At 47.0% G+C, this 67767-nt stretch overlaps 1 pseudogene; it reads left to right on the top strand.

Moving 5' to 3' along the window:
- The first annotated feature begins 43786 nt into the window (after positions 1–43786).
- Positions 43787–44878, top strand: LOC134425984 (cytochrome b-like; annotated as a pseudogene).
- The last annotated feature ends 22889 nt before the right edge of the window (positions 44879–67767 follow it).

Below are 67767 nucleotides of genomic sequence, written 5' to 3'. Positions count from 1 at the left end.
GGCCCCTGCTGCAACAGGGCCCTCATGGTGGCCAGGACTGCAACCCCAAACATCAGTCAGTGACCCCGAAAATTCATCAGGGATCCCAAAAATTCACCACGGATCCCAAAACTCCATTAGAGAGTCCTGGCCCCAAATCCATCGTGACAGGTTCCGCATGCTGGCCGGTACTGCGACCCCAGAAATTCATCACAGATCCCAAAACCTCCCAGAATTCATCAGGGATCTCAAAAAATCCATTGGGGATCCCGAAATCCCCTGCTGGGGACAATCCTGATGTGTCCCTTAAGGAGTTGAGGACACCTCCAGGATGTCCACCTGTTGTAGTGTGCTTTCTTTATTTGGCAGGTTCTCTGTGTAATTTGTGGTTTTGCAACCCCTCTGTATTTTCCTCCCCGTTATTCAGTTTAGTTCTGTTTGTTACCCAGCTACTCCCTGCCAAGTTTCAAACCTCCCCCCCTTCCCAGCTGTTAACCCCTCCTGCCCCTACCTTTGCCCCAGACCCTTCCTTACTCCTCCTTCCATTAAATGTCAATCCCTGCCTGAACCTGCCCTCCCCTATAGAAACTTCCCTGTCAGTTTTGTATCCTTCGAAACCCCATTGGTTTACTCAAGCTGCTATCCTCCCTTGAAGTCATTTATTGGTTTACACATTGTATTCCCTGCCTTGTGTTCCACCCCCAGTTCCCCCGATTAGCTAGAGATTTTATCCTCCCTGAGACCCCCCCATTTATAAGTTGTTGTCTGCCCTCTGTTCAGGGTCCTGGGATCCTGGACTCACATTGCCCCTCAGCCCGCAGGGCAGGTTTTGCCCCCGAGCAAGGCAGCACAGGCCGGATAGCTCAGTCCCTGCTGGGGACAGAGAGCCCAAATACCCAGGCTGCTCGAAGCCATGGCTACATTAAGCAAGCTGAGTGGATATCAGCTCTTTAGTGATTATCAGCTCTCTTGGAATTCCAGCTCTTTGCTTGCTAAGGTGCCTGGCAGGCTATTGGGGGAAGCAGACGAGAGAGGAGAAAAAAGGTCCTGGCGTTCCACAGCGATGGTTTTATTGGGGGGTCTGTGAAGGGTTCCAGCAACGGCTCTTCTTCTGCCAAATGGGCTAAATCAGCCCCTTTTTATAGGGTACAAAGGGATCCAAACTTGTCCAATAGTAGGGATTGGGGGAAAGTGACCTATGGGGTTGCAGAGATAAGCTGAGGTCCGAGAGACAGAAGACAGGAGCTTATTTTGCTGTTTCATCATGACTCAGCAATTCCTATTCGCTAAGCCTCAGCCCTCCATGGGGCCCTGGCCAATTCCATGGAGCCTGCCTCAGACTCAGGGAGTTTTGCCATCGAATAAAGTTCCCCCAGTTCCACTCCAGGGCCCGTGCTGCTGCCTTTTTGTTTCCGCGCCGAACCTCCACTGGCAGCTGGGATTCTGCGGAGCTCCAACGGGGGCTCTGTCGCGCCCCTGTTATCATCCAGCCGGACTCAGCGCCCTGCGACAGATCTGCCACACCCACCCCTCCCTGCCCTGTGTGTCCCCCCTCACCCTCCCTGCACTGGGGACATTTGGGGACACCCCTCTCACCCAGGTGTCGCTTCTGGGGGTCCCTGGTGAGCTGCACGGCCATGGCCAGGCCGATGCCCTAAGGTCCCCATTCTAATACACAGTACAGTACACACAGCACATCTCAGTCCATCCCACAGAACACAGGCAATGAGGCAAAGTTAACCCTTCCCCAGTTTCTCCCTTGGAATCTGAGCAGTGAAACTGCATCTCAGTCCCTCCCACAGAACACAGCTAGTGAGCTAAAGTTAACTCTTTCTCAGCTTCTTTCTCAGAACTTGGACAGTGAAACCCTGGCTGCGTGTCTCTTAAAAAGCACTGGCAGTAAGCTGGAAGTAACTCTTTCGCAACTTCTTTCACAGAGCCTAAGCAACATAACTGCCCACCCGCCCGTACCCCAAAACACAAACACTGAATCCACACCAACAGAGCTTTCAGGAAACTAATATCTCCACTGCTTACAGGTGACGAAGGGACGGAGGTTGGGTTTACCTATGAATGCTCACAAAAAACAAATCAGGAGATATAGTAATCACAGCTATCACGGGCCCCAAAAAAGTTCTGGTAACCTTCATTGTTGATACGGGAGCCCAGATCTCTGCACTAACACATAAATGTGCCCAGAAGTGTGGAGTTGTTCCAACAAAAAGGCAATGCTGCGTTCTTAATGCTTTAGGAACTATAGAACCCATGAATGTTGCTTTAGTCAGAGTAACACTCCCTGGAGAGGAAAATCAATTAGTTGTCAAAATGGTAATTGGGGACATTCTGAATAATATGCTAGGGATGGATGTCCTTGCAGGAAGACAGTGGGAAGACACTGAGGGTTTTCTGTGGTCTTTTGGCACTCCACCACTTAACATTAGGCCGCTTCAGACCGCACCCGCACTGCCTTGCAGTAAAACAATCAATGTGAAACAATATCCTTTGCCTTCTGGAGCTAGGCAAGGCATCAAACCAGTTATTAAAGATTTGCATGCCCAAGGAATAATAATTAACACACACTCCCCATACAATTCACCCATGTGGCCAGTCCGAAAGCCCAACGGGATGTGGAGGCTCACGATTGATTATCGTAGGCTCAATGCTAACACTGACCCCTGACTGCAGCAGTGCCAAATTTAGCTGAATTAATAACATCAATACAAGAAAAAGCTCACAGAGTCATGGCAACCACAGATGTCAAAGACATGTTCTTCATGATACCTATACAGCCAGAGGACATGGACCACATTGCATTCACATGGGAGGGACAACAGTAGACATTCACTAGATTCCCTCAGGGATACATACACTCTCCAACTCTAGCACACAATGCTTTAGCTAAGGAATTAGAAAAAATACCTAAAACTGACACTGTAGCTGTTTATCAATACATTGATGACATTTTGGTAGGAGGAGAGGAAATTAAGGAGGTGGGGGATCTCCAGCAGAATATAATCTCTCATCTGGAGAGCCTAGATTTAAAGATTCCCCCAGAGAAAATCCAAAAGCCTTCTCAGGAAGTAAAATTTCTGGGAATTTGGTGGCGATCCGGAAGCACATGTATCCCACCTGACACTTTAACTTCTTTAGAGCAGATGAAAATGCCTGAAAACAAAAAAGACCTCCAGCAAGCCTTAGGACTGTTAGTATTCTGGAGGAAACATATCCCAGATTTCTCAATCATTGCTAGGCCCCTTTACAATTTACTAAGGAAAGAAGTCAAATGGGATTGGACTCCTTCTCAGGAGGAAGCATTACAATTACTGATTTTTGAAGCCACAGCACATCAGGCATTGGGGCCCATTCATCCTAAAGACCCTTTCCAAGTGGAATGGGAGTTTGCCTCCTCAGGGCTATCAATACACATTTGGCAGCGAGGTCCTGAGGGTCCAACAGGGCCTGTCAGCTTCTTTTCCCGTGGTTTTAAAGATGCTGAAAAAAGATACACTGTTTGGGAAAAGGGATCGTTTGTTGTTAGCTTAGCTCTTATTGAAGTAGAAAAAATCACACGGCAGCAAGCGATCATATTGAGAGGTCCCTTCAAGGTAATTAAAGCTGTCACAAATGGGACCCCTCCACCCGATGGCATAGCCCAAAAGTCGTCAGTCAGGAAATTGTATGCTCAAATAGAGTACTATTCCAATAGCTTTCCTGTCACAGAAGGTGCTGCAAAATTCTTGGCAATACAAGACACTGAGAGCCTGGATACCAGCCAAGACAAACCTGCTTCTGTAATAAAAGTAGCACCACCCTTCTCACCTGAGATAGCAGCAAACTGTTGGTTTACAGATGCTTCTTCAAAGCGGGAAGGAAAGACTTGGAAATATAAGGCAGCTGCCTTACATATTTCATCTGGTGAAAAAATTATCACAGAAGGGGAGGGCAGTGCTCAGGTTGGAGAACTCATAGCTCTCTGGAGTGTTTTCCAACGTGAGGCACAGAACACTTCTCCTGTTTACATCTACACTGATTCATATGCAGTATAAAAAGGCTACATCTACACTGATTCATATGCAGTATTGTCCTGGTTTAGGACAAATTAGGGGAAATCTCCAAAAGGGAGCCCCCCAAAACAAAACAAACCTCCAACCACCCCTCCCCCAACACCGGGTTCGGGAAGGAATTTCTCGGAGGAGCAAAGTGGAAAACAAAACCTATTTATTTACAAGTAACAAAAGAACACTCCCCAACACAAGAAAAGGAAAGAAAACAGACTGTGTATGGTGAGGGCTTCAAGCTTCTCTTGCAAGCTCCAGGTGTCCTGGACGTCTCAGGTCAGGTCCGGAACCAAGCAAGCAAAGCGGCTAGCCAAGCCAAGCAGCAAAAAGCCAAAAGCCAAAAAGGCCTGGTCAAACACTCCCCCCCTCTCTTCCCCGCCCCGCCACAGCAAGACGGCCGGGGGGGGGGAAGAGAGAAAAGGCACAGCTGCCAGACACAACACACGATATTGGGATAAAGGCTGTCAACCCACGACACTCCACCCCTTATCCCATATCGTGAATATACAATAAAACTTTCATTTCACGTACTCACACCTTTGACACTTACGCATTCCTCTCATCTTACTTGCTCAGACCTTTGACACTTACAGTTTCCTTCTGTCTCACATTCAACAAACAATGACATTCATATATGAGTCTCATCCCACAATCAGGTCTCCCTGAGGTACACACCGTGTTGTTCCATCTTTCTGCATTATCCACCATGTATAACCTGGTCCTTGAGCAAAGACAATCCCACGGATGGGTTTGTCTGTACTCGAGGCAGGGTTGATCCATAGTGTCTTTCCCAACAAACCTCTGACATGGGCCACTGGGGCTTTATCCCCATCTACTATATTAAGGAGCTCAGACTGAGCAGGACCTGCTCGGTTGGTGGAACCTCGAGTGTTAACTAACCAGGTAGCCTTTGCTAAATGCTGCTCCCAGTTTTTAAAAGACCCCCCACCCAATGCTTTTAAGGTGGTTTTTAACAATCCATTATACCTTTCCACCTTCCCTGCAGCTGGTGCATGATAGGGGATATGGTATATCCACTCGATGCCATGTTCCCTAGCCCAAGTATTAATAAGATTGTTTTTAAAATGAGTCCCATTATCCGACTCAATTCTCTCGGGAGTACCGTGCCTCCAAAGGACCTGCTTTTCAAGGCCCAAGATAGTGTTACGGGCTGTGGCATGAGAAACAGGGTAGGTTTCCAACCATCCAATGGTGGCTTCTACCATGGTCAGTACATAGCGCTTGCCCTGGCGGGTTTGAGGCAGTGTGATGTAGTCAATCTGCCAGGCCTCCCCGTATTTGTACTTAGACCACCGCCCCCCATACCAGAGGGGCTTCACCCGCTTGGCCTGCTTAATGGCAGCACACGTCTCACAGTCACGAATAACCTGAGAGATACTGTCCATGGTTAGATCCACCCCTCGGTCTCGTGCCCACTTATAGGTGGCATCTCTACCCTGGTGGCCTGAGGCATCATGGGCCCATCGTGCTAAGAATAACTCTCCCTTATGCTCCCAGTCGAGATCTATCTTCAACTCCCCTATCTTTGCAGCCTGATGTACTTGCTGGTTGTTTTGCTGCTCTTCATTAGCTCTACTTCTGGGGACATGGGCATCTACATGGCGAACCTTCACAGGTAACTTCTCTAACCGAGTAGCGATATCTTTCCACTCTTCCGCAGCCCAAATTGGTTTTCCTCTGCGCTGCCAGTTCGCCTCTTTCCATCTCTTCAGCCATCCCCATAGAGCGTTGGCTACCATCCAAGAATCGGTATACAAATAGAGCCTTGGCCACTTCTCTCTCTCTGCAATACCTAGGGCCAGTTGAATAGCTTTGATTTCAGCAAATTGACTGGATTCACCTTCTCCTTCAGTAGCCTCTGCAACCCGTCGAGTGGGACTCCATACAGCTGCTTTCCACCTCCGTTTCATCCCTATGACGCGACAAGAACCATCGGTGAATAGAGCGTAACGCGTTTCTTCTGCTGGTAACTGATTGTATGGCGGAGCTTCCTCAACCCGGGTCACTGGCTCTTGTTCCTCATCCGCGACACTAAAGCTTTCACCTTCGGGCCAATTTGTAATTATTTCCAGGATCCCAGGGCGATTTAACTTCCCAATTCGAGCGCGCTGCGTAATGAGGGCAATCCACTTACTCCAAGTAGCATTGGTGGCATGGTGGGTAGAGGGAACCTTTCCTCTGAACATCCATCCCAGCACCGGTAGTCGGGGTGCCAGAAGGAGTTGTGCCTCTGTACCAATCACCTCTGAGGCAGCTTGGACTCCTTCATAGGCGGCCAAGATTTCCTTTTCTGTTGGAGTATAGTTATCTTCAGACCCCCTGTAGCTCCGACTCCAAAATCCCAATGGTCGGCCTCGGGTCTCGCCAGGCACCTTCTGCCAAAGGCTCCAGGACAGACCATGGCTCCCGGCTGCAGAGTAGAGCACGTTCTTCACATCTGGTCCCGTCCTGACTGGACCAAGGGCTACAGCATGAGCGATCTCCTGCTTGATCTGGATGAAAGCTTGCTGCTGCTCAGGGCCCCAGTGGAAGTTGTTCTTCTTGCGGGTAACCAGATAAAGGGGTCTCACAATCTGACTATACTCAGGGATGTGCATCCTCCAGAAACCTATAGCACCTAAGAAAGCTTGTGTTTCCTTCTTATCAGTTGGTGGGGACATAGCAGTGATTTTGTTAATAACATCTGCAGGAATCTGACGCCGTCCATCTTGCCACTTCACTCCCAAAAACTGAATTTCTCGGGCAGGTCCCTTGACTTTGCTCTTCTTAATGGCAAATCCGGCTTCCAAGAGAATATGAATTATCTTCTCTCCTTTCTCGAACACTTCTATTGCCGTGTTCCCCCAAACAATGATATCATCAATATATTGTAAATGTTCTGGAGCCTCACCCTCTTCTAGTGCAGCCTGGATCAGTCCATGACAGATGGTAGGACTGTGTTTCCACCCCTGGGGCAGTCGGTTCCAGGTATACTGCACTCCCCTCCATGTAAAAGCAAACTGGGGCCTGCATTCTGCTGCCAGAGGGATGGAGAAAAACGCGTTAGCAATATCGATGGTCGCATACCACTTTGCTGCCTTGGACTCCAGCTCGTACTGCAGTTCCAGTATGTCCGGTACAGCCGCACTCAGTGGTGGAGTCACTTCATTCAAGGCACGATAGTCCACAGTCAATCTCCATTCTCCGTCAGATTTTCGCACGGGCCAGATAGGGCTGTTGAAGGGTGAGTGGGTTTTACTGACCACCCCTTGGCTCTCCAGCTCTCGGATCATTTTGTGGATGGGGATCACGGCATCTCGATTCGTCCGGTACTGCCTGCGGTGCACTGTTGAGGTGGCAATTGGCACTCGTTGTTCCTCTACCTTCAAGAGTCCTACTGCAGATGGGTTCTCTGATAGTCCAGACAAGGTATTCAATTGTTTAATACCCTCTATCTCCACTGCAGCTATTCCAAAAGCCCACCTGAATCCCTTAGGATCTTTGTAATAGCCATTCCGGAGGAAGTCTATGCCCAAAATACACGGAGCCTCTGGACCAGTCACAATCGGATGTTCCTGCCACTCCTTCCCAGTCAAGCTCACCTCAGCTTCCAACAAAGTCAACTGTTGTGATCCCCCCGTCACTCCAGCAATGGAAACAGGTTCTGTCCCCACGTGTTCCGATGGCATTAAGGTACACTGTGATCCAGTGTCAACCAATGCTTCATAGTCTTGTGGCTCTGATGTGCCAGGCCATCTGATCCACACCTTCCAGAAAACCCGGTTCTCCCGTGCCTCTTCCTGGCTGGAGGCAGGGCCCCTCTAAGCCAGATTGTCCTTCTTTCCTTGGGCATATGCCTTAGAAGTTCCTTCAAGGGGATCGGACATGTCATCGTCATCAGCATACTTAACATCTCGGCTACGAGCGACCGGAGCTGCTATCCTTTTGGTGATACTTTCTCTTTTCTTCAAATCATGCACCCGTTGTGCCAAAGCAGCGGTGGGTTTTCTGTCCCATCTCCTCATGTCTTCTCCAGACTCACGCAGAAAAGCCCATAACTCAGCCCGTGGGATGTACCTTCTCTCCCCATCAAAGGAGCGCCAGCGTTGGACACCAGGGCCTCTAATTTGTACAGCTGAGATTTGAATAAGGTCCTCCTTAATCTCTTCCCGGAGTTTCTTATGATTCTCCTCTATTTTGTCCTCTAGTTTCTGCAGTCGGGTTTCCACTGCTGCAATTCTGGCATGAGTTGGGCCATGCACAGCATCTACATACGCTCGAAGCTTCTTTGCCATATCGAGCACAGTCTCATATGTATCATCCCGCTTCATTATTGCTAGGGCAGAAGCGTATTCAGGTGGCCCAAGTCGCACAAGTTTCCTCCACATTATAGGTGTGCATGGTACCAGGTCTGGATTCCTAGTTGTTGTATCATCTGAGAAAATGAGCTCTGCCACCGCCATCTCTCTCAGGCGTTGGATCGCCTGTTCTATGGTCTTCCACCGTGTCTGCTGCATATAGAGATCATCCGTACACAGGTATCGTTCTGCTACGCTTCTTAGGACCCGTTCCCAGAGGCTGTGAGGGTTAGCCCCCCTCATCATACCTTGATCAATGACAGGATCATGTGACAGGGATCCCAAATGCCTCGCTTCAGTACCATCCAAAATTGTAACCTCCCCTGCAGCATCCCAAAGGCGGACTAACCAACTAATTATAGATTCGTCAGGTTGTCGTCTGTAATCCTTTCTTAGGCCTCTGAGGTCCTTCAGAGAAAAGGAGTCAATATTAGCTCCAGATTCTGTGCCCCTTGATGTGGCCTCTGATTTTGGTGAGGGTCCTTCTCCTGCATCATCATCATCATCCTCCACCTTTCGATCAGTCTTGCCTTTACACTTTCCACCTCTTGTATTAGCTGCAACAGCCATGGGTTGGGGCCTATTGTCTGATTCAGCTGCTAGCCTGGAGCCTGGGATGTTAGCTGCAGCCTGGGTCACTGGGATAGTAACTAACTTATCTCCCTGTTCCCTTTCTGCTATCTGCTGCTCCACAGTATCTAGCAGAGTACGGTAAACAAACGCCAAGGCCCAGCTCACTGCAGTAACCCTTTCCTCCTTAGTATTACCATGGCACTTCTCCCTCAAATACTTTGCCACCTCGACTGGATCCTGAATTTGATCAGATGGAAAGTCCCAGTCTATAGGATCGGAAAATTCCTTTAAAGTCTGGCCCATGTCCTCCCATTTCCCACTCCAGTCAAGATTTTTCCTGCTTTGTTTTACTCCCAAGTCAGGAGTGTCTCTAACCCCTCTAGAAATCTCAGTCTTCATTTTATACACACTCCAGACAGTATAGAAAAGGCTTAATAAATTAAATGCCAGAAAGATGGTTTCTTTCAAACTCAGGGGAAATTCAGTATTTTCTAATAGAGATGTCAACAATTTGGACGACAAGAAGGAGGACAAAGGCTGAAAAGCCCCTTCCCCTTCTTCTCCCCAAACAAACTGAGTAAACAACCATAACAGCAACCCATACATTCCTGAAATAAAGTCCAGCATTTTTATCCGACACATCATCACACATAAGACCAGCACAATGACTATTCTGGTTAGTGCCCCCCGCTTACAAAAGCTACTTATTAGGGACAACATCAGAGCTATTTTTGGGTAAGGAAATAACCCCAGGGACCACAAAAGTATTAAAACTTCAAAAACCCCTAGGGACCAGAAATACCGGCAAGCTTCCACTCCAAATGACATTATGAATCACCAATATGCCCACCAAAATAGCCAAAACCAAAATATTATTGTTATAGGTTTTTTTTCCACTGTTTTTTTTTTTTGGCCTCCGTTTCCCGGCCAATGCACCAAAAGTATATTGTCCTGGTTTAGGACAAATTAGGGGAAATCTCCAAAAGGGAGCCCCCCAAAACAAAACAAACCTCCAACCACCCCTCCCCCAACACCGGGTTCGGGAAGGAATTTCTCGGAGGAGCAAAGTGGAAAACAAAACCTATTTATTTACAAGTAACAAAAGAACACTCCCCAACACAAGAAAAGGAAAGAAAACAGACTGTGTATGGTGAGGGCTTCAAGCTTCTCTTGCAAGCTCCAGGTGTCCTGGACGTCTCAGGTCAGGTCCGGAACCGGTCCAGTATCTTCAGGGGAGGGTAAGAAAGAGGGAACAAAAGAAAAGGAAAAAAAACAGCGCAAAAAGCAGAAAGCAAGCAAGCAAAGCGGCTAGCCAAGCCAAGCAGCAAAAAGCCAAAAGCCAAAAAGGCCTGGTCAAACACTCCCCCCCTCTCTTCCCCGCCCCGCCACAGCAAGACGGCCGGGGGGGGGGAAGAGAGAAAAGGCACAGCTGCCAGACACAACACACGATATTGGGATAAAGGCTGTCAACCCACGACAAGTATACAAAGGCTGCACTGAGTGGCTCTCTTTCTGGCAACAGAACGGCTGGGAAGTTAACAGAATCCCAGTGTGGCAGAAAGACAAATGGCAAGAAATCCCAGAAATCGCCAGTAAAGGAAACTTTTTGGTTGGTTGGGTAGCTTCTCACCAAACAGATGGGAATCAAGCAGGTGAATGGAACAACAGAGTTGATGAACTAGCAAGGCTTAGCCCCCTGAAAAAGGAAACTATCTCAGAAGATTGGAATCAACTATTAGAACGGTTACATGTAAAAAGACAGCACACAGGTGCAAAAGATCTGTACCAGGAAGCACACACCCACGGCTGGCCAGTTACCTGTGAAATGTGTAAAACATGCATGCGAACAGTGCCACGAGCGACTGGAAAGGCATCCTTTAGAGGATGACCCTCTGCATTTGAGGAAAGGTAAAGGCTTGTGGGAAGCGTGGCAGGTAGATTATACTGGTCCTTTTAAAAGGTCAGGAGGTAAACATTTTGTGTTGGTAGGAGTAGAAATTGTATCTGGGTTGGTACAAGGCGATGCTTTTAAAAGGGCCACAGGTGATAATACAGTTAAAGCTTTGCAGGGGTGGTTTGGAACTTTTCCAAACCCGCAAGAAATTCAGTCTGACATCGGGTCTCACCTTACTGCTAAAGCGGTACAGGATTGGTCCAGAACCGAAGGCATAAAGTGGAGCTTTCATACTCCTTACTACCCTCAGGCTAACGGGATCGTGGAAAGGACAAATGGCCTTTTGAAGTGGTTCCTTAAGCCACAGAAAGCAAACTGGGACTGCCGGCTGTGGGAGGCTGTTAAGGGGGCAAAAGGCAGGTGGGGGGGGTGAACGGCTGCCCCAAAGTCATTGCTTTTTACCCTACACCTCCAAGCATCGTCCCTTCGCTGGAGGGTCCTGACAATCCAAATAATCCATCACATTACCCTGGACAACCTGTCTTAGTGGACCTCCCCACGGTGGGCAAGGTACCACTTGTGCTGAAAACCCCTCTGAACAAACATGCATGGGTAGCCTCTGATGCTCTTGGAAAAGAGCACTGCATACATACACGCTGGATAATCCCTTCATTTTAAACTCCTTTCTGCCTCTCAGTGGCAGGATTTTTTGTTGTTTATGCTTTTACAGGAGAACCCCAAGGGACATGAGAATCATCTGAAACATGATAGCTTTGCTAATACTTTTCTGCATATTACCACAATTTCATGGACAACCCCCTGGTGAGCAGCCGTGGCCCAAAGCCACCATTCAGCACACCAGTGCTCTTGGATCCTATCCCAAGGGTCGTTACCCGAGCCTGGCAACCCTAGTGCAGTGTGACTCCAAGGTGTACCGCCCGAATGAGTGGAGATGGGACCAGAACGAATTGGTCAGAACCCTGATGGGAACGGTTGGTGAGTCAATTGTGGTAACATGCAGAAAGGTGGAAGGAACTCTCCATGAAAAGGCCACCTCCATCATAATTGCTGGAAATTTTATGGAAACAGGTGGAAGGAATCATCTGGATATCCCTTCAGCAAAATTATGTCCCACGAAGAAATGGGGAAGTTCCAAAATAAAAAGTCCCCTCGCTCTGCGTTGCCGCCAGGAACATATTGGTAGTTATGCTTTAGGTCCCAAAACTAACAATGTTGCAATTGCAAGAGGTTGTAATGATGAATCACTTGATTGCTGGTACAGTTTTACTTTGGTCAAACCTACTTACGTGACATGTCGTTGGCAGAATGACACAGCTAGTCCATTCGGATTAAGAGGCTTGGTTTACACATTTAAGATAAACACTGTACCAAAACCCACACCAAGTGCTGTAATTACGCTCTTTCAGATGCAAGGTGTGAAGCCCTTTTCTAATACATCTTAAAGGGCAGACACTGCAAGGCCTGCACTGAGCATGGTAAACACAGCAATCACACCCCAATTGACAGAGGCAACAAAAAGCCCCTTTACATGGCCCTGGTCTCAAGCCTTCCTGCAATTTACCGGATCTATGGGAGATGTCACGGGTCTAAACTTACTAACAGTAGTTACACATGAAGACAAGTTGTATACTACATGAGAATGGGAGAAACAAAACCGGGCAGCTTCAAGGAGTAGTGGGAGAACAAATTAGCATTGGGTGTTGAACGGTTAATGGGTCTGACTATGGCAAAGCAACTGCAATCAGTGTTTCCACAGATCAGGAAAACAAACAGGAGCAAGTCTGTACACACCCAAGCGTACGAGACTGCTGGCACAGTTTTACATTAACTCACACTGTGGAGGTAGTTTGCCTCTGGTCCAAGGATACTCAAGACCTTTCTTTTAAATTTGTAATAAATGCTGAAACCTACTTTACCACTGTCACCACTTCACCCGTACCACCGGTCATACTCATCCCAAGAATTTTCAAGATTGGACCGTATATAATCAGGAAAACTGGCCAACAACAAATGTTGTTCAATTTGGCATGTCTCTCAAACAGATCAAATTGCTAATGCAGAACAATGTTTCAGATATTCAGCCAGCTTGTTCTCTGTTTCTGCAAACTTCTTTTGAAGGTTGGACCACTTGGCTTCGGAAACGAAGCTCTTTTAAAATTAGAACACCAAGGGACGTGACCAGTGTTGTGGATACAGGATTGGGAATTCTGAATAGCATTGATTCTGAAGTACTAATGAACAAATTGGCTGCTACAACTAGAGATCTGACCAAATTACAGCAACCACTGAGGTCATCTCTGTTACCCTTGGGGACACACCAGTGGCTGCTGTCAAACATTTTGCCAAATTGGGAAAGAGTGAACGTGAATAATCACAAATTGGTAATTGATGCACTTGGTGCTACACAGAACAGTGTTTCCTTAGGCCTCAGCTGTATCCAGGCACAATTACGGATGCAGTCAGTCTCTGCTTCAATTATAAGAGAGGGCGAGGAAGGAACTTTCCCCACAGAAATTTGGAAAATAATCTGGGACAGTGCCACTGAGTTTGAAAGACAATTCCAATCCTGGTGGAATCTGGTGAACTTTACTTATGATCCCATTTCAAACACAGCCACTGCTTTTGTTTTAAGCATACGCAATGCTTCTGTACATTTGGTCTGTTCCTGTTCTTGCATTAGGATTAAACCATGACGGAGCTGCTCTCTATCCCACAGAACATAGGGGATGGGCCCGTCAGGTCAATGACAAATGGCAAACTGTTAATCTGGAATCTTGTATTGTCCGAGAAAACCAAGGGTTCATCTGTAAAAGCAATGCAATCATAGCTCAGGATATCTGTTTAGACACAGAGCAAAACATCTGTCATTTTGAGATTCGTCCTAATGAGGCTACTGAAACAGTTCTTATACACATAGGCAATAGATGTGCATGCTTTAGAACCATTTGTGATTTTGTGTTTGTAAAAGATGTTGTGGTAGATACAAAGAATCACTCAAACTTTTGTGCTTGTAACTTTACTAAGATTGTAGGATGTGATTTCTCTTATGAAGCTCCAGTTACCTCTCACTACCTACTGCAATCCAACTACACACTGATTCACAAGCTGATGCCCACTCCTATCGGAATGAACCTCACCCTCGTGAGACAACTGCTGCTCCATCAGGACCTGGTTGAAATTCTCAAGAACAAATACACCGGGTTATGGAGAGGGTAAAGCAAGATGCTGAGCATAGGTGGTGGGATACTGTCTTTGGGTGGTCACCTACTGCCACAGGTGTCCTGAATAGTGTGTGCCATCCAATTGTTGTTCTTTTGATTCTAATTATGCTTGGTTTTATCTTGTCAGCAGCCCTATTCGTTATGAATTGGAACATGATGAAAAGGCTAAGGAGATTGATGTCTGTAATCAATGCACACTGCTTAGCTGATGTCCTCTATACTATAGACGTCCCCAAAACATTTGACACAAAACAATTATGAAATAAGCATATGTGCTTTAGAGCAATTTTTGATTCTCAAGTATGATTTACAGAAGGTAATTTTGATCTTTAGTAGATTATTTGAGAAAATAATTTTTAAAAGACAATGCTTATATTGATTTGTTTGTTGGTTTTTTTGATTATTTGTGATTTGTTTCAACCATTTTTTGAAATTGTTATACAAATGATACTGCTTTAATTAATTAGCCTTTTTTTGAAATCATTATAATTAGCCATTTTGAAATTGTTATAAAAGAATAACCACGTGTGAAAATTGTTATGATAATCAATATTATTTATGTTTGTTTATTGCTTCCCTTTCCCTTCTTTTTTTCTTCTTTTTTCCCTCTCTCTTCTTTTTATCCTCCTCTTTTATGTCATCCCTATTTTTTCTTGGTTATGCTACCGACGTGCAACAAGTTCCGAAGATTCATCAATGACACTCCAGAGTTCTGCTGATGAAGATCCCTCAAGACAATTGTGAGTCACGGGGTCGTGTGAGAGTCTGTCCGAAATGTCCTTCATTTTTGCCTCACAATTGCCATGAAGAAAAGACCACAGAAAAGTTAAAAACTGTTGAGCCAGTGGGGAGGGGAGGTCAGGTGCTTCTCAGCTCACTGTTTCCACATGTGTTGTTTGCAGAACACGCCATGCTGAACTTGAAGGGGGCATTCTGCCCTTTCTGAACAATGGATCTGGACTTTCTCCCTACCTCCTGGCCTGGCTGGTCTGAGCTCTAGGGCGGTGCCCCCCTCCAAGAGAAGACCCCTCTTGTCTGCCTTCAAACACCGTGACAGACAAGCAGAGATGTGAGCCTCTTCATCAAGGAACCAAGACAAGAAATCCCTGTGCAAGAAAACCCCCCTCTCACCTTCTTCCAGAGACTGGGACTGAACACCCCCCTGAGCTCGGGGGAGGTGTGCACGAAGGGGGGAAAAGCTGCCCAGAATGAACGCACCTGCGAGCATTGGGCCATGAAAACAATGATTTTGCCTGTTGCTTGGCTAGCCTCCTTGGAGACCTTGGGTTTGGCTCCCCTTCCCCCTAACAAAAAAATTGTATAATTGGAGCCCTGGTTAGCCGTGCTTTTTGAGATCTCCCCAGATGTGACCCACTGAGCTTCGACGGCTGGACCCCGAAGGACAAAAGTGGCACCACATCTCAGCAGCTATAACCCCTCTACCCTCCTGTCCTCCCTCTTTCCTTATTTTCTCCCTATCTTCCCCAGTTCCCCTCACCAACGCTTTTCAGTTGTGGTTATTTCAATAAAACTGCATTTCGTTGATTTGTTACTACAAATCCCCTGTGCCTTGTTGGTTATTTTTGCACCAAAAAATTATCACGTTACCCGTTAACCGGAACGGACCGTGACAGTAACGAACAGAACAAACACCTGGGAAGTCCAACAATGCATACTGCAAATCATCAGAATTTTGCATTGCCCAATTAAGATAATCTTTTTTCAATGGTAAATAGATGACTGCAAATTCTTGACCTGCTAAACTTAACAATCTGGTCCTGGCCTTAATTACAATTTGTGCTATCGTCTCTAAAACTGTGAAAATAGTCTTTGGAAACCTGTAGGGAAGAAAAATCCGCTCCATTATCAACAAAGGATCTCTCTCAGAAGGGTCCCACTGAAAAATGAGACCACAAAGTTGCATTTTTTCTCCTAAAATTGCAAAAAAGAAAGGCTTTTCTGGAAAACAGCAAGGAGCTTGCTGTCTTTGGAGAGCTTCCATGACCTTGTCAAGGGCTGAACAAGCTCCAGGTGTTAAGGTTCTTGGAGAGTTGAAGTTGTAGCTTCCTCTCAGTAAATCAAAAAGTGGACCCAGTTCATCATTGATGATTCCCAAAACAGGTCTGACCCAACTGATTTCTCCCAAAAGCTGCTGTAAGCCTTGCAGATTGCTGACACTGGTCCGGAGCTGTATCTTCTGTGGTGTTATTGTTTTCTCAGTCATCTTCCATCCAAGATACGTCCAGGGTGGAACTTCTTGGATTTTTGTAGCAGAAATTGCAAGTCCAGCATTTTGGATTTCAGTAACAACACTACCATGGGTTTTCTCCATCTCTGCCTGCGTTAGAGCTGCAATGAGCAAATCATCCATGTAGTGCAGAATCATGGATCTTGGATACTTCCGTCGAACTGGAGACAACGCTTGGGTAACAAAATACTGGCAAATTAAAGGCGAGTTCTTCATTTTTTGGGGCAATGATTTCCAGTGATAGCTCTGCATGGGTTCTCTTTGATTGATGATGGGAACTGAAAAAGCAAATCTTGGAGCATCATCAGGATGAAGTGGAATGTGGAAAAAACAGTCCTTTAAATCAATGACAATGACAGGCCAGTGTTTTGGGATCATTGATAAAGAAGGGAGTCCAGGTTGAAGAGGTCCCATGTCTTCAATTACTTCATTGATCTTCTTCAGGTCATGAAACAACCTCCACGAGTCTGATGTCTTCTTGTAGATGATGAACACTGGTGAATTCCACAGACTATTTGTGGGCGTGATGTGACCTTGTTGTAATTGCTCCTTTACCAATTTTTTAAAGGATATTTAAATTTTTTGCTGTTGAAGGCCATTGACCAATCCATATAGGATGATCAGTTTTCCAGGTCAGCTTTCAAGTGGCAGGTTTTGACGTGGTTTCCATCACAGGCCAACTTCCTACTTCCAGTTTGGCTCCCCATTGGGACAGGACATCTCTCCCCCAGATGGTGAGAGGCTTCTGAACAACAAAACGATGCACCGTTGCTGTCTTTCCTTCAGGACCTGTAATGTTAATCATGGATGCACTTTGCAAACACACGGCAGCACCTCCAATTCCTATGAGGGAACCTGAAGGAGCCACCAAATCCCACCATTGGGCCAGAACATGTGAGAAATTACAGTGACATCTGCACCAGTGTCTGGCATGCCTGTAACATACATTGTTTTACCACAGTGAGTCAGGCTAGAAGTCAATTTTGCTTGGTTACTGTCCAAACATTGCACCCAAAAGACCTCTGGACCTGAGGTACTAGATGCCAAAGACACAACTGAATCCTTTGGAAAGTTGTTTTGCTTGGGTATATTCATTGGTCGCAGAAATGCAATAGCAATAGGTGTTTTTGGTGGAATTACCATAGGAACATCAAGTGCAAGAGCTAAAATCACTAGTTCTTCATTACAATTTACTGAAACAACAGAAGGAAGGATTGAGAGTTTGAAAATTTTGTTGTTGGCTTTGCCTAGAATCAAAAAATATTATCTTTGTTGAAAAAGATTGACAATTCCAGTAAGAATGCTTACACAACACAAATTATTTAATAGAATAATCAGTTTTGAGGAGGCCAATTCGAACGTTGCACATGAGGGTACTGAGCTGGAACCATTTGAGGATTGGTTGATTGAGGGATAAATGACTCAGGTACTAACACCACTTGACTGGGTAACTGGTTGCCAGGGGGTACCACTACTTGCATCAAGGCGCGGTGGTAATCTGTGCTCTTTTTTTAAGTTTAACGACAAAGATCTGCCATCGATGTCAAAGTGAGAGTGACAGTACTTAGCAAGATGCTTCCCTTTTCGACATTGAGGGCAAATAGAAAGTTGTTTAGGTTGGGTTGTTTTCATAGGACAATGCTTTTTAATGTGACCTGGTTTACCACAAGTCTTTTTATCAGAGTCCAACTGTACACTACCAACAGATTTTTCCCAAATTTTTTCTTGTTTTTCTAGGAGCTTTTCAAATTTATGCATTCATTGTGTCAGATTATCTTCCAATGTTTTTCCTAATGCATTGACTTGTATGTTAGCAAGATGTTGTAGAGAAGTGAGCCTACTGCAAGCTGTTAGCATCTGTGTAATAGTTGGAGGCTGATCAAAGATAAAATATTTTTTCTACATTCCTCATTAGCATTTACAAAGGCAAAGTTTTAAACAATATAGGAGCAAGCTTGTTCATCTGGACATTGCTTTTCGACTGCTTGGGTTAATCTGGCTAGAAAAGAACCATAGGATTCTGTTCCACCTTGTCTCTGTTCCACCTTGTCTGATAGTAGTATAAGCATTTACATGGGTACCACCTGGCTTAATTGAAAACAAAGCTTTTCTAGCAGCACCTTTAATATCTGGTAATACAGACCAAGGCAATTCTGCCACTTGATTTTCTGGTCTATGGTAAAATGGATCACTTGCTAGGTTGGGTAACATCTATATTCTCATAAGGAGTATTTTCATATCTTTCAAACAATTTATTAAGAAGTTTTTTCCATTGTAATTCCCATAACAGATATTGTGAATTGGTTAAAATTAGGGAAGCCACATTTCAACAATCAGCAGGGACTAGGTCATAAGAATAAAAAAGACTTTTCAACACATTATTAAAATAAGGAGAAGAGAACCCACTTTCTTCCAAAGATTGACGGAGTTCTTTTGTATCATGGTGAGAAAGACTTTCAAATCGTGGATTTACATCATCACGACCATATCTTACAGGTAAGGCAAAGAGTTGTTTCTTTGAATCCAAATATTTTTCTAAATTTTGAATAATATTAGATCAATTAGGTGATTGCAATGGAGGGTTCACCTCTGATTTAGATTGTGCTTTATTTTTCCCTCTCAGTACTCTTGTGTCTGATTCAGAAGAACAGGTAAGATTGTCACTGCCATAGCTGTTCCGGGAACTCTGCCTATCTCACGGCTGCTGCTTAGCTCTAGTCACAGTTCTGCTGTCTTTGGGGCCTGCATTTTGTAGCCTCCCCAAAACCCTCTAATTTTGTGGATTTGCACAGTAAACAACTGCAGTTTCTTATTCACTTCACAGAAACTGGGAGAAAACACACTATAAATATCAAGGAATGCAGTGCAAAAATGATAGACATCCCTTAGTTATCCCGACAGATTGATGTCACTGGCAAAATTCCGTCTTTTCCAAAGGGTTTTCATTTGCTTTGGCTGCTCTTTATATGGCTTCACGTCATATTTCCCTTGATTTAAGGAAATATCTTGGCCGTTCTTGAAGAATTGGCCCTTGGAGGAATTATTCAGTTCTGCAGTCCTCATTATACACCCTTTTTAAAAAGACTTTTATGCTATTTTTCTTCTCTCTGTGTTTTCAGACTTGTTCAACAAGGTTTTCTTTCTAAGAATATTAATCACAATATTCCAAAGGAGTAAAAAATGCTTTGGTATTTTTTCCCTAAATATTTACAAAAGAACAATTAAAAAAAAATCTGTATACATGCTGGATGGAAAATGCAAACAGAAATAAACCTGAGAGTTCTCCCAAAAACCTTAAGAAAAAAAACCCCATGTATTCATCCACAGCATACAAAAATGGGCATGTTCTAGAAGAGAAAATTTGTGCAACGGTTCTGCACAGAATTCTATGCTTTCAAGCTTTTTGCCCTTCAGGGGCAGTGCCATTCTCTGAACTGTAATGCTCTGAGCATGTTCTGCTCACCATAGCAGCTTTCTGCTCTGCCCTGGTACAGATCATCCTCTGAGCAAAGAGGGAGTGCAGCCACCACAACCCGCAGCACCTTCCCACACAGCAAGAACCTGAAGGAGAGAGATGGCTTTCACCAGCTGCTGCGGGTTCTAACACTGCCACCTCTCAGCTGCTGAAAGCCTGAATTTCTGTGTTGCAGTGTGTTAGTTTATTGAGACAAATGTTCTGTTAGTTTGGGGTATGTTCAAGGGTTCCCCGAGTTATTACAGTTAATTTCTCCCCTGTGTTATGCTCTCTTCCCTAAGTGTCCCTCAAGGAATCCCCTTCCTCCTTACCAGATTTTTGCCTGTCTGTCAAGACAACCCGGACCCTTTGGCCCATCCATCAGCCCAAACCCTACCCTTTGTTCCAGAAAGTTCCCTGTCTCTTACCCCAAGACCCAATCTCTATCCCAACCCTCTCTCCTCCCCTTGTTCTGATTTGTTGTGGCCCTTGAAACCACACCCCAACAGTTGCTTATTGGTTACTGTATGGTGTCCACCCCCTGTTTTGAAAGATTTAAAAAACCCGTGCACAGGGGTGCTGGGAGTTCTTTTAACTTCAGCTTCGTTTTGGGGATTTTGTGCTAAGTACCTTTCTTCTGCTTCTCCTGATAAATTCGTTGCACTTTATACCACAGAAGAGCTTCTGCTGCTTGCTCCACTTGGTCCTCCAGGGATCTCTACTGCTAGGCAGCTGACCTAGAGGTTCTGGCTCAGGCAAACCCTAGTCTAGCCAGTTCTCCACTCATTGTCCCTGGAACGTCCCAGAGATAGCCAGGGCTGCGGAGGCCAGTGACAGTGACCCACGCCCTGGCATGTCACAGCCCCCAGAGCCACACCTGCCAGGCCACAAGCCCTGGTCCCCACTGCTGGCCTCAGGGGCTCCTGCGCATCCTCACCCTGAGTGCAAAGGCAGCCTCAGGAGCCGCCCAGGGCACTCTGGATCCAGGCTGCAGACACACTAAAGCCAGCACTGAAAGGGACATGGATGGGGACTGCAGCTGGATCTTGCAGTGCTCACCACCCCTGACTGCCCTGTAAGTGAGCCCAAACCTCACCTGCAGCACCTTGAGCACATTTACCCTGCTCGCCCATCCTGGAACGTGGTGTTCTCACATCATACACCAGCCCTTTGCAGGGAGTGACCAGCTCCCAGCTGCTTTGCTACCCTGGCCTTACCTTCTGTTTCCAGTAATGAACTTAACGGATGCACTCATGAGAAACCTAGCACAACATTTGCTTCTCAGGAGCTCTTAGGCAAAAAAACCTGCACTGCTCACTAGTTTTTGCACAGAAAAGGAGGGCCTGACAAAGCATAATGCACAGGCAGGGCTCTGGCATACGAATTCCTGAGCCACAGGATTCCACCCATTGTTGTTCCTAGCTGCTTTCCTCATATTTTAGAGCCAGTTCTGGGCAGGGGCTGCTGCTGACAGGGTGGGAAAATTTGGAGAAATCAAGGTGCAGGAGCCAAACAAAAAAAACCAACGGGGAAACCACTTAGAAATACAGAGCACAACAGAAGTCCTTGGAGATGGTTCAATAGAAAATGGCAGCAGCAGTGAGCAGAGCCCGAGGCTGCTCACTGCCACCAGAGGGGCTCCTCAGTTCCCTGCTGGTTTGTGTGTGATTCTTGCTGAGCTCCCTGTGCCCCTTCAGCAGATGCAGCCCTGCCTGGAAAGGGCTCCATGCTCTGGTGTTCCCAGCTTGCTCCAGGCTATATTCTTAGCAACACTGAAAGAAGAGGGGAAACAAAGTACCATTTTCATTTTCTGTGCTGCCTACAAACTCTTCTCCTTCAGTGCCACTGCCAGAGATCATCCCTCTGTCAGCTTGGCACTGTGCCTGCTGCATCCTCCTCCCTGTCCCTTGCATCAGGTCCTGCACATCATCAGCACTTGCTGTCCCACACCATGAACAGAGAGAGCTGTGTCAGAAGAGCAAGGATTGCATTTTCTTGGTCTTTCTAACAGACACAAGAAGCATGAGTCCAAATAACTTTGTTGTTTGTTCCTGCCCTCCTTTTTGATAACTCTGTTTTGCTTTAACACAAAAGTCTCTTTTCCCACATGGATGGAATGATCTGTAATTGGCAGTTGCTTCAGGCTGTCAGGCACCATGGGAGTTTTCTCTTGTCTCTGATAAGAATTTGGTGAATTTTCCATTGGTCACTTGTTGGTGTCACCATGGGCTGAGCTCAGCGGCCGACCCTGCCGTCCCCAGGGGATGCATTGGGACGCCAAGCCCCTCAGGGCTGGGATTCGGGGGAGGGCGGGCTCGGAGCTCCTGGACCCTGGGCCCGTGAGGAGCTGCTGCTGGTGCTGGCTGTGCTCAGCCCGCTGTGCTGAGCAGCCATGGCCATGGAGACACAGGCGGGAGCTGTGGCCGAGGCCGGCAGGCGGCCCGGGCCAGCTCGCAGCTGCGAGGACGCCGGCAGCCTGTGGCCTGAGGCTGAGGCCGTGGTGGGCGGTTTGCGGGCAGGGCTTTACCCAGCCGGCTGCAATGTGCTGCCTCTCGTGTGGGCCCGGCTGCGGCAGAGGCCGGCGGGAGCGCGGCGGGGCCGGCAGCGGCGGGCAGAGGCCGCAGAGAGCAGCAGCCCGGCCGGGCCCGCTGCGGAGCGGCACGGAGTTTCCGGGCAGCCCTCGGCCGTGTCTGTGCGCACAGGGCAGGAGCAGAGCCCACAGCAGAGGCAGGAGCCGAGGCAGGAGCCGCGGCAGGAGCCGGCCATAGCGGCTGCTCGTCGTGCCCAGGGCCGCAGCCGCAGCTCTCCCCTGCCAGTCACAATAGCCGCCGCTCGCCTCCGACGCTCTGGCGCTTCCCGGAGACGAGGGGCCCGGCCCCCAGCACGCCCTGGAGCTCCGCAGTGAGAGGAGCCGCCAGCGCCACAAAGGGCAGCGCAGAGGGCGCAGGTTGAGGAGGAGGACATGAGGCTCTCTCTGGGCCGCGCTGTGGCAGCTCTGCCCTCTCGGCCTTCGCCTTGAGCCCTTCGCTGCTTTTCCGTGAGCCCTGATCCCCATCCTTGGCCAAGGGCCCCTGCAGCCCTTTCCAGTGCTGCAGGAAAAGCTGCCTCAGTCACAGAATCACAGAATCCCTGGCTTGGAAGACAGACACTTTCAAGATCATCGAGTCCAACCCATGGCCTAACACGTAAACTAAAGCACGGCACCGAGTGCCACATCCAGTCTTCTTGTAAAGGCTTGCAGGGATGGTGAGTCCACCAGCTCCCCAGAGGGGTCTGTCCCAGGAAGAACCAAGCTAACACTGGGGCCTTCTACCCCCTGGCGCTTGGAGCTCTGGAAGTTTGTCTTTCTGCTTAGGCAAAGGCCATGGAAAAGGACTGGGAAAAGTAGTCACAAATAGAGTAGCCTACAGAGCTCTAAATTGATGTGCAAGGAATACAGAAAAGATAGAAAAGAAAAAAAGGCAAACCCAAATGGCATCAGCAAAGTCCTGTGCATGAACACATAGCTGCAGAGGGTCTTCTCAGCCCTATTTCTTTGTATTTCTGGGACCCAGAGGAATCCTGCTTGAGCCTCTGGGGAGATGGGTTTGGGAGGTGAAATTTGATTTCTTTTTTCTGCTTGGGGCAGCTCCTGTTGCTAGCATCAGCTGAGCCTCTCTCCAGCCTGATGCCTGTTCTGATTGTTGCAGCAAAGCAACTGATGGCAGACAGAAGACACTGACGCTTGCAGAGACATGACTTTTTCCAGTGCCAGCTGTGAGTGGGAGTCAGAAGAAAAACTCCTGAAAGCACAACTCCATTGGAAGATTGCCTTCCTTTTCATTCTGATGCTCTAGATCCGCTTCTGAATTGTCAGTTGTTTGTTAAGAATGGGAAGTTCTCTTCCATGATTTTTTTCATGTGGTTTGGCAGTGGATGAGGCTCTTGTTCATTGACAAACTCCAGACCAAAGTGCCTTTGGAAGATAGCCCATGTGGCAGTTTTTGCCCAGCCATGGTCCTTGTGGATATAAGACAGCAAGGGCAATGGTATTTGCAGCCAAAACCCAGCAAAGCTTGGCTCAGCCAAAACATCCTGGGGAGATTGAGGCCTCCAGCTGTCCCTAGAAATCAGCAGAGTTCCAGCCAAATGGTTACGTAGCACTAAGTGCAATCTCTTTGCCTGGATCAGAGCCTTGCTCAGCTGAAGAAGCAGAAAGATCAGCAAGGAGCTCCCAAAGGCCCCTCACATCATTTTCATTTTGCTCACATTGTGTAAGTTTGCAACTAAACATGTGTTTGCAGTTGAGCTAATGAGAGAAAAAAAATTGAAAAGAGGCTTTATGGCAGGGCCATGACATTGCACAAGAGGAATCACTGGTGTGCATTTCATTGGCCCTCTCTCAAGCCTCTAAAAATATTGTAGCCCTGATTTAAAATAGGCCGGTATGAATCAACTTGGAGAGACAGAGACTAAAATGGCATATGGGTTTTTTTTTTTTTAAGAGTGAGAAAAACTACTCAAAGGGTGTTGTTTTGTGACATTTTTAAATATACAACGTCAAAATTACCAACTGCAATAAATCAAGAGTTTAAAAAGGAGTATTTTGGTATATGAATAATTAAAATCACAAAAATGTGCAGATACGAATGCATGTTTTCATAAAAATCATGAAATTCTAGACAAAAAAAATACATGCCCTGAACTACAATACAAAGGCAGATAGCAGTGTACTTGAATTAGCTCTTTTTACATTGTTGGGGTTTTTTGCTTGTGAAGAGGAGCTAGGGTATTGCTGAAGAAAAGCGGCACAAGCAGGGCAGGGCAGCGTGCTGTGCTCCGTGCAGGGGCTGCCCGAAGAGCGCCCTGCTGCAGCCAGAGAACTCCTGGCCTGGGGCCCAGGAGCAAAGGGCCAGGGCAGGCACCTCCTCCTGGTCCTGACCCTGCCACCGCTCCTTGCTGCTGCTGCTGCTGCTGCTGAGGGAAAGAGACTCTCCTAAGGCCCCATGAACGAATGCACTTACACAGCCCTGGGGATGCCAGTGAAGGAAACCGTGTGTCACATAATGCATGTATGAGCAGAGTCACCAAACTCCACCTAAACATGGAATTGTTGCACCTCTCTAGGACAGGCAGAAATTGAAAGAATTAACTGGAGACATCAGGGCAGAAGAGGCCAGAGGGGGGAAACAACTCTAAAGGGAAAACCATCCTATCTGGAGGGGGAAACATCTCTGCCTGCTCAGAATCGGTTGAGGGAATATGTGTCCAATCCTAGCCAGAAAGGGATGCTTTAGGTGAGCTTTGCACCTCCAACTGCATTGGACCAGAGCCAGGAATATTCAATTATGCAAATGTTACATAGATAGATAGATAGATAGATAGATAGATAGATAGATAGATAGATAGATAGATAGATAGATAGATTGACAGATTTTGTTACTGAAATCTCTCTTTACTGTCCTCTCTGCTGCTACAGACATCAGAACTTGGTAGCCAGTGCCCTGCTCAGTTACAATCCTGAGATTGCTGTCCTGTTGATTCAAAAAAGCACACGCCTGGGGAATCTGGAGCGTGTAGGTCCTTACGGAAAGGGATCAGACCCAGAGCATTGCACTGGGAATTGCACTCTTTGTGCATCTGTGCTCGGGCAAGTTCTTCTCTTGGACTCAACCACACCGGTGGTGCTAAAGTGGCTGGAATGAGAAATAAAGCCCAGCTCCCTCCAGCTCCTGTGATCTCTGAGGAGCAGCTGGAATGCAAGGGCATTGACCTCCTGCTCAGTTCCCAAACAACACACACTGATTCCCTGGGCTGCAAAAAGGCACGGGCACTACTAAGTTCAAAGTGATGTGTGAGGCCATACTGGCTGGCCTGGAACCACAACAGCTCCTTCTAAACCAAGGTCCCTGCACAGAATGATGTGTTTTCATGCAAAACTACTGCATTTTCCAGAAGTGATACCTTGGAAATTAAAATTCTAGCAGACTCAGTCCCAGTACTATAAAAGGGCAGAAAAAAATTATGAAAACAACTTTAGTTGGGAGAAAAAGAAAATGAAAAAGCCTCTTCCTCCAAGCAAACAAAAACAAAAACCAAGGAAAAAAAGGGGGAAAAGTCGCTTCCAAAAGCGGCTTAAATATTTGGATACACTGAGGAGATGCTGAAGGTCCCTCATGAGGCTCCTGTTGTCCAAGCTCAAGCTTCCTCAGCACCTCCTCACTGGCCTTGTACTCCACCCCCTTGCCCAGCTCCCCTGTCCTTCTGTGCACACGCTGCAGCCCCTCAATGACTCTCTGCTTCCCAGGGACCCACAAGTGCACACAGCACTCCAGCTGTGGCCGTGGCGCTGCCCAGCACAGGGCCATGCTCACTGCCCTGCTCCTGCTGCCCCACTGCTGCTGACACAGGCCACCATGTCCTTGGCCTTCTTGGCCACCTGGCCACACGCTGCCTCATCTTCAGCTCCTCTTGACCAGCTGCAACCCTGGCTCGTTTTGGCCTATGCAGCTCTCCAGCCACAAAGGTGCCCATTTCACTTCAGATACAGCAGGCACCATTTCAAGATGGCCTTCCTTTTCTGAGCAACACAAGACAGCAGTCAAGGACTTGCAGCTTCACCCCCACTCTGGGCTCCAAGGCACTTGCCAAAGTTGCAGACTTCAGTACAAAATGGATTAGCAGGAACTTTCCCCTTCTGCTGTTTGCAGCTTCTCAAAAGCCAAAAGGCAATTGAGTCAACAGTGACTCTGCAAGTGAAGAACGACTCAAGAAAACTGCAGAACGCTTCCACAAGCCAAACACACCTTTCCAAAAAGGGAAAAGAAAACAACAAAGCCTTTTGACCTCCAGCACTACCACGTGTGCCCTTGGCCATGACCCCGCACAAGTCCAGAGATGGAGCTTCCCTGAATCAAGCAGCCAGAAGATCAGACAGAGCCCCCAGCTCTGCACTGCCCCAACAGGACAGGTCAAAGGCCAATTTCTAGCTGTCACTGCCTAGAGGAAATCCCTAGCTCCTGGCAGGACTCCAGCACTCAGCAGCCTCGGCCAGAAACAGCAAAGTGCTGGCTGCTCCAAAACTTGCAGCTGTGCCTTGCACTAAAGACAGCACCACACACAGCTGGCACTTACAGGTCTAGAATAGGGAAGTGTGAACACCATCGGAGGGTTGTAGTCATCCACCTCAGTTTGCTCCTCTTTGGCTTCTTCTGCAATAATAGAGAGAGCCAGGGGAAAAATGGCTCTTCTCTTCTTATCTCTACTTATGTGCAAAAAGAGTCAAATAGTAGATTGAAAAGGAAACACCATATACAGCAAAAAGCGCAGGAGCAACATGGTGAATCATTATAGCACTGCTCTGCAAGTTTGCAGGCTGTGCTGCAACACCAGAAAAAACAATGCGTTTGAAAGTGCAAGTGCCCACCGAAAAATGACTCATACACGAGGTTCCTCCTGCACTGGGCAAGGCCTAGGGCTGCTCTGACACTCAGGCCTTCCATGCACCAAGGCAACCTTCTGATGTCACTATGACGAGGTGGCAACCATGCCCCGACAAGACAAAGCAAATGCTCTGTGTTGGTCTGTGAATTTATGCCAAGCAATACCCAATCTTCCCTACAGCAAACAGAAAAGAGCCTGGGAAGTTCTCCTCTGTCACAAAGCAGCACAAATTCTCCTTGTGGGCCGAAGCCTGTTGTTCACGGGATCCAAGAGGAACTCCAAGAATGACCTCAGCTGTGGCCACGGCGCTGCCCAGCACAGGGCCACACTCACTGCCCTGCTCCTGCTGCCCCACTGCTGTGGACTCAGGCCACCATGCCCTTGGCCTTCTTGGCCACCTGGCCACATGTTGCCTCATCTTCAGCTGCTCAAGGCCACCACCCCTGGCTCCTTTTGGCCCACGCAGCTCTCCAGGCAAAAAGTTGCCTGTTTGACTTCAAATACAGCATCCACCTTTTCAAGATGGCCTTCTTGTTCCACAACTGCATCTTCTAAGGAGATGTCATGAAATTGACAGGAATGGAATTCTCAGTGTCTCTGACTAAATTGAACTGGGCTAATTCTACTCTCTGGGATGTTGCTCTTAGTTCAGTGTTCTCCTCTGGCTGCTGTCAGCAAGAGACATTTTCTCTGCAAAACTGAGTTTGTAGTTCTTCAGGACTCTGAGAGGGAAACTAGGAACTATCCACTTACGCCTTTGTTACCTTTGTTGAAGGCATCAAAATGGATTTTCTTTCGGTCTCCCTAGCCAGTCCTCTACTGCTACTGGCCAAGCTGACATCTGGCTCTAGAATTCCTAAACACCAGGAACATGAAATGTCCCTTTCTCACTCAGCTCAGGAACAGCACCGCTGAATACACGCCTGAGGTGACCTGTAGTGGGCACGAGAAATGAGTCAGATGCTGTGAGAAAACTGCCTGGGCTGTGTTTTGCGGAGAAAAGAAGAAACCTCACAACTTTATAAAAGTTGTAAAGCCCAGTATGTTTATTTACGACGCGCGCCGGACGCAAGTCCCCCAACAAGGCATGCGTGCCTCTGAAGACCTCGGGTCTTCTTTTATCCCCCTTCCAAATGCATATGCATACAGTTTCACAATAAGTTCATACATATTCATTCCGTGTGACATTTAGCACCAGTTCTTCTTTATCAAAGGAATTTCTAAGTCGGGGGCAAATCGACTTTGTGGTCTTTTCTGTTGTTCTTTCTCTGTCTCCTTGCTGTCTCGGCATGCGAGTTCTTCCTTCAGCTTTGGCCTCACAGACTTTTCACCTCTCTTAGACACTTCACCTAATTCAGAATGGATCTTTGTCTCATTCCCCCCTTTCCTAGGAAATAAGTAAATTCTTTTACTTAATGAAAACCTTCACAACAGTGTCTTTTAGTGCTTCACCATGTGCTTTTGACAAAAATGTTAGTACAGCTATTTGTTGTAGCATTCTCCAGTTCCAAATTAATAATATAATAGATAATCTTAAGCTTACCTCAACTAATATTAGTAAAACTACAATGGGGTGGCACAACTTATTAAAGATTCCATTTGCAGTTGGTGACCACCCAAAGATCACATCCAATAATCTTAACAAAATTACATATACAGAGATTAGAATGGTTTCTACTAGACAGAATAATATCATTGCTATCAATTTGTACAGCAGCACAAGCAGTTCTCCTGCGTACCCCCTTTCCCAGTGTATACGAGCACAGTTTTCTGGTCAGTGACTGGATGAATTTCGAAGTGACAAATACTCTGCTCAGTGTCTAAACACACATCCTGAGCATTAATAGTATTGCTTTCACAAATGAATCCCATCTGTTCTCTAGCAGTGCAGGATTCTAAGTTTACTGTCTGCCACTTCTCATTCATCTTTCGTGCTCACACTCCATGTTCTGAAGGATGGAGTATTGTTTTTTCATGGTTTGATCCTAGAGCAACGATGGGATGGATAACATAAACAGTGGCATTATGTATGGTAAGCACAAAGGCAGTTGCTACATTAGAAACAGGATCATAGGTGAAATTCACCATAGTCTGCCAGGTTTGAAACTTCCTTTCAACATCAATTGCATTATCCCACACAATTTCTTGAATTTCAGCTGGAAAATTACCTTCACCCCTTTCTCATATGATCAGAGCTGCTGTTGCTTGTATCCATAACTGTGCTTGTATACAACTGAAAGCTAAAGACATGTTATCTTGTACTATACTAAGTGCTTCTACTCTCAACTTGTGGTCTTGGTCCCCGGCCTTTTCATACTTCCTTACTTTGGCAGTACTTTTGAAATCTGTCACTGGCTAGTTCCTAATGCCAATAGAGATTACTATAAAGGCTGCTTCAATTTTGTTAGGCTACCTGCTGCAGTGGCCAGTTTATTCACCAGTATTTCTGAATCAATTCCATTTAAAACTCTTAATCTTGTCCCTAATATGCCAGTTAGATGTTTGTTATGGGGAACAGGAACTGCTTTCTGTTTATGACCATCCCTCCCTGCCAGAGGGATGTGCTGGGCTCACACTGCAAATTCAGACACACTTCACAAGTGTATCTGACAGAGGTTTAGGTCATATTTGAGGCAGATGTTTGTTCTGAAATGTAGAGACCTCAGGAATCTCCTTCCCCCTCCAGAGCACCTGATTTCCCAGATGTGTGGCAAGCAGGAATGTCTCTCCTGGTCTACAAAACTTCACCCACCTTGCCCCTAGCTTCAGGTCCAAGCTTCAAGTAAATAATGAAGGGGAAGTCTGAGAGAAGAGCCTAAATTCATTGCAGTGCCTCAGAAGAAACTGGGATCAGGTTTCTGCTACTTGAAACACTCAGCACAAAAGTGATGCTCAAAATCCTACAGCCTGCTACTGAGCTCTGAGGGGGGGTCTCTCTCTACCTCTTTTAAGCAGAATCTAACTGCCTCAGACTGGGACAATCACTGATCCAAATCTCAGTAGGAATAGGGATAGCTATAAATAAAGAAAATCACCTTCCTTGCTTAGGTTAATTTACCACCTGCAGTTCAGCACCCTTTACCAGCCATTGCCTGAGTGTTCAGCCAACCGTCTTGGAAAATGACCTAAGGATCTGTTGTTCAGTCACATTCTTTACTACGTTAGGTTCAAGTTTGGAGTTTGGGTAGAGTCTGAACTAGTATGGGGTGTATAAGGCCCTGCTGGTAAAAAGTGCAGTGTCCACTTTGAATTCAAATGAAAGTCTGATAGTAATTAGAGCTCAAAGGCAGGTCACTTCTACAGGCTGTATCAAGGTGAAATTACACCAACAGTCTGATTCACTTAGGTTATCACAGACTTCCTGGTGTTCATATACACCAGGGGAGGTTCAGACACTAATTACATCTGGTCTCTCATAAGCTACCCTATTAATGACCTGGCACCCTACTTTGATTTCTTCTCCTCTGATTCCTTGAAGAGTCTACAGTTCCTGTTCTTGCCATTCTTGCTCCTCACATACCTGATTCTCGTGGATTACTACAGTAGATATGTTTAAATCTTTTATCTCAGAAGGTTTTCCTATGGATCTAGTATACTGATTAAATGCCAGGGACCAAGGCCATTTAGCATTACTTTGAACAGAGGTACTCTCAAGTTCTGAAACTTCAGTTATGATTACACACAATACAATTCTACAAACTAAAATATGAGCTACTCTCGACTGCAATATACTCATTTTGCCTGAGTAAGTTTTAATCTCAGTTCATTGTCTCCTGGCGTCACTCCTTAAGGGGTTTCTGGGCCTTCTTCACCCGAGAGTGATGGATCCAGGCATTCTGCTCCTTGATTTTGATTGCAGTGAAGGTGGTGAGAAGTACTTGCAGTGGTCTGTCCCACTGTGGTTCCGAAGTCTTCTCTGTAAGAGACTTAACATATACATCATCTCCAGGCTATTTAACTCCCTGCTCCGAGTTCCAGCCACATGTTTCTCAATTACTCTGAGCTGTTTGCTTAATGCCACCATGTAGGTGGACATTCTGGACATTCCCTTTGTATTCTATATGGTCTTCTATAAGGCATTCCAAAAGGACTCAGCATTCCTTTAGCTCAAGGTTTAGTTTGAATTTGCAATAGTGCTAGTGGAAGAGCTTGGGCTAGGGTAGATTAACTTCTTGCCCCAGTCTTATGATTTGCTGCTTAATCAAATGATTCATTCTCTCCACCTGGCCACTTGATTGGGGGTGGTATGGGGTGTGAAGTTCCTGATCTATGCCCAGATGGCTACTAATCTGTTGCGCTATTTTGGAAATGAAATGTAATTCTTTATCTGAGGATATCGTGGCTGGAACTCTGAAGCGTGGTATTATTTCTTGTAAAAATAATCTGGTCACCTCTTGAGCTTTGACAGTTCTGGTGGGGAATGTTTCTGGCCACCCTGAAAATGTATCTATTAATACCAGTAAATACTGATACCCCCCTTTCCTTGGGAGTTCTGAAAAGTTGATTTGCCACTGCTGTACAGGCCCATGGCCTCTCCCAGTCTGACCGAGTTTTGGCCGGGGGGTATTTTGGGGTTAGTCTGGAGGCAAGGATCACATTGTCGGCTTACCTGAGTGATAGTGGCATATAAATTCCTGACAACGATACAACGATTGTTTCAATCAGATGTGTGTTCTAGAAAGCCTGTGGAAATTACTGCTTCAAAGTCAACACTTCATTTTAATGCACTCTGTATCACTCGCAGCCTTGGTCATTTCAAAAAAGGAGCCACACTCTATAAAAGGCCTCTAAGTAGTTAGGCCCTAGTGTGTTTTCTAGTGCCCTTCCTTCACTAGTAACCACGAAAATGGGAAGGGATTGCTAGCTCTCTTTCAATGGTAGCCCACCCCTTGCAGTTGTACATTTCTTTTGGTTAGTATTATTGTATTATGGCTTACCTTCGAGGAAAATCTGTACCTCACCCTTTGCTGCTTTCTTTGCCTCTCCATCCGCCAGCTCATTTCTTTCCTCCAATTTTAAGCTCACTCTCTAGTGTGCCTTAATATGCCTTTTCAGGTAGCTGAACTGCTTCCAGCAGCTGGATTGTCTCTTCTTTCCCTGTGAGGTCAGCAGTCCCCTCTCTTTCCAGATGGCTCCATGTGCATGTATGACTCCAAATGCATTCCTTGGGTCGGTGTAGATGGTTATTCTTCTCCCTTTTGCCCTTTCCAGGGCACGGGTCGGGGCAATTATCTCAGCCTTCTGCGCAGAGGTACCTGTTGGCAAGGGTCCAGACTCAATTACCTCTCTGCAGGTAGTCACTGTGAACTTTGCAATGTCGCTTTCCTGTCAGTGAACCAGGTCTCTGCATCGTCCGGAGGAGCGTCCCTTAAGTCTGGGTGGCTGGAGTAGGTAGCTTCGGTGGTCTCTAGGCAACTATGGTGTCCACTGAGAAAAGAAGCTGAGTTGACAATATTAGTCACCACTATCTCTACATCGTCTTGCTCTACCATGATGGCCTGGCATTTCAGAAACCTCTGTGGTGAGAGCCAGTGGCCACCCTTTACTTCCAGTGCTGCGGACACTGTGTGGGACACTAGCACAGTCATTTTTGTCCCAGGGTAAACTTGCATGCCTCTTGAATATTCAGCACAACTGCTGCTACAGCTCTGAGGCAACTTGGCCATCCTTTGGCTGTTGCATCTAGTTGCTTAGAGAAGTAAGCAACTGCCCTTCAGTAAGGGTCTAAGTCCTGAGCCAGTATTCCCTGGGCAATTCCTTGCATGGGAAAAATAGAAAGAATGGTTTACTTACATCTGGAAGTTTCAAAGCTGGAGCTGACATGAGGGCACTCTCTCTAGCTGGTGAGGCCCATGTGGTGTCTTGTGTCCACTGGAGATCTCTGTTTCCATTGGCAATAAGAGCATAGAGGTGTCTGGCGAGCAGTCCATAATTATAAACCCACAGCTGGCACTACCCTACCATGCCTAAGAGGGTTCGGAGTTCTTTCATTGTCTGGGGTTTCAGGGTTTGGCATACGGCTTCTTTGCTTTAAAGTCTGCTGCTCCGCACTCACTTCTTACTCCAGGTAGATTACTTTCTGTTTCACTACCTGTGCCTTTTCTTTGAGACTCTGCGTCCTTGGAGTCCGAGGAAATTCAAAAGGCTTACCGTCCAGGCTTCTCCTGCTTCCCTCATCCGAGTGGCTACTAGAAGATCGTCCACGTACTGCAACAGCCTCCTTTCCTCTTGTGGAGCTTACTGGGACTCTGGGTCTTTGCAAGCTGTTCTCCAATCGGAGTGGGGAATCTTGAAGCCTTCAGGCATATGGACTATGTGAGCTTGAGTTTGAATGCAAAAATTTCCTGGCTGGCTTCGTGGATAGGGAGGCAAAAGAAGGCATCTCTTAGGCCTAAAACAGTGAACCAGGTTAGCTCAGGTGTTAAACAAGTCAGTAAGGTATATGGATTTGCTACCACAGGGTATAAATTCTGTGTTATCTTATTGACAGCCCTTAATCCAGTACTATCAGTTATTGGGCTGATTCCTTCCTTATTTTCCTTTCGAGGGTACTACTCAGTTCTCACTAGTTGTGTTCTTTCCTTAAACTTGATGCTCATGGGGGAGCATCTTTCACTCTCCCTCGTACAGCAGAGGCCCATACCCTTGAAAACACTTGTTTACTTATTCTAATATCTCTTTACTAATGTCTTTCTTAATTTCAGTGTCTGTTTAAGCCTAACATCTTTATATCATTTGCCTCCAGAGTAACCTTTCTCATTTGAGAATGTTTAGCAAATTGAGCGAATTGTACAAAAGCTTTTAGGTACACATAGTACACATATTACTTTAAAGGTTTGCACAAGGATGCCTTCTCAGACTGGCCAGTTGTTCGGTTGTTCCCCACACTGCAACATAAACATTCTCCACAGGTACTGAAGTTTTATTTAAAACTGAATATATGGCCCTTGTGTCAACAAAAATTCTTCCCTTTTGGGGAGGTCATCTTTACTCTTCCTCCCTTACCTTGGGAGGAGCCTTTAGCAAATCATATGTACTCATTTTGTGAACTGTGATTGCTTTGCATTTCAGCAAGATAATCCTTGCCTGATTTCATACGTTGCTATCTTATGCTGCATGCTGAACAACATGTTTGATTTGCTTTCTCTTTGCCTTGTTTTCCCTTTTCAAGAAATCTGGGTGATTTCTTAAAACACAACGACATTTCAGCATACAAAACTCTATCTCATTTATCCTCTTATTTTAAAACAGTACTAGCAGCAATGAAGTATTATAAATCTTTTTATTTTCTGAGCTGCTCCTACTGGCAGCCTTCTCCCAGTGAGCCCCTCCCAAAAGGGGCTAATTTAGGAACCTCTTTGCTCTGGTCAGTTCTCATTATTTATTTCTCCTTGCCCTATCTCGCTTCCACTCAAACCTTTTTACAGACCTTCACAGTAGTTTCTCAACTTTCCTCCTATACACACAGCTCCAGGTGGCAGGTATCAGATGTGGTTCCCACACACAAGTTCTAAGACCTTAGGTTCTGAATCCGCTTGACCAGAAACCTCTAATTTACATGTGCCCTGACACTTATTAGAACAGCAAAACCAGTGTTTCTCATAAACACCGCACTGCAATAATAACTGCACATCTAGCTTTTGCTCACAGGCCATTCCCGTGTTCCCTGGGGAGACGGGGCAGCCAGAGCTGTCCCTGTGCCCAGGGGTCAGCCACTGTCACCTCACACAGCATGCTAATCAAAAACGTGATATAGACACTATATTCTGATCAAACAAAATGTCAGTCTTTTCTAGTTCTCTTCTTGCACAATCTAATTAAGCCCTGTGTCTACTTACACTTGTTTTACTGCTTTGCAAAAAGGCTGTGCTAGTTACAGCCGAAACTCTGATATGCCCTCAGACACAAACACTTGCACCCGCACCCCCCCTTTATCTCAAATTCGCTAGAGCCAAGGCTTGAATTGCTGTGAGGGGGGGGAATTCTTGGAATTCCTTTAACTCTATCGTAATTAAGCATAAATCACTGTACTATAGTTCTCCTATGTAAAATGCCACTCTTGTGTGGTAGCTAGGGAAGAGGCGCTGCGGAAGATTTCGCGATGTCACGGAAAGCCAGGACACTCGGTTCCCCATAGATAAGACCCTCAGGTACTCATAGATAAGAAATTAACATAAGAATGTGGTCCCACTAACAATAGGAATGTTGCCCCACTGAAGCCAGTAACTTTCCACTTCTTACCCAGTACTTTTCCATTCCCTACTAACCATAGGTAAGAAGGACAAACCCCTTTTTGACGTAGAGACCCCTAAGACTATAAGACCCCATGAGAAGAAGTAATAAACGCCTTTTGACCGTCCACCACATTGGTGTCTGCGTATGTCATTGGCCCGAACGCCCCTGGAGAGTGGGCTGTCGAGCTGTACCTCAGAACCAGGTCGCCTGCCTTGATCTAGAAGGCAACATTTTGGTGCCGATACCCGGGAAAGCGGCTTGCGCCCGGGGAACGGGGATACTCCTGGAAAGAGGACGGCGGCTGTGGCAGCGGGACTGACTGCAGCAGGGGGGGACGCCCCCCGGACCAGCTTGGACCATGGAATCCACAGCGAAGGTCGTAAGTCAGGCTCATGAGCAATGGGGAATTAAAGGTGAGCTCAGGAATTCTAATCTTGCTATTGCAAGGCTCCTAGAGCTGGGGACGATCGAACGTCCGGTAAATATATTATATTCGGAAGTGCGGGAGAAGTGCACTGCCGCCTCAGCAGAGGACTCAAAGTCCGCAGGCAGTGGTAAAAACCTCAAAGCGTGGGGGAAAGTAGAAGAGGCCCTACGCAAGACGTTAGAAGAACAGGAGACGCGGAAAGCCGCATGTACACGTTTATTAGCTACACCAAAGCTGGGGGTGGGGGCCACGACGCAGACCACCTCTGAGAGTGATCGGATTAAAGGCGGGAATATGTGGGGGCCGGGCACGTTCCACCCCTTCCCGAGCCCGACCCCAGACCCCCTGGAGCCCCCAGGAGACCCCCCAGAACCCCCAGGGGACCCCCCGACCCTCCCGCGGAGCCCGCCGGGTCCTAGCCCCCCCGCGGAACCGTCCGAAAAAGCCGCGGTTTCTCTATCCGTCTCTTCCCCGCTGGCCGCTGGTCCGGCGCAAGAAGCAGAGCAGTGCGCGCGATGCTTCTGGCAGGGACTCGCAGAGGAGGCACGGAATGAGGCCGGATTGTCGGACCCCGCCGGGATCGGTAAAAACTCGCCCCCGCCATGTGCGTTTAAAAATGGCACCGAACCACATGGCGAGGGCGGAAGAGAGGAGGCAGGGGGCAGAAACGGAGTCAGCCTGCTTAACAACGCATGCGCGGGCGAGCGGGGAGACGGGGCGGCCCCTGCAGAGGAGCGTAAGACCAACCAGAGCGCTGTATTCAAATTAGGTCCTTATGGAGTAAGGACCTCCCCCAGCAGGAGGCGGGGGGACCCCAGGGGGAGGGAGCAGCACCACCCCCAAAGGGAGGAGCGAGGTCGAAGCCGAACAAAATGGCACGGAGCGCCGGAAGTGTACCGGCAGTCAGCTTCCGCCTCAGAGTCAAGTAACAGCTGCTCAGACAGCTCGGAAGAGCCGACCGAGTCCGGCTGGGACTCGGAAACCGAGAGAGCAGAATTAATGCGGTTTCGAGCGAAACCGAATAAAGCTTTAAACAATATCGGGAAACAATCGCAACACAAACTCACCGATTGGGGAAAAATAAAAGCAGCGTGTGGGGACTGGGCACCGGCAGCCTCCATGCACGCTTTCCCGGGGGGGTTGCCGGAGCGCGGGGGAACCAACAAAGGGCATATACCCCAGTTAACCCAAAAGAAGCCAAAGTGATTTCAGAAATAGGGATCAACTCAGCTGTAGTACCCACTCTTGAGGACAACCTTTCTAGCAATAATGATCTGCTCACTTTTGATATTACGCAAATAAGCCGCGTGCTTTTTGATGGGGCGGGACGGACTGTATTTAAGCAGGAATGGCAGGACAACCGCGTTAGCCCAGGCTTTCGGGGAAGGGCAGCAACTCAGCGAGCTGTCCCCAGCCGGCACAGCTTTCCCTGGCAGCACCCTCACTCCAAGCATCCCGGCCCCGGGGAAACGGGACGTCCTTTCCATGCTCGGATTTCGGATTACAAATTTATCATGAGGGCCACGGCCGTGCACCCCCCGCTGCCAATCAAATTGACTTGGAAATCATCAGACCCTGTATGGGTTGAGCAGTGGCCCCTGACAGAGCCTCGAATGGCAGCTTTGCAGGAACTGGTCGACCGCGAACTGCAAAAGGGTCACATAGAACCCTCCACCAGCCCATGGAACACCCCTGTATTCGTGATCCCCAAGAGGTCCGGACAAGGCTATCGTCTCGTCCACGACCTGAGAGAGGTGAACTAGATGATCCGACCCCTGGGTCCGGTCCAGACGCTGCTACCCACGAACTCAGCCATCGCTGCAGGGCAGCCGTGTGCAGTACTGGATATCAAGGACTGTTTCTTTTCAATACCCCTGCACCCTGAGGACAGAGAACGATTCGCCTTTTCCGTGGCGTTTCGGAACGGCGAGCGGCCCAACCTTCGCTTCCAATGGAGAGTGCTTCCACAAGGCCTAGTCGACAGCCCGACCATATGCCAGATCACCGTGGACAAAGCACTGACGCCAGTCCAACACTCCCATCCCACTGCAACCATCATCCAGTACATGGACGACATCCTGGTTGCAGCACCATCGACAAGCCAAGTGGATGACCTGGTGTCCACAATCACAGAGACCCTTCAGGCCAATGGCTTCGAGATCGCGAGTGCAAAGATCAAGAGAGGACCCTGCGTGACCTTCCTGGGAGTAAGAATTACAAGCTCCTACATGACACCCCCCGAGATGAAGATCAACCGAGACGTCAAGACGCTCCACGATGTGCAACGCCTGGTGGGATCGCTGCAGTGGCTTCGCAACATCGTCCCGATTCCTCCCAAGGTCATGGACCCTCTGTACGACCTCCTGAAAGGACCTGCTCGTGGGACGTCCTCGTGACGCGTACATCCCCATTCCAGAGGAAAGCGACAGACCACCAAGCCATCAGGCAGCACCTGAGAGACCCGCACAGGTGAGACCCAAACACCAAAGGTGTTTCTGTGTGATTTTGCTATTGGGGCTTGTCGCCAGAGGGCAAGCCAGCCCAGATCACTACCCCCATCAGCCCTTCAGGTGGGTCATGTGACACCTTAGTAGTGGCAAAGCACTCAGAGAAATCACCACACCAAACACCCCATCCTTTGTGCTCTGCATCACCGACCTGTTTCCAGGACAGCCACGAGTAAACCCCTATTCCCCACACGTCACACACTCGTACCTATCCTACTGGTGCCCAGCTTCAAACCCTGGGAAAAGCTACTGTAATCACCCAGGGTGGGGATATTGTGGGCACTGGGGCTCCGAAACCATAGTTACAGATGCCAGACCGTCGGGGCCTGGGTGGGACCCACAAGAGCCAGACAAATTCTTACAGTTCACCTGGGCACCCATCGGCTGCAAAACACCCTTCTTCTTTCGCGAAAACCCCCATCGAAACCAAATAAAAATCCCTAACTTTTGGGCATGCACTGATTACAACATGACGGTCTTGCAGCCAGATCACCCTGGCTAGGCCACAGGCAGAACGTGGACAGTGGTCCTTCAAGGGTCAAAAGAGAGGGTGAATGTGCAAATTATCAGGCTCCAGCCATCAGCACCCCGAACAGTCGGACCCAACAAAGCGATTAAAAGCGTGCCGAAAGGGAGAAACATAACCTACCCCAAAACCTTACCCACAGGGGTCAGCAATGTCCCGACCGGTCAAGCGGAAACCTTTCAGATGAGTCGCTTAACCGAGTCAGACGCAGACCCAATCCTTCATATGTTAGAGGCTACCTTTCTATCCCTGAACCAATCCAACCCTAACCTAACCGAATCCTGCTGGCTTTGTTACGATTTCAAACCCCCCTTTTTATGAAGGAGTCACTTTAAACACTCCCTTCAGTTATTCCTCAGCCGACGCCCCTCACCAGTGCAGATGGGACACCCCCCGCAAAGGAATCACCCTGAGTCAAGTCACAGGCCGAGGCAGATGCTTTGCCAATGCAACCCTAGCTAGGTGGAAGGCAACATCTGCACCAAAATTGTCAAGCCTAACAGGAAAAACAATAAGTGGGCAGTCCCATCCGCATCTGGGATGTGGGTTTGCCAGCGATCCGGAGTGAGTCCTTGTGTGTTCCTTGCCAAATTCAATGACTCTAACGACTTCTGTGTCCAAGTTCTGATTGTTCCCAGGGTCTTGTACCACTCAGACGAAGAGATGTACCATCTTCTTGAGGGACCCAGCCGGATCCACAAAAGAGAAATAATAACAGGTCCATTGGCGATGCTGTTTCGAACAGTCACCTTCGGACCATGCCTGCTGAACAAGCTGGTCTCGTTCGTTCAGAGCCGCCTGGAACGGACCAACATCCTGTTCATAGGGCGACGACAATTGCTGTGAATTCAACCAGGGAATTCAACCAAAGAACACTGCCAGTCACAAGATTTTCCAAACTTGTCTGGCAAAAACTTACTCAGGTTTCCCAAAATCCCGTTCCCTTGTCAAGTTACAACTTTATACCTCAATTCAGTATCTATGTACACGACTACCTCATTCATTTGTGAAAAGGGGGGGGGAGATGTGGTAGCTAGGGAAGAGGCGCTGCGGAAGATATCACGATGTCACGGAAAGCCAGGACCCTCGGTTCCCCATAGATAAGACCCTCAGGTACTCATAGATAAGAAATTAACATAGGAATGTGGTCCCACTAACAGTAGGAATGTTGCCCCACTGAAGCCAGTAACTTTCCACTCCTTACCCAGTACTTTTCCATTCCCTACTAACCATAGGTAAGAAGGACAAACCCCTTTTTGACGCAGAGACCCCTAAGACTATAAGACCCCATGAGAAGAAGTAATAAACGCCTTTTGACCGTCCACCACATTGGTGTCTGCGTATGTCATTGGCCCGAACGGCCCTGGAGAGTGGGCTGTCGAGCTGTACCTCAGAACCAGGTCGCCTGCCTTGATCTAGAAGGCAACACTCTTGTTGCAACAAAATCTTAAAATCTCCACAAACACTACTATACAATCTGAGAATCAAATTACCACAATGCAGCGGAAGAAAATCACCACACAAAACCACTGGGAAAGGGCATATCTCTCAAAGTGCTTGCTTTTCTCAACACAACATAGCATACCATAATTCAGCATTTACTCACATCAATTTTCTTGGACACAATCAAAATCAAACATCCAAGGCAAAGGAACTCTCTGAGCTCATATTCATACTCACGGTTAAAGTGTACCAGATCTACACAAATCACTACATTTAAACACGATAAATACCATCACTGATATTCTTCCACTCGCTTCTCTGCGGGGCACTTCTCTCCCTGCCCCTGCAGCCTACTGCAGCCGGCGCCTGAGGCCTCACTCGGCTGCTTCAAACACGGGTAGTACTGACCCCCCCGCACTGTAGATTTATTCTCTTTTATACACCATGCACTTATACACTTAGACGATTAGAAACACAGTGCACCGACCACACAATGCACACATTAACCATACAGCAACACAGTGTCCGGACATCACACACACACAAACAAAGCACACACGGGCTCAACAGTTCTGCTCTATCAGAACTATGAACCCCCAACACACATACACGGGTTCACCTGGCTCACCCCCAGAGCCTCTAGCGGTTCTGCTCTATCAGAACTATGAACCCGCAACACACATACACGGGTTCACCCGGCTCACCCCCAGAGCCACTAGCGGTCTGCTCTATCAGAACGATGAACCCCGTCTCTAATACAGCTGCTCCATCAGCTGAACCCAGACGTCTCTGGGTGGTTTACTCCCTTGCTCTCCTTTCCCTCCCCCGGGGCCCCTCAGTACATACCGTATCTTCCTCCGCAGGCCAGCAGGTCCTTGTCTGTCCTCGCAGGTGGCAAGTTGAGACGAGCGGAGCCCCACCAGGAAAAAATCCTAGGGCGCGCCTTGGAGGTCCGTCTATCCCCCCTGCCCCTGCGGGGACAGAGAACTCCTGGCTTGGCTCGCCATAATGTTTTGCGGAGAAAAGAAGAAACCTCACAACTTTATAAAAGTTGTAAAGCCTGGTATGTTTATTTACGACGCGCGCTGGACGCAAGTCCCCCAACAAGGCATGCGTGCCTCTGAAGACCTCGGGTCTTCTTTTATCCCCCTTCCAAATGCATATGCATACAGTTTCACAATAAGTTCATACATATTCATTCCGTGTGACATTTAGCACCAGTTCTTCTTTATCAAAGGAATTTCTAAGTCGGGGGCAAATCGACCTTGTGGTCTTTTCTGTTGTTCTTTCTCTGTCTCCTTGCTGTCTCAGCATGCGAGTTCTTCCTTCAGCTTTGGCCTCACAGACTTTTCACCTCTCTTAGACACTTCACCTAATTCAGAATGGATCTTTACTCTGTCTCAGCTGCTGAATCCCACAGAACAAGTAAACCCAAACAGAGATGATTTCCTGTTTGCCAACTTCCCTCCAGGAGACACGTTTCATTCACACAGCCAGCAAGAGATCAGGACAATGTTCTTTGTTGTGCCTACAATTTGGCCTGTTTTGCCAGTCAATGACTACAAACATGACCAAGAAAATGCAGATTCTTCTTTAACACTCAATGCTCCTGTTCTAGCAAAGACATAAAACAGCTTCTAAAATCCTCTCCATCAGGTACTTTTTAAAAACAATCAGTTGCATGCACCAATTCTTCTAAACTTGCTGGAAACTGTTGCCCAGAAAAGCTTCCTCAAAATCCCTCTGAGCTCTGGCATTTCTGTTGTGAAACAGCACAGCAGCATCTCCATGGTTCTTCAGCAGATACTCACTGCTTCGGAGTTTGCATTTCATTGCAATGGGAAGATCACTATTTTAGCACTCAGTCAAGGGTCAAGGTAGACAGTCAGATTATTTCAGGAGAAACTGTAGAAGGAAAGAATCTTCCCCTGAATTCTGGGAACAACTACCTACTATTCTTCCTAATCACCATACTCATCCTAATCATCGCCAACAACCTATTTGTCCTGTTCATTTGCTGAGAAGGAGTTGGAATCATATCCTTGCTACTAATCAGCTGATGACACGGCCGAGCAGAGGCCGACACTGCCGCCTTCCAAGCCGTACTTTACAACCGAATCGGAGACATCGGACTTATCCTTTGCATAGCATGACTAGGCTCCACCACAAACACCTGAGAAATCCAACAACTTCCTACCCCATCCCAATCTCCTATACTACCCCTACTGGGCCTCATCCTAGCTGCAACCAGAAAATCTGCTCAATTCGGCCTCTAGCCATGACTCCCAGCTGCAATAGAAGGGCCAACGCCCGTATCCACCCTACTCCACTGCAGCACAATAGTAGTTGCTGGAATTTTCCTACTTATCCAAACCCACCCTCTATTCAACAATAACCAAACTGCCCTAACCCTGTGCCTCTGCCTAGGAGCTTTATCTTGGCAGATAAAGCCGGAGTTTGCAGCCACGTGCGCCCTCACCCAAAACGACATTAAAAAAATCATTGCCTTCTCCACTTCAAGCCAACTAGGACTAATAATAGTCACAATCGAACTGAACCTACCCGAACTAGCCTTCCTCCACATCTCAACTCACACATTCTTCAAAGCCATGCTCTTCCTATGCTCAGGCTCCATCATTCACAGCTTAAATGGAGAACAGGACATCTGAAAAATAGGAAGACTCCAAAAAATACTCTCCACAACCACTGCATGCCTTACCATCGGCAAACTCGCCCTAATAGGAGCACCATTCCTAGCAGGATTCTACTCAAAAGACCAAATCATTGAAAGCCTAAACACATCCTACTCAAACACTTGAGCCCTACTCCTAACCCTTCTAGCCACATCATTCACCGCGGTACACACAATCCGCATAACTGTACTAGTACAGACTGGCTTCGTTTGAATTCCGCCCTTGACCCCAGTAAGTGAAAACAACCCCGCAGTAACTTCCCCTATCACTTGCCTTGTGCTGGGAAGCATCCTGGCAGGATTCCTCATCACCTCATTCCTCATCCCCACAAAACCCCCTCCAATAACCATGCCACCCTCTATTAAATAACTTCCCTAATCCTAACAGCCCTAGGCATCGCTTTAGTTCTAGAAATTTCAAAAATAGACCAAACACTCATCCTCACAAAACAAGCCCCCTTCTCAAACTTCTCAACATCCCTAGGATACTTTAACCCCCTAACCCACCGCCTAAGTATAACCAGCTTCCTCAAAGGAGGAGAAAACATCGCATCCCACCTAACTGACCTCTCCTGATACAAAATACTAGGTCCAGAGGGGCTAGTCAGCCTACAACTAATAGCCACCAAAACTGCCACCACCCTCCACTCAGGTCTAATCAAAGCTTACTGAGGATCATTCGCCTTATCCATTCTCATCATCCTCATATTCACATACAGAAATAACCAATGGCCCTCAACCTTCGTAAAAACCACCAAATCCTCAAAATCATCAACAACACCCTAATCGACCTCACAGCGCCATCAAACATCTCAACGTGATGAAACTTTGGGTATCTAGCAGGCGTTTGCTTAATTACTCAAATCGTCACAGGTCTTCTGCTAGCTATGCACTACACAGCAGATACCAATCTAGCCTTCTCCTCTGTCGCTCACATACGCCGAGACGTACAATTCGGCTGACTCATCTGCAACCTCCACACAAACGGAGCCTCCTTCTTCTTCATCTGCATCTACCTACACATCGGCCGAGGACTCTACTACGGCTCATATCTAAACAAAGAAACCTGAAACATTGGAGTCATCCTCCTCCTAACCCTCATAGCAACTGCTTTTGTAGGATATGTCCTACCATGAGGCCAAATATCATTCTGAGGAGCTACAGTAATCACAAACCTATTCTCTGCCATCCCTTACATCGGGCAAACACTAGTCAAGTGAGCCTGAGGCGGGTTCTCTGTCGACAACCCCGCACTGACCTGATTCTTTGTTCTCCACTTCCTCCTTGCCTTCGTCATCATAGGCCTTACTCTCGTCCATCTCACCTTCCTCCACGAAACAGGCTCAAACAACATGCTAGGCTTTCCCTCAGACTGTGACAAGATCCCCTTCCACCCATACTACACCATCAAAGACATCCTAGGATTCGTACTCTCCCTACTCATCTCACTAGCCCTATTCTCCCTCAACCTCCTAGGTGACCCAGAAAACTTCACCCCAGCCAACCCGCTAGTCACCCCTCCTCACATCAAACCCGAGTGATCTTTCCTATTTGCCTATGCCATCCTCCGATCCATCCCAAACAAACTAGGAGGCGTAGTAGCTCTAGCTGCCTCAATCCTCATCCTGTTCCTCATCCCACTACTACATACATCAAAACTATGACCAATACCCTTCCGTCCCCTATCACAAACCCTATTCACCAACGTCCTCATCCTAACCTGAGTAGGCAGCCAGCCAGTAGAACACCCCTTCATCATCATCGGCCAACTAGCCTCATTCACATACTTCACAATCATTCTAGTTCTGTTCCCCTGTTGAAGTGAGGGGAGAACGACCATCCTGTGATGCATCGAACTCGATTTTTTGATCGATCAGTCAGCTTAAATAATAGTGTTAACGAACTTCATGCATATTCCGAAATACAGGTTTATGATAGGCTAACAGAGAAAACTCTAACCACACCTTTTGTTTTACTACACCATTGATTGTTTACACAAAACAAAACCAGTGTTCTCACTGTGATATGAACGGTTCCCAAAACTTCCACATCTGTTCTCAGGGTGCCATCTTTTCCCAGAGAGAGTGTTACACTTGTTATGGGAAGACTGCCTGAGAACTTTATACAATGATGCCTGAAAGAGTCTAATTGTTTATAGAAGTCAGGCTGGGAACTGCTTCACAACTACCTTTTACTTTTCTCTCAATTGCATGGCTTCATGGCCTTTTTCTTTAAGCCATGCCTGAACTAAACTCCCGACATTTCCCCCGCTTTTTTCTTTTTGAGAAAGGAGGTTAGTTTGCCAGGTTTTCTCTATCATCCTACTAACCATCTGTTGGATACAGCTACAGAAACAAGGTAATATAAGTAAAAGCAATAAGAGTACTCTTAATATCTTTATAGCATATGTTATAAGGTTTCTTAGCTAGGGTCTCAATCCGAAGCTTTTAAGCTACTCATCAATACTTAATCCTTCTTCTTCTTTAAGTTTGTTAAATCTTAGCCGTAGCTCTTTTAACTTAGCATGAATAGATACAGAATGATCAGATAAGTTCATGCAACACATCACTTCAAACTCTTCACACCCATGGCCTTGTGCTAATAATAAGAAATCTATGGCAGCTCTATTTTGCAGAACAGCGTGATTAACACTCTGTACATCTGAAGTTAACATATCTAATATCTGTGAAGTTTTATTCAATTCACCCTTAGCCCAACCTATTTGTTTTGCTAGAGTCAATGCTTTGCTGGCAGCACCCCATGGTAGGAGAGCTGAAACCATCACTTGCTTAAATTTACTCCAGAACCATGGATCTCCTATTTGACTACAGTCTAAATTATGTAAGCTACGCTTTTGCCTGCTTATGACTTAATTGCATTAGCACAGATATATTAGGGTGGAATAGTGATAACTTGCCTAAATAACAAGGTCCACCCTGAGGCTGAGCAGGTATACCATTCCAGGCTCTATCTCCACAAATTAGAAATATACCCATAGGTAATTTCTTAGGTGTTATGATGCTAGAGCCTTTACAATGATTGTAGAGTTGTTTAGACACTATGTTTGGCTTTAGAGCTGAATCCAGGGTAGCCCACGTTTGTGTATGTTGATTCATCTTTTGAGGATTAGAATAATCAAAGCTGAACTACTCACTATTGGAAGTGCTGGTCATGCTAGCATTTGCACTTCCAAAAAGAACTAACTCCTCAGGTGGAGAATGCAAAGGAGTATTAAGTGATTGAATTAACAGGCATTGACGGTAGCCGTCACTCTGACTGGCAGTATACCCTTTAGGCAATTTAATATTTACCATACTGCGCATGCATAAGGCACGGTTATTAATAAAACTGCAGAATTCTTGAGGAGACCATACTGGAAGTCCTACCAAACATGTTCGAAAGGGGTTAGTAACTCCTCCAATGCTGAGACAAAGCGATGTCTGATTAATCTGCCTAGCAAGTGTTATCCATACATTATCTCTAGGTTGACTAAAATGTGTTACCTTTAATTCCTCAGCTACCACTACACCAAGTAATATAATAAAAGTAAACCTCACTTTTCTGTTTTTACTTTGACCTTCTTTTTCTTATAACTGTTTTTAACCTTACTGTTCCTGAGACCTGAAGACCACACCTTTGTAACCTTCTAATGCAGTTATCTAATGCCTGATTGGGATCTCCTTTTATAGGCCCTACAACGGAATGTTGTGTTAAAGGCACCAGTTTTTTACACCTTACAGAGGTTATATATGATGCACTTTGAGCTTTAATCCTTTTCAAAATACACTGTACCTCCCACCGATAATAAGCCAAGATTTTCTGCTCATGCGATTCATAAAGATCTAAAGCTGAGGCAGTGTTTAGTCCTGTTTCATTCCGTAGTGCCCACTCCCAATTATGTTCCCAGTTATGTTCATAATTACAGGTATTACACCATAAATGAAAAAGTGACAACTGATCCACCCAAAAGGTCTTGTCACAACTCCCACAACACAGTGCAACCCAAGCAGCACAATTGGGGCTGTGACATTCAAGACAGTTCTCTTTTGCCGGTCCTTTTATATGGAAAGATGATAATGATTCAATAATGTCAATCAGTTCTCTGGTCCTCCGGCAACGGCGTTTTATCCCAAAGGGTTAAACGCACCCCCAGCTGAGCCACAATGTCCGGCCTTATCAGGCATTGCAAGGTAGATGGTAATTGGACTAAGAAAAGAAAGCTGTTAGCTGTTTTCATTCATGCGAACCTGGAGAGGAGGTGAACGGCAAGTCTGAAAACAATCTTTTTTGTCTTTGAGATTTTCACATCCACCCCTTCCCCGGGCCTCTCAGAAAAGTTCAAAATCAGTTTTACAGTCTGTAATCCTTTAGTCATTTGGCTGAAATGGCATCAGCTGGGCGATTCTCAGTCCTTTGTTGACTTGGAGTGGTGAGAAAATAGTATACACTTAAAGCACTTAAAATATTTAACTTAGCAGACTTATTTGTAAATTAACAGAACTTAACTGGCTTCAAAATTCTATGGGCTAGCTGTGTTACACTCTTTGCAACATAAGAATAGGCAGTTCTAATAATTAAATAGTATTTTCAGCTAGCAAGGTTTCTCTGAAGTTCACAACAACACTTTGCACACAAGCCATAAAATAAACGCCTATCCTAAAAGCATAAATCTATCTAACATCACTTAAACTTAATAGCACTTATACTTAAACTTAAAATATTTAAACTTAATAGATCTTAACATTACTTAAACTTATCTTTACTTAAACTTAATAGATTTTTAAATCAACAGAACTTACATGTAAAATCTCTTAATTCTAATAAAACTTAACTATAACAAAACTTAACTGACTTTAAATAACAGACTTATTTGTAAATAATGTAAGATCAAACTTAACAGAAAATAAACTTAACAAACTTAACCTTAATAGAACGGCACTTAATAAATAACTTAAACTACTTAATAGCAGATAACTTACTATAAACATAAAATATAGCATTCACTATCACTCACCCACAGGCCTGACTCCAAAACACTAAATCAAAACAACCTTTCTCACATTTCTGCTGCAGCGTTTATACCAAAAAGCACACTCATACAATCTCACTCATACAATCAATCCAACACATCCCAACATTTTTAAACTTTTCAAAATATAATTTTAGAGTCTGATGTTCCACTGACTGAACCATCTGGGCTTCTGATGTTAAAGTCTACGTTAATGCAGGTGATTTCAAGACAGCATAACCAATGCCGAGCCAAATCGGCCGAAATTTGACCCATGCATACAGTACGCTGATTCCTGTTTCATAGTCTCTGCCAGGAAGAACAAAAGTGCCTTTAACTTTCCTTGTTTACCATCACTTGTTTCTTAATTTCAACAGGGATCTTTTCCTTTTGTTGACAAAAGTTACATCCATTAGGCTGTTAGGTCTTAAACTGAAGCTTTTCCCGGCTGTAGGGGGAGGGAAAAACGCTCCCGCTGCAAAAAGCGCTCCAGTCCCGCGGCGCGTGTGTCGGAGCGGGCGAAACCCCCCCGCTGCGCTGGGCTCTTTGTTTACTCACCGGCAGGCTGACTCCGCTGCAGCCACCGCTGCACCCGTGGCTCCCCCCGCGGCGGCTTCGCTCTCTCCCGGGGCGGCGCGCCTCGGCTCCCGCGGCGGCGGCTCCGCTCTCCCCGCCGCTGCCTCCGCTCCCGCGTCGCTCGCCGCGGCTGCTCGCCATGGCGAAGCGCCCGTGCTGAGTTCGGAGTAGCACAGCCCCGCAAGCTCCACGAGCCGCGGCCGCTGTCTTGCACTCAGAGAGATAGTAAAACAGTCCACCATATATCACTCGCCATGGCTTACCTAGCTTCTTGGCAGTTTTACCACTCTCTAAAGCAGCCTCTGACAATAAATCACCGAATTCACGCAATTCCGTTAACTCGTAAACTGTGTGGGGATTCACGAACACTCCCCATTCCAGACCATAAGCCAAAAGACCTTGCAATTCCTTCCGTAAGTCTATTCCCTTAATTTGCCTTTTTTGCAAAAACGTAATAAAAAGTTCATATGTGGCTTGCCTTTCCATACCTCTTTTAAGTGCGCACTTTTACCTAGCAGCGTTTTCCAGGCATCGGCCACACGTATCAGCTGGACCCATCTAATATGGTCGCCAGGGCACGGCGCGTATCGGCGGCTTTTTCCCTCCGCTTTGGTTTCGCGCTTATTTGCCGCTCCCGCTGCTTCGGAGCCTGAACCAGTCCTCACTTCTCGTGGTGTTCGCAATCCCCGTGGTGGTCGCGATCGTCGTGTCCGCTATCACGTCCGGGTGGTCACCATTTGTTGAAGTGAGGGGAGAACGACCATCCTGTGATGCATCGAACTCGATTTTTTGATCGATCAGTCAGCTTAAATAATAGTGTTAACGAACTTCATGCATATTCCGAAATACAGGTTTATGATAGGCTAACAGAGAAAACTCTAACCACACCTTTTGTTTTACTACACCGTTGATTGTTTATACAAAACAAAACCAGTGTTCTCACTGTGATATGAACGGTTCCCAAAACTTCCACATCTGTTCTCAGGGTGCCATCTTTTCCCAGAGAGAGTGTTACACTTGTTATGGGAAGACTGCCTGAGAACTTTATTGTTTATACAATGATGCCTGAAAGAGTCTAATTGTTTATAGAAGTCAGGCTGGGAACTGCTTCACAACTACCTTTTACTTTTCTCTCAATTGCATGGCTTCATGGCCTTTTTCTTTAAGCCATGCCTGAACTAAACTCCCGACATTCCCCCTTGCGGCTGCCCTAGAAAACAAGCTACTTAAACTTTAATTAACTCTAATAGTTTATAAAAACATTGGTCTTGTAAGCCAAATATTGAAGACTAAACCCCTTCTTACAGTTACCCCACCACCCACCTCAGGAAGAAAGGACTCAAACCCTCTGCTCCAATTCCCAAACCTGGCATTTTTAACTAAACTACTTTCTGACCCTACCGCTAAAGAGCTCAAATCGCCCCCCGAGACAACCCCCGCACAAGCTCCAACACCACAAACAGAGTCAACAACAAGCCTCACCCCCTAATCAAAAGCAATCCCACCCCCTCTGAATACAACACAGCCACCCCACTGAAATCCCACCGGACTGACAACAAACCCCCACTATTCACCATCCCCTCATCCGTCAACAACCCCAACACACCTCCTATAACAAGCCCCACCATCACAACCAACCCCATCCCAAAACCATAACCAACAACACCCCAGCTACCCCAAGCCTCCGGATAAGGATCCGCTGCCAGCGACACTGAATACACAAACACTGCCAACATTCCCCCTAAATAAACCATAACAAGTACCAAAGAAACAAAAGGGACCCCCAAACTCACTAGTCAGCTGCACCCTGCAACCGCTGCTACGACCAGCCCCAACACCCCATAGTAAGGAGACAGGTTAGATCTAACCGCCAACCCCCCTAGAACAAAACACAGCCCTAAAAACAAAACAGATTCTATCATAAATTCCCACTTGGCCTCTCTCTGAGATTTATGGCCTGAAAAGCTGTCGTTACAAAATTTAACTACAGGAACACCTAAATACGTCCTTCATTCCCTCCCTCATTCCCTTACCCCCCCCCTCCCGAGCATGTTTTCTTCTTGCTTTCAGGGTATGTATAATAATGCATCGCACTCTCTGCCCCATCAGACAGCTCATGAAATGTAGGATAATCCACATTACACATCAAACTCTTCCACCAAAAACCCAAATGGATGGTATTCAGCCAGCCTACCTACCAGGCACATTCTTGCTTCAGGTACCATACAACCCAAGTATTTCTATCCAAGGCCAAGCCGCACGCATCACCCAAAGACCCAGGATCTTACCTAATGTACACAACACCCAATCTAGAGAACGAGGAATGTCCCAGTACACCTTTGAATTCCCCTAGTCTACAGGATTCGCCCACCTCCTAGGTAATATTCTCAGCCAACAGCCTTCAAGCACTCCCAAGCCAGACATGGTTATGTATTGATCGCACTTCTCACGAGAACTGAGCTACTCAACGTCATATGTGCTTTAGGTTATTGCCCTCAAGCACATACCTCTCCTATACTTGCTCTTTTGCGCTATTGGTTGTAACTTCAGGATCATAACTTGCTTCATTCCTTCCTCCTTGCCCTTCACAGATACAAGTGGTCGGTTGAATACTCCTCCCTAACTTCATTACCTCGGCATACCGACCTCTTACACTTGTTTTCTTTTAGCGTCTCTTCAATAAGCCCCTCAAGTGCAGAGCAGGTGTTATCTTCCTCTTGACATGTCCATCACATGACCGTCGAGCATATGAATCCCCTAACACCCAGAATGTCATGATCTAACGGATAAAGTCGTCGCAAACTTGGCACTGATGCACTTTGACCCCATTCATGGAGGGCGCGCTACCTACCTCTAGACAACAGATAGTGTAATGGTTGCCAGACATATTAATTATTTTATCATTCACTAGGAATTAACATTTAAATTCCATTTTATGCATCTATTTTTTTATCTAGACTTTTTTTTTTAATCAAATAACTAAGCCACATATCCCTACATTGTCCAAACTACTTACCATCAATACGCTTTCAATTAACTTTCCTCTATATTCCCTACGGTCAAAAATAATAACCAGCCACCATCATCACTCCCCTAACCACCCCCAAACAAACATAATATTAATCCCAAAGCTAGCCCCTCTCCAAAAACCAAACAAAACCACAAGCCATGATGACAAACCATCAACCAACTATCCACCAAATTTCACGTCCTTGTAGCTTATAGAAAGCATGACACTTGACATGAAGATGTCAAGATGGCTGCCACACGCACCCAAGGACAAAAGACTTAGTCCTAACCTTACTGTTAGTTTTTGCTAGGTATATACATGCAAGTATCCGTGCTCCAGTGTAGATGCCCTGAACACCTCAGTCAGGGAGATAGGAGTGGGCATCAGGCTCACCACAACCGTAGCCCAAGATACCTTGCAATTGCCCCACCCCCACGGGTAATCAGCAGTAGTTAATATTAGGCAATGAGTGTAAACTTGACTTAGCCATAGCAAATCCAGGGTTGGTAAATCCTGTGCCAGCCACCGCGGTCATACAGGAGACCCAAATTAACTTTAAAACAGCATAAAGAGCGGTCACATGCTATCCAAGTAGCAAAGGTTAAAAAGCAACTGAGTTGTCACAAGTCCAAGATGCCAATAAGGCCTCTCCATCAAAGAAGATCTTAGAACAATGATTAATTGAACTCCACGAAAGCCAGGGCTCAAACTGGAATTAGATACCCCACTATGCCTGGCCCTTAATCTTGATGCTTACACCTACTAAAGCATCTGCCTGATGCTTTAAGCACCAACGCTTAAAACTCTAAGGACTTGGCGGTGCCCCAAAGCCACCTAGAGGAGCCTGTCCTGTAATCAATGATCCATGATATGCCTGACCATTCCTTGCCAAAACAGCCTACATACTACTGTCACCAGCCCACCTCCCCTGAAAGCCCAACAGTGAGCGCAATAGCCCCACCACGCTAACGAGACCGGTCAAGGTATAGCCTATGGAATGGTAGCAATGGGCTACATTTTTTAACTTAGAACATAACGGCAAAGGGGTACGAAATAACCCTTGGAAGGTGGATTTAGCAGTAAAGTGGGACAGTGGAGCCTTCTTTAAGCTGACTCTGGGGCACGTAGATACCGCCCGTCACCCTCCTCGCAGGTGGCCCCCCCCCCCATTGACTAATAAGCTATTTAGCCAAAGATGAGGTAAGTTGTAACAAGGTCAGTGTACCGGAAGGTGCACTTAGGCTACCAAGACATAGCTTCAGCAAAAGCATTGAACTTACACCTGAAAAATGTCTGCTAACACCAGATCCTCTTGATGCCAAACTCTAGCCCAATCGACATGATCTGGAATAACAAAGCTACTCCCCTGCACCCAACTAAAGCATTCACTAGTCTCAGTATAGGCAATAGAAAAGACACCATTGGCGTGATAGAGACCACATACCGTAAGGGAAAGATGAAATAATAATGAAAACTAAGCTATAAACAGCAAAGATCAACCCTTGTACCTTTTGCATCATGGTCTAGCAAGAAAAACGAAGCAAAATGAATTTAAATTTGCTACACCGAAACCCAAGCGAGCTACTTATGAGCAGCTATTATTGAGTGAACCCGTCTCTGTGGCAAAAGAGTGGGATGACTTGTCAGTAGAGGCGAAAAGCCAATTGAGCTGGGTGATAGCTAGTTGCCTGTGAAACGAATCTAAGTCCACTCTTAATTCTTCTCCAAAGAAAACCTACAAACCCTAATGAAGCAAATTAAGGCCTATTTAAAGGAGGTACAGCTCCTTTAAAAAAGAATACACTCTCTACGAGCCGATAAATACTGGTTTTTCCAACTGCATTGTGGGCCCTCAAGCAGCCATCAACAAAGAGTGCGTTAAAGCTCTACACTACAAAAATAGAAGAACCTTATGACTCCCTCCCCATTAACAGGCTAACCTATATTCAAATAGGAGAATTAATGCTAGAATGAGTAACCAGGGTCCTCCCTCTATGACACAAGCTTACATCTGTACATTATGAACAAACCACCAATATACGACAAATCAAACAAGCACAGTATTAAGTATCTTGTTAACCTGACAGAGGAGTGTCCATTAAGAAAGATTAAAACCTGTAAAAGGAACTAGGCAAACCCATCAAGGCCCAACTGTTTACCAAAAGCATAGCCTTCAGCAAACCCAAAACAAGTTTTGAAGGTGATGCCTGCCCGGTGACTCACGTTCAACGGCCGCGGTATCCTAACCATGCAAAGGTAGTGGAATCAATTGTCCCATAAATCGAGACTAGTATGAATGGCTAAACGAGGTCTTAACTGTCTCTTACTGGCAATTGGTGAAATTGATCTCCCTGTACAAAAGTAGGGATAAACCCATAAGACAAGAAGACCCTGTGGATCTTCAAAACCAGCAACCACTTTAAAACACATACTCACCTACTGGGTTCACTGACATAAGCTTCTGGTCTGTGTTTTTCGGTTGGGGTGACCTTGGAGCAAAACAAAACCTCCAAAAATTAGACCACACCTCTAGACTAAGAGCAACCCCTCAACGTGCTAATAGCATCCAGACCCAATACAATTGCTGGATGGACCAAGCTACCCCGGGGATAACAGTGCAATGTCCTCCGAGAGTCGGTATCAACGAGGAGGTTTACGACCTCGATGTTGGATCAGGACATCGTAGTGGTGCAGCTGCTACTAAGGGTTCGTTTGTTCAACGAATAACAGTCCTACGTGATCTGAGTTCTGGCGCAATCCAGGTCGGTTTCTATCTATGATGAACTCTTCCCAGTACAAAAGGATAGGAAAAACGAGGCCAATACCATAAGCAAGCCTTTGCCTTAAGTAATGAAAACAACTAAATTACAAAAGGTTATCACACCACACCATGCCCAAGAAAAGGACCAGCTAGCGTGGCAGAGCTCGGAAAATGCAAAAGGCTTAAGCCCTTTAACTCAGAGGTTTCAATCCTCTCCCTAGCTTAACCCAAACCACCCTCAATGACCAACTACCCCCTCTTAATTAACTTCATCATAGCCCGCTCCTATGCCCTCTTAATCTTAATCGCAGTAGCCTTCCTTACACTAGCAGAGCGCAAAATTCTAAGCTACATTACAACAGTAGTCCTAGCCCAACTATTCAGCCTTCCCTGAAGGTCTGCCAGTCTGCATTTTCAAAGATGTCTTGATTGTCCCAGCAAACTGAGGAAATGACAGACTCTGCTGCCACAGACTCTCCCATGGAGCCATCGGAAGCCCTGCAGGTTCCATTGAAAATGCTGCCCCTGTAGCTACAGACACCCCCTTTTTAGCTGAATGCCTTGACAGGAGCTTTACCAAACCAGTGCTATCCTAATGCACTTTCTGTTTCAAAATCAGAAACTCAGTCACTAAGAAAGAGCAGGAAGACATACAAAATCCAAGTAAGGATACACCCTAACCTAAGTAGAGAGGAAACATCTACTTACGTGTGAAGCATGTCACAAAATAGGCACCATAGGCAATGTCATAGGCAACGAAAAGCAAAGGAGCAATTCCCTCAATCATTTTCACACTGTCCTGCAAGTTTGCAGGCTGTGCTCAACGCTGGAAAAAGCAAGGCTAGTGTCAGTGTGCAACAGCCCACTGACAATCAGGAGGATTCTTCTGAACTGAGCAAGTGCTAGGACTGCTCTGACACTCAGGCCTTCTGTACACCAAGGCAACCTTCTGATGTCGCTATGACGACGTGGCAACCATGCCCTGGCATCACAAAGGAACAGCTCTGTGTTGGTCTGTGAGTTTATGCAAAGCCTTCCCTACAGCAAACACAAAAGAGCCTGGGAAGTTCTCCTCTGTCACAAAGCAGCACAAATTCCCCTCATGGGCCAAACAGTGTCTTTCAAGGGATCCAAGAGGAACTCCAGGAGTGCACAAAGCACCTACAGCCTGGACCCCAATTGAGCACTCAGATGGCACCCAAGCAAAGGAAACGAGACCAAGAAAATGGCCCAAAGCATTGCTCATCTGAGAAATTACCCTTCTTTTAACTTTTTAAAGGTTTATTAAACCTTAAGAAAAGGCTGTATAAGGAATGATTGCAACACTGGGAAGTCTCCATGATTAACAGCCACATGCCCATCTACAAAAGGGATGCTCTGCTTTTTAAACCCTTAGCCCCTCCCAATGTTTTGTCCGTCAACTCTTTCTCTGCCGTCCAGTGGTGGAGATTACTTTCTTGCATCTTGATTGGAGGTCAGGGGTTGTTACAGCCCGCCTGCTGGTCACAAGCCAGCCCTCCCCAAATGCCCTGACTACCAAGGCTATTACAAGGGGGAAAAGAAAGAGGACTATGAGAGGACATATTACAATAACAGCACTTTACATTTGAACAGAATATCTATCTATATAATATCTGTCTCTTAATTGTGAGAGCAAACTATTACATTACTCACCTATAATGCACAGAAGCAGGAGAGAAGGCACTGTTGGCATAACAGCTGAAATCATTGCTAACAAATCTCCCCACATATTTGCACCTTTATTGGACATGGCCAGGACTCCTGTGGATGTACATCTCTGCCTTTCTTCCCCTTTGGAAGCAGTCAACCTGGTAACTTGTGGGGAAACCAAGGGCTTTGTGGGGGCTGCATTGCTCTGCACACACCGTGGCACAGAGCTTTGGTGCCTAAAAAGATCAACCAGAGGAAAACAGCTGGAGAAGGTTTCATTTGGACCTTTCTTACCTGCTAACAGAAGTTGTCAAAATGAAAGTGACCAAGCAGGGCCTGATCCCTGCTGCCAGCTCAGGGTTAGAAAGGAGGCATTACTTGATTTCAGTGCTGGGTGCACAGGGAATCGCTTCCCTAAGCCCTGCACACCCAGCAATCTCACCTAGTAGTTTGTATCCATAGAATTAAGACATATTCAGTACTTTGCTAAAACTCAAGGGCTAAACATTACCTCCAATTTATTGACATATTTCAATCACTTCTCAGAATTTATTGACATCAGAGTAGGAGTGTCCTGTAGATCCCTGCTGGTCATTGTCACAGGTTCAGGTGACCCATGCACAAAATAAACCAGGACAAAACTGGGCTTGCAAAGCAAATTCATTCTACTAGTTGCAGTAGCATATAATACATACTGACCTCTGGATTCCCAAAAATCCACTGAACAGGAGAAGGATTTGGAGCGTGGTGCTCGGCAGCAGGGGCAGGTAGGCAGTGCATTTCCAGGACATCCCCTGGATCAAAAGGCTGTGCATCTCGTCCTTCTCAACCTGCCAGCTCAGAACTAGGCCTTGTATCTCCTGCTTGGGAGTGGAATTTTACAGCAGGAGTTAGAGCAGCAGCTCACACATGCCTGGCATGTGAGATGAGGCCATGATGGCTCAGGATAACTCCATGACTCCCTGCCACCAAGGGCTCCATTGTGCATTGCTCTCCTTTCAAAGCTTGACTGCCCACCCATTGACCAATCCATTGTTTCTCTTTCAAGGGTCAAGGTCCCACCTGTTAAACAAGACACTTTTCTTCATTGTCTTGTCAGTCTGCTCAAACATGGATCAAATATGGCAGGGCCTGGGATACGACTCCAGTTCTGGACACAGTCATTTAGGAAATATTCCCATTCCTCAAACTCTCCTTTGGTGGTCAAGAGCCTCCTAAAAGACTTTCTTGCATTTTAATGCATTCCAGCTACCTTCTTAGCAGGACTACTCTCCGTATTCTCAAGGCCAAGATAGCCACTTGCACACAGTAAGCACTGCAGTGGGGGAATACATGGTTCAGCACTGCTGTTAAAGCTAAAGGAATTCAAAAGACTATGCCCTGTTTGTTGGACTTAATGCCTCTCCTTCCTATTCTGGGAATCAAACTCAAGTGTTTCATCATTACACCCTGCAAGTGCTCTTGCTCAGTGAAGCCACATTGCTGTGTCAATAAAGCAGCTGGGACTCAGTTTCTTCATGCAGGGAAAGCCAATTCTTTATTCACATAACTCATTTTTATACTGTTTTCACAGACCTCGTGTTCAACTCCAACTGGCTGGTAGTTTCCATGCCACACAATTTATTGCTTAGAAGGTGTATTAGTGTGTACATGCTAAGGTTCTCTCTTTTTAAGACTCACTCTTACTCAGGTGATTACATTTTTCTTTCGTGGGCGCTCATGAGACAGGTTTCTTGTTTATTACAGATGCAAACAGTTTTATTAGCACAATAGCTTGTTATGCTAACTGCACTCATGACTATTCCCATGGGAAGTTAGCTGGCTGCATGTAGAAGACTCAACAGGCCAGCTGGGAAATTAGCATAAGAAAACCTGATTTTGTAAGGCCTTTCTTTTCTAATAACACTACATGTGTGCAACACATTATGCCTTTCTTTCAGAAATTAATAAAGAAAGCCATGCCAAAGACACCGTTTCACTTTCCACCTTTAAGAAACAACAGACAATTCAGAAGGAATTCTGAAGCTTATTTGCAGTGTAAGAAGGAAGGGGATCTTCAAGGTGAATTGTGGTTTCAGAAACTTTATTGATTTTCAAATTGCCTAATGAAACCCTTCTGCCCCCTTCCAAATCAGTTCACTCCTCAAACACAAGCCTCAGGCAAATCCCTGATGTGCCTCTCTCCCACCAGCTCAGAGCTGCATTGCACAGTGCTTGCTGTGCACCAGAGAGCACAAAGCAGGCAGGCCTGGTGGGCCTGCATATTTCTGCCAAACACTCTGCATCTCACACCTTTGCTCTGGCTCAGTGCAGAACTGCAGGGTTGCAGGCGCTTCCTCCCAGAGCTGTGTGAGGCGCTGGCTCCTGCAGATGGGCCCTGCCAAGCTGTCCCTGCCTCACGCTGGCCTCGCTTCCCCTGGTACAAGTGCCGGGCCTGAAGGAGCTGCCCTGTGCTCCAGCCTGCTGAGCAGCCAGGCTCCCTGCCCCAGTGCTCAGAGTGCTGCACACACTGCTGACTTTTGCCAGGAGTTGCAGGGCAGCCGGCAGAAGAGGAGGAATCCTCCGCCAGCCCAGCGGCCCTCGGCTGCCCTTGGCCTTTCTCTGCTCCTGGGCACACTGCAGACGGCCAATGCCTCCAGGCTGGGCTGTGCCCAGCACGGCTGCATTTCCCCTTGGCAGCAGCCAGCTGCCACCTGGGCTCTGAGAGGAGGAGGATTTGCCCGCTCCCAGGAAGAGGCACCCAGGGCCCGGCTGCTGCCTCTTGTAGCTCCAAAGGCCTCCTTCCAGCCTGCCTCTGCCGGGCTCATGCTGCTCCGGCCTCTGCCGGGGCTCAGATGGGGCTCCAGCCCGGGCAAGGCCGGGCCCGCTCTCATCTCACAGGCGCTGACAGCTCTGCACCACAGGAGACCTTCCCGAGCACCCTCTCTGACCTTTCTCACTTGAGCAAGGCTCTCCTCCAGCCAAAGAGATTCTTGCATTTAGGGATCCAAGTCCAAGTGGCAGGAGCCCCAATGCTCTCCAGTCACAGCTGAAGGGCTGCATCTGCATAAGATGTTTGGGCTGCCCCATTCTTCCTTTGCTTTTGCCTGCAAATGCCATTGCCTTTTCTGCCTCAAATAGAAGTACCAAAGATGGCCAAAAACAGACCAGTGGGCCATATTCCAAAGGCAGTCTGGTCTGGAGAGGATGAATGAAGAAGATCCTTCCCCACTTTCACACGATGCCAAAGACACCGTTTCACTTTCCACCTTTAAGAAACAACAGACAATTCAGAAGGAATTCTCAAGCTTATTCGCAGAGTGAGTAGGAAGGGGATCTTCAAGGTGAGTTGTGGTTTCAGAAACTTTACTGATTTTCAATCCTACTCTGCAGTCCTATTAGACAATCCTACTCTAACCCTAGCCCTTACCTTAACCCTAATCCTTATCCTTATCCTTATCCTTATCCTTATCCTTATCCTTATCCTTATCCTTATCCTTATCCTTATCCTTATCCTTATCCTTATCCTTATCCTTATCCTTATCCTTAACCTTATCCTTATCCTTATCCTCATCCTCATCCTCATCCTCATCCTCATCCTCATCCCCATCCTTATCCTTATCCTTATCCTTATCCTTATCCTTATCCTTATCCTTATCCTTATCCTTATCCTTATCCTTATCCTTATCCTTATCCTTAATCTAATCCCAATCCTAATCCTAATCCTAATCCTAACCTACAATCCTACTCTAAATCTGTTAAGGAATAAATAAATGGTCCTGATGTGATTGGCACATTTTTGACTCCTTCCTCTTCACTGAAACAATCAGTGGCACCAGGCTGGATGCAGGCTCAGCACATCTTACAAATGGATGCTGCCCAAAGGGAAAAAACCCAAATCAACAAAAAACAATGAACCATGACTTTCCAAGCTCAGTGCTTCACAGGATTCCTCCTGCTCCTAGAAGGATGCAGGAAGAGGAACAATGGGACCGTCTACACCTCCGTCTTTATGTGCAGGACTTTGCCATCACAGGCAAACCTGGCCCAGGATCCCACTCATCCATTTATACAGGTGTCTTCATCTTGCTGAGATTTTAGCCCTGCCAGTGCTCTAGAAATGGTGCTTTCTGTCCTTGGGGTTTCTTCTTTTCAGGAAGCTCCAGAGCCTCTCATTGGTCCCTCTCTTTGTAAGACAGGCACTGTGCTGATTTCCACAGGGAGACAGAGCAGTGTCTACCTTTCCATGCCTTGCCCCTCGTGTGCTGGTTGGCACCTTCCTTCCCAGCAGGGGCAGCCCAGTGGCACTGGGCCCTGCAGTTCCCACTCTGCCACACAACCTGGCAGCAACCCTGGCACAGTTCCCGTCTGCTTGAGGGTGCCAGGCAGCAGATGGGGCTGGGACAAGTCCCTCCTGGCTGTCTCTGTTTGTGGCAGAAACCTCTAAGGGTGGGCTGGGGGGCACAAACCAGGGCCCCTCAGAGGCTCAGAGTGAACCCCCACAGCCCCTCCTGCCCATAGCCAAATCTCTGACTGCTCAGCTGGGACTGGCTTCCTTGGGTTCCTGCACCTCCATTTCATGTCTCTGTACCCTGCATTGCTCTACTTCAATTCTTTTGCCATTAGGTAAGACTGAACACAGCACCAAATTTAAAAAACTAAGAGGGTGACAGAAACAGAAAACAGAGCACCTCTCCTCTCAGGAAATGTAGAGGGAGGTGGAGTTATTCAGCTTTGTGAAGAACAGGCCCCAGGGAGACTTTATTGCCACTTTCCAAGACTTCAGAGTGGCTTTGAAGAATGTGGGGGACATCTTTTTTAACTAGGCCATCTTTTTTAACTAGGTTACAATAGGATGTGGGTGAATATTTTTAAACAAAATGGGGATCAAGTCAGAGTAGGTCTAAGGAAGAACTTGTTTACTCGGAGCATGGTGCCACCCTGGCACAGGTTGCCCCAAGAGCTTGTAGGTTCCCCATCCCTGAAACCATTCCAAGTCAGGTGGGAAAGGGCTCTGAGCAACCTGATCACTTTGAAGATGTCCCTGCTCATTGCAGGACCCTTGGACCAGAGGACCTTTACAGGGCCCTGCCAGCCCAGCCCAGTCTAGGATTCCTCACCATTTTCATTTGAAGAGCACCAAGAGTGGAGGTGAGGAAGAAGAGGGCTCATCTGATACCTTGGACTTGAGTGGAGGAGGAGCCCATCCCTCAGAGCCTGTTTCACCTGCAGCCCCTTCACATTTTACCTGCAGGAGCTCCTTGGCAGACCAGCGCTGCTCCTCATCTCTCTGCAGGCAGCAGCTTAGGAAGTCACGCAGCAAAGCTGAGAGGAGCTTGGGATGCTGAAGTTTTGGGGTCCCTACTGTGGCTATCAGGTGTCGAGCCTGAAGAAAAAAAACCCACGAGGCTCCACCTGCTGCTTTCACATCTCTAAGGCTCTCCCAGATCCCTTTGTTTAACCTCTGTTCTTCAGTGGCAGTTACTGCCCTGACAGAGACCCAGAGATGACTTTCCTTTGCCAACCAAAAACCCAAACCCCGATGCAGCCACAGCTTTTCCACCATCCCACAGATCTTGCCTTGGCAGCTGATTTCATTGACTGACCTAGTTAGTGGGAACTACATCAGCAAAAGCACGTTTGCTTCCCAGAGGATTCATACCAGCTTGAGAGGCTTTTTGGAAGAGGGACTTTGCTATACTAACTAATTTCAAGGGTTAGTACATGAAAGGCATCTCTGCACTGCTTTTTGGTCCTTTAAGCACACGTGCCTTAGAACAAAACTCATCAAGCCTTGTGTGCTGTTCTTGAAAACAGTGGGAATTGGAAGAAAAGAAAAAAAATCCATCAGGTAATCCCCAGGTAAGGAAATAAAGATTTACAATCTCATCTTCAACACAGCCACATTAAGATGCCTGCAGCGGTGTCTTGGGATGGAAATGCCTGCTTGGGCACACAGGACCCACCTGCAGCTCTGTCTCTCAGCAGTCTGAAAATTGCAGCTTCCCATTTTGCAGCAAAAGAAAAATTGTCATGGTCAGAAGGAGAGGTGCCATCCCTATGGTCACCCTCGGCTCATTTGGCTACTCAAGTCGATGCATTACTGGTAGGCCCATCCCAGAAAGTGCCAGGAAACAAACAGGAGGTTTTGGCAGGCTCTCCACATCACCAGGCTCTGCAGGCTCTGGCTTGGTGACACAGAGAACGTGCCTTGGTCTGTGAAAGAAACACGGTCACTAAATGCAGTGCAGCAGCACTGCACAAGAAGTAGAAGAGACTCAGTGGCCTTTACAAGCTCATGCCCAGGTTTCAGGCATGTTTCCCAGTGAGAAGAAACTGCACACTGGGTTAGGTTCCTCTCTAAAGACTACAGTTTTAGAAACTTTGTAGGATTTGGGTTTCCTTCTTTCATTTATGGAAAGATAACAGAAGTTCTAAGATGCTTGTTTCCTTTTTCTGGGGCCATCTCCACAGACAAAAGAACTGGAACCACTTATAACCCAAAGGAAAGTGTTTCCTGAGAATGGAGTTTGTTTGCATGTGGTAAGGCTTGAGTTCCCCCACTGATGTATCTGAATCTACAGCAGATGCTGATGTGTTGCAGGGACATTTTTAGAGGGGACCTTGGTGGAAGTAGTTCCAGCAGATGGCAATGGGATTTTGCCCAATGGCATGTAGGGTATGGGACAGGTGAGAAAGACAGTGGGATCAGTGAGTATTTGCTGCTTACCAAGGCATGACTTTGGTCCCAGTAAGGAGGTTCTTTTTCTAACATTTCAATCCCCACAATTCCAAAAGACCATATGTCCACTTTGGGGCCATATGGTTGACCTGTCGCCACTTCAGGCGCCATCCACCAAGGAGTCCCGGCTACCAAGCACGGTCTGCTCTGCTCAGAGTTGAGCTGAGTAGAGAGGCCAAAATCAGCTGAGGAGAAAGAAAAATACTGGTTTTATTTGAATTCTGTGCAATTAGGAAAGCAAGCAAAAGAATTCCCCAGTAGAGGTTTGAAAATGTGCTGTTGAATCTCCTGGCCTTGGCAACTTAAAAAATGCCCCCATTTTTTACACTGCCTCCAGCAGTGGCTTTTGTTCTTTGGAAACTTTAGACTTGTAGCTCCCTCCCTCTTCCGGGACACACACAGGATAACACTACTCTTGACTTCTTGTTCCTTGTCCTATCTCTGTGCACGTGGCAACTGCACCCTCAGCTCACAGTGGGTGTCCCCGCGCTGCCACCAGCACCATTTTTGGGGAGCTGGCTGTCATTCCAAGCCGCCCCACACCCACATCCCTGGAACGCTGCACCTGACCAAGAATATACTGACTCAGCTTGACAGAGCCATCGGTTCTGAGAAGGATGTTGTCACTCTTCACATCTTGATGGATCACATTGTTTGAATGAAGAAAATCCAGTCCTTTCAGGCACTGAGAGAGGAAACAGAAAGAGGAGGGCAAAAATGAGTGATGTGATTTCATCACATGAGAAAGAAACAAAGAATCTAAAAGATTCCCTCTCCAGTGTAATGGGAGTAATGGCAGAACACAGTGCCACTGAGAGGAAGAGCTTGCTGCTCCAACACTTGCAGAGCAGGACCTTTCTGAGGAAAGGCATGTCAGCTTTGGAAAGAGTAACAGCACCTGCTCTTTTAGACTTTCCCCTGCAAACCAGCCAGGATGACTCCTGCTGCAGTGGATGTGCTCAGAAGCAAAGAGCATTTTGGCTGCACTCCTATCCTTTTTAGCTGAGGACTGAGAGAATCGAGTCTCTCTTTTTCTTTGCTGTTTGTTTCAAATCCTGCCACCAGCACCTTTGCTTTTACAGGCAAGGAATGCAGTGAAGACAGAAAAAAGTTTAGTGAGGCAAGATGGGGAACAGCAAATACAAGAGGTGGAGCGAGAGTACAACAGCAGGAGATAAGAGTATTGGCACTGAGTACAGTGAGTGCAGGGGCACTGGCAGGCCTTTCACTTGAGATGCTTTTACTTGCCCATAGCATACCAGCCACACAGAAACAAAGCTTGGCACATGAAATCACTCCTGTTCTGAGCTCCTGTTCCCAGACAATCCTGCCCAAGCCCTCAGAAGCACAGATGGGATTGCTGACCTCCCGACTGATGGCTGCAATGTGGTCTTCAGACAGGAAGGTCTTGCGGATGACATCACTCAGGGTGCCTCCATGCATGTACTCCATTACCAGCCAGAGTTCCTCACCCAGAAGGTAGCTGAAAGAAGGAAACAAGGCTGGGGAGATAAACATGCATGGCTACCTTGATGTTTTGCTTCTGGGTTTCTTGTTTCCAGGTGCCTTTGTGACTAGGACAGAATCAAAGGAATAGACAATCTGCAGTCTGTGCAGTCTGGAGGAGAAAGGCACAGCAGTGAAAAAGGAGATGTCTTAGAGATATCTTAGAGATATCTTAGATGGCCAGCAGGTGAAAAATGCAGTTTAATAACAGCCCAGGTGAAAACCTGTCAGGCATGGTGTTTCTGGAAATAAGCACCAAGTCTTCCTGGCATGCCCAGCAATAACAAAGAGGGGCAACGATCTAAGAGAAATCCACTTTAGGATGGTTCATCAGCATTGAAGAAACTTTAAAAAATCAATCCCAAAAAAATGTGGAGGCAATGTACTCTGAGGGTGTTGACTTAGTAAGATACAGCTGATCCAGTTTTGAATAATTTTGGAATAATTTTCAAACGACAAGTGGCAGGAAAAACTCATGCAGACAAGATGCACTCTCTTCTCATCCATTGGAGATGAGCAGAGAAATATGTATAAATAAAAGTTAACAGCTCCACTTTCTGCCACTGACCAAAGTGGGATTTTAACCTCTCATGTTCGCTGTATGTAAATGCCCATTGATGGGATAAGACCATGACCTCTCACCTGTCTAAATAATTCACAACACTGGGACTCCTACACTTCTTCATGATCATGATTTCATTAACAGTTAGTTCGTCTGTTCTCAGTCATTGAAGATGTATTTTTTTTTATGGCAACCTAAAATGACATTGAAAATCATTTACTGGAGAAGTTGGTGGCATGAGATGACAATGCACATGGAGCAAGTGATTTTGCAATGATACAGCTGAGCTGTGCCAAACTGCCTTGTGATTAGGCGCTGCAAAATTAGGAACTGACATTCCAACAGCCCATTTCTCTGCTCCCTTGGGGGACAGTTACAGGACACGTGGGGCCACTGACATTTTGCCTTGTCCACTTGGTAACAGTGGTGTCTCAGCTATCACCCACAAACCACTGACCACACTCTCTGCTGCTTTTTTTGGGATTCAGAAGAAGTAATCCATGCCTTAGTATTCTGTGGATACATCTTGGATTATGGGCATGGCTTAGGGCTTTTAGGGACACCTTGCAGATCTCTCCCTACGTGCAGTTCCCAAATGCAGCACTGCAGGTGGCTAAGGAACTACCAGTAACTTTCAGATGTATTTGCTGGCAGCCAGAAATGAGAATTCAGGACTCTGAAGCTGTATCCCCAAAGAGCAGTGAGGTGCTCTAAGGCACCACCTTTGTTTTTGCAATGGAGAGCGAGTGAGCGCATCCTTCTCTGAAAGGAACCGCTGCCTCCCTGCCTTCCTTCTGGCAGCTGAGGAGGACAAAGTCCCAAATGTATTGTGCAGGCTGGCACCAGTCTGTGCTTCTTGTCCCTTTTCAGCACAGCTCTGCCCAAAGCTCCAGCCACAGGTCACACAAGAGGGGAAAGCCCTCATGTGCAGCAGAGTCTGTGGGGCTTGTTGACATTTACCTCTCCTCCTGTGGCATTGTTGAGTGCTCTGACCACTTGTCCAAAACCCCTAGAAACAAAACAGAAGCAGAGAAAGGAGAAGCTGTTTAGCTCCTAGAGTGAAAGCCAGCCCACACAGGAGATTTCTGCTGGAAGTGTCAAAAACCTGCGGGAGGCAGGAGGGCTCTGCCATAGGCAGATGATGCATTTTCCTCTCAAGTGCATGGGCACTGGGCCTGTTCCTGAAGCACTGGGGTTCAACTTCTAAAGGGAGTTTAGTCTTTCCTCTTGGGTTTCGCTTTCTAAACTGTGTGGTTCCTATCCTGACCACAGAGTATTTCCTTCTGCAAACCAGGGGAAAGAAATGTCACTGGAAACTGTTATCTCACACAGCTTTGACAGAGGTTAGGTTGCATGGGAATAGTGGGGCAAAGCAGACAGGAGCCTTCTCTGGCTGACCGTCACTTTCTGCTTTCTCTCCCCAGAGTGCAAAGATCTGATCAGGTGGTGTTTATCCGTGAACTCCTTGGACAGACCCACCTTAGAAGACCTGTTCTGTGATCCTTGGATGTGGGATATTCCTCTGCCATAGAAGAAGGGAGAGAGCCACAGGCACACTTTGATCCAGGGTCCTGGTAAGTTCCAGCGCCACAAATGCCTTGGCAGTCAGAAGCAAAGGAACCCAGCCCTTTTTGCGCTGCCTGTGTTACTGCACCGGGGTCATGGGATGGGAACACGCAGCCCTTGTGCTGAAGCTAAGCTGCTCTGCCCAGCACTAGTGGCCGCCATCCCAGCTGGTTTTGCTTGTCCTGGTTCCCTGACAGCTGGGGCCCTGGGCACAGCCCTGAGAGCCTGGTCTGCCCCCAGGGAAGGGGAACAAGCCCCTGGAGAAGCTGTACCGGGTGGGGATGCTGCTGCTGCTGCTGCTCCTGCTGGTGGAGACAGCGAAGGTGACATCAAGGATGACAAGATCTTCCTCAGCCTGGCCACGGGTGGCTGAAGGTGATGGACTTCGATTCTGGCACCTTCTTCAAAGCCAAACTCCACAGTGAATTTGCAGATGAGTTCCCAGTCGAGGAAATGCTGCCAGATTTGGGCATGACCCAGCGTGGCGGGGAACCAAAGGTTCCCCCTTTGCTGGGGCAGATGCAGCTAATTCTTCAGTCGCTGCCCAGCTGCTTTTGGCAGGGCCGGGAGGATGGGCTGGGGTAGGTACGAAATGGGAGTGGGCTCCTGGCCCTGCCAACAGACCCCAGCACTCACTGTGCCCCAGGCTGGGGCTGGGGCAGCCAGCCCGACACAAACAAAGCCCCATGGTGGGAGCAGAGGTGGGACTCCAGAACCTGTGCACAGCTGCTTTGCTGTGCAGGCAAGGAAGGGCTTGGGCTGCTCCACTGCCCTTGTTTGCTTTGGGGTCACTGTGATTTTGGAGGGCAGTGTGGGGGGGAAGAGAGAAAGTGTGGGTTTCTCACAGCCATGGCTGGGTTTTTCCCTGGCATGCAGGGGTTGGGCCTTCCTCAAGACCCTGACAGAGATGGGAGTTTTTACCATTTTTCTTGTTTTCCCTTTTTGCATCTAACCTCTTTTCAATAATATGTTGTTTTTTTTTTTTTGCAGAGGAAGTGTTCCAGGTGGTCCAGTGTGGATAGGGAAGTGCTTGGGAGCAGCTGTGGCATGGATGGGCTGTGCCCTTGGAGAAGGCCGAGGACACAGTTTGGGAGCAGCTTTTCTTCCAGCCGTGGGTGGCGTGAGGTGGGTCCCTGTGTGCTTGGCAGGGTGGGATCAGAGCTTTTGGGAGATGGCAGCGAGCACAGGAGCATCCTGCTCTGGGCAGCTGCTGAGGGCTGGATGTGCCGTGGCTGGCTGCAGGCTGGGCACATGTGCTGCCCTTCTGCTCTGCTGCCAAAGGCAGCAGGGATGGGCAGCTCTGGGCACAGCTCTGGACACAGCCAGCA

Source organism: Melospiza melodia, chromosome 17 (assembly GCF_035770615.1).
Source record: "Melospiza melodia melodia isolate bMelMel2 chromosome 17, bMelMel2.pri, whole genome shotgun sequence".
NCBI lineage: Eukaryota > Metazoa > Chordata > Aves > Passeriformes > Passerellidae > Melospiza > Melospiza melodia.
This window is presented reverse-complemented; position numbering and strand designations above follow the sequence as displayed.